General features: G+C 39.0%; 4 protein-coding genes and 2 pseudogenes across 6 annotated transcripts; 3 read left to right on the top strand and 3 right to left on the bottom strand.

Moving 5' to 3' along the window:
• The first annotated feature begins 16,549 nt into the window (after positions 1 to 16,549).
• Positions 16,550 to 20,996, top strand: LOC121753755 (protein GET4-like). Of its 2 annotated transcripts, XM_042149005.1 has the most exons (13): positions 16,550 to 16,646; positions 16,994 to 17,106; positions 17,278 to 17,357; positions 17,540 to 17,618; positions 18,244 to 18,325; positions 18,564 to 18,720; positions 19,308 to 19,398; positions 19,661 to 19,744; positions 19,989 to 20,035; positions 20,255 to 20,383; positions 20,470 to 20,554; positions 20,658 to 20,741; positions 20,840 to 20,996. In XM_042149005.1, the coding sequence occupies exons 2-13, from the start codon at positions 17,059 to 17,061 to the stop codon at positions 20,855 to 20,857; spliced, it is 984 nt and encodes a 327-aa protein (XP_042004939.1). In that variant the 5' UTR covers positions 16,550 to 16,646; positions 16,994 to 17,058; the 3' UTR covers positions 20,858 to 20,996. The 2 variants fall into 2 exon arrangements, with proteins under 2 accessions (XP_042004939.1, XP_042004940.1); XM_042149006.1 differs by lacking the exon at positions 16,994 to 17,106 and having other exon boundaries at positions 16,574 to 16,646.
• Positions 20,997 to 22,586: 1,590 nt separating this feature from the next.
• Positions 22,587 to 24,606, bottom strand: LOC121755072 (annotated as a pseudogene).
• A 9,443-nt stretch (positions 24,607 to 34,049) lies between these two features.
• LOC121756515 (nudix hydrolase 3-like) lies at positions 34,050 to 42,201 on the top strand. Of its 2 annotated transcripts, none has more exons than XM_042152078.1 (21): positions 34,050 to 34,121; positions 34,617 to 34,796; positions 34,989 to 35,066; positions 35,574 to 35,670; positions 36,210 to 36,343; positions 36,511 to 36,592; positions 37,032 to 37,118; positions 37,442 to 37,548; positions 37,805 to 37,976; positions 38,074 to 38,303; positions 38,396 to 38,477; positions 38,822 to 38,887; positions 39,024 to 39,101; positions 39,846 to 39,941; positions 40,163 to 40,269; positions 40,412 to 40,580; positions 40,796 to 40,879; positions 41,146 to 41,240; positions 41,342 to 41,432; positions 41,502 to 41,648; positions 41,837 to 42,201. In XM_042152078.1, coding segments are annotated over exons 1-21 (2,247 nt in total). In that variant the 5' UTR covers positions 34,050 to 34,119; the 3' UTR covers positions 41,900 to 42,201. The 2 variants fall into 2 exon arrangements, with proteins under 2 accessions (XP_042008012.1, XP_042008010.1); XM_042152076.1 differs by lacking the exon at positions 34,050 to 34,121 and adding an exon at positions 34,164 to 34,530.
• A 4,136-nt stretch (positions 42,202 to 46,337) lies between these two features.
• LOC121755206 (protein MODIFYING WALL LIGNIN-2-like) lies at positions 46,338 to 47,678 on the bottom strand. Its single transcript, XM_042150491.1, has 3 exons — positions 47,547 to 47,678; positions 47,272 to 47,474; positions 46,338 to 46,732 (listed from the first exon to the last, which is right to left on the bottom strand). Exons 1-3 carry the CDS (start codon positions 47,658 to 47,660, stop codon positions 46,477 to 46,479), a joined length of 573 nt encoding a protein of 190 aa, XP_042006425.1. The 5' UTR covers positions 47,661 to 47,678; the 3' UTR covers positions 46,338 to 46,476.
• A 1,580-nt stretch (positions 47,679 to 49,258) lies between these two features.
• On the bottom strand, positions 49,259 to 50,589 carry LOC121754939 (annotated as a pseudogene).
• Positions 50,424 to 54,129, top strand: LOC121754940. Its single transcript, XM_042150224.1, has 2 exons — positions 50,424 to 51,510; positions 51,667 to 54,129. Exons 1-2 carry the CDS (start codon positions 51,124 to 51,126, stop codon positions 51,838 to 51,840), a joined length of 561 nt encoding a protein of 186 aa, XP_042006158.1. The 5' UTR covers positions 50,424 to 51,123; the 3' UTR covers positions 51,841 to 54,129.
• Positions 54,130 to 71,705: the final 17,576 nt, after the last annotated feature.

Genomic DNA, 71,705 nt, shown 5'->3' with positions numbered 1-71,705 from the left:
TCCCGTTCCCGTTCCATATGCGCCACCTCTACCCCCACCAACTCGTTGTGGTAGCTTTTGGCCCAACTAAATATGGCCGAAGCCGATAGGTCCACTATGACACCCTCGCAACTTCGATCGCACGAGGCCATGATATTGGGCCTCCAAAGACAATTGGGGGTAGTGCCGCCGGATGAGTAGTCGTCCACGAGGGTATTTTTAGCTTTTAATTATGTAATATTTAATTTTTAAAAGTTTAATTATGTAATTTTTTATTTTTAGGTATTTTTAGTATTTTATTTATGTAATTTTTAATTTTTAGGATTTTAATTATGTCTTTTTTATTTTATTTGTAATTTGTAATATTTATTGTGGTTTTTTAATGAATTTTAATTTTACGGAAATGTTTTTGTTTAATTGAATTTTAAAATGAATTGTGCTCGTCCTTGCAGAAGAGCACAGCTGTGGGTGTTGTGCTCTTGCCAGAGAGCAGGCAGAAAAAGTGGGGTCGGACCCATAACCGTGCTCGCTGGCAGGAGCACGGTTATGGGTGCTCGTAGTGTCGTGGATGCTCTAAAAAATCATCTATTTCACTTCACTTCTCAATATCTATTTCAAACCCCATTACTATTTTTTTATAACATTTTTTTGCTTTGAATTTTATAATTTCTATGCGAGTCAATGTTTTAAAAACCGGACCGACAACGAACCGGCGAATCTACTTGTTCACGGTTCAACTGTTCGGACCGCTTTATTGTAGCAAATATAATTAAATAAATATTATATAAATACATCAAATTTATTATATAATAAAATATAGTTTTGATCTAATTTATATATAAACATATAATTTAGTGAATAATAAAATTTTATTAAACTTAATTATGGATAAGTATAACTAAATTTTATTGAAATATAAATATAATTATATAAATATGCACTAATATATTAAAACTTATACTTAATTAAATATATATATATATATATATATATATATATATATATATATATATATATATATGACAATATTCAAATTCAGTGTAATAAATTACTATTAAAGTTTATTAAATAACAAATATATAATTAACATATTTTATTTACAATTAATCATAACTAATTAATCAATTTATAAAAATAATAATTAATCATAGAATAAATGAAATAATATAGAATAAAAATAAGAAATGAAGTGGTGGAGTGGTAATGGAGTTACACTTATACACAATATGTCTATGGTTCTGATAAGGTTAATTTCATGCATAGGTCTAGGGTTTTAATTCGTAAAATTTCAGGGTCCAACGACGTTTTAAGCCAGGTGTGAAGATTTTCGCCAGGTCCAGGAAAGGAGGAAGACAGTTGCGTGGACCTAGGAAATAGGCGAATGAGTGGACATTATGCGGAAAGTTGCTTGACGGAGGAAGCCTCGGAGTTGAAGGGTAGAATAGAGATTTCTACGAAGACTCTAGAAGGCTATGTCCGCGTCTATAAAAGGCAGAAACATGCACGCTGGAGGGATCTTCTCGGTTGGAGACCTCGCTAACTGCCGGTAGCTTAGTTCACTTTTCACACACTTGGGTTCTTTTCGTGGGGAGATTCAGGGGGGTCATGCACTGGGGTTTACTTGAGCTTTCAGATATTTTCGATTGGGTTGTAACACCGTCCTTTAGTGGGGGCGAAGAAACAATTTAATTTTTGCTTTCATACTTTGCTGATTTTGCCGAGCTTCGCTGTTCGAAGCTCGGACCTCTGTTTGCTTTTGCCGAATATTCTCTTATTTTAATGCAAGTTTGATTTTCTGTTACGTTTGTCATGTTGATTTCCGGAATTTTAGAGTTGGATTGTTCGAACTGGGTGCGTTTCGTAGTTGTTTTCTGAATTTATGCAGGTTTGTGGTTGGATCTGGGTGATCGTAGTCTATTTGTGGATGAATCGGAGGGTTGAGTTTGCTGGAGTTGTGGAGTTGTATGTGATTGTTTGAATACGGAGTTGATCGGAGCAGATCTGTGAAAACTGGAGTTATGGAGTCGATTGTGTCTGTTGTTGGGTTCGGATCGCTTGGATCCGGAGCGGATTAAGCGCCCGACGTGAATCTGAACAAGATTTATTTAATCTTATGCCTAGTTTACGTGTCTTCATTTCATTTTGCTTAGTTTACGTAGATCTGATGTATTTCCGGTTCATAGCAAGTTTCCGGCATCCCAATTTCTCTATTTTGTTCGAATCTAGATATATGCTCTGTTTTCTCCATTTGCGTGCTTGAATCGGTTAGGAAATTGCATGTCGTTGTTAGTTGGAGCATGAGTTTGTTATTTACAGTTTTAGCCGTACTTGCTATATTTGGAGTCATGGTCCCCACTGTTTTAATTTTCCCTGTCTAGTCTTAGTTAGTTAGTCGTTTACTTAATCTAGGAAGTAAAATGTGTCTCTCAGTGTTGAAGTCTGATTTTATTACATTTTCTGTGTCTTAGGTCTAGCATTTACATTTCGTGCCTAGATCTAGAGGTAGTTATAATTATCAACCCTTTTGCGTGGCAGCAGCCGCTTGTTTCCAGAGTCTCTAAGCACTACTTCACGAATCCATCTTCGTGGGATCGACCCCGCTTCCCTATGCTAATTTATAGTATTCAGGTCGAGGGATTTATGTTTTAAAGGGAGTCGAGTGTGTCCAACGATAAAAACACTCTGTGTTCTCTTGAGTTCCTGGACCTGGTGATCCAGTGGATTTAAGGAGCGTGGAGTCTTGACCAAGCACTTGCATTAGTTTTCTCTGTGCACACTTACTTACTCCGTGTGAAACCACGCTACTACCAGATCGTAGTCAGACCCTCCAAATGGCGCCGTTGCCGGGGACGGATGGCGTGCTTTGTGTTAGTGTTCAGAGTCTGTGGTGTAAATAGTTTTGATTTATTTTCTTCTTTTTTATTATTTGTAGTTTATGAGCAAAGACTCAAGATCTGCCCACTGGAGCAACTCATCTGGGTGGAAGCACGACCGGTTTAATTGGCAGGTTAAGAATACAGTCTCTACTGTGACCACCAGATCAGGGTTCACCAAGGGAGATCCGTTTCCGAGTGAATTTACTAGCAACGAATCTTGGACGTCGTCAGGACGCGAAGATCCAGAGTCATCACCCGAATCAGAAACAGAGTCAGAAACAGGGGAAGCAGAGGAAGTAGTCATGGCGCACGTGGTAGATCCAGATCTAGAGATAGGGTCGCTGACAGCTTATTTAGATGGAGAGCCGGCCCAAGCCATAGTAATGAACCAGCGCCAGAGGACTATTGAGATCAAGACAAACGTACTCGGCATCTTGCCAACGTTCTCTGGGCGCAGAAATGAGTGTCCGTATGAGTTCTTAAATGAATTCAGTAAGTTGTGTGGTATTCAGAAGAGGCCGAATGAAGCAACAGAGGAGGATTATCGCCTACGGGCAATTCCGTTTACCTTGAAGGGGGAAGCTAATACGTGGTTATTGAGGTTGCCCCCGGATTCTATCCGCACATGGAGGGACTTCAAGTTGGAATTCTTAGATTATTTCTTCCCATCTAACAAGACGAATGCACTGAAAAAAGAAATACTAGAGTGTAAGCAGGATTACGATGAATCCTTGAGTCAGTATTGGTCGAGATTCAAGGGATTGTTGGATGCATGCCCGAATCACCGAATGATAGAGGCAGAGACCTACTCTCTGTTTTACGAAGGGGCAACTCCTGAGTCAAAGGACTTAATGTACTCCTCGAGTGGGGGAAATTTCACAAGGAAGAGGAGAAGTGAGGCAAGAGAAATCCTGGGGAAGTTGATCGACGCTAAGAAGGCGTACGATAACCCTAGAAATGTAGTGAGGAGAGGATCGGTGCATGCTGTGAAAGAGCAAGAAGATGATAAGGTAGAAGCAAGGATTGACATGCTCGAGAAAGCTCTATTGAACGCAATTGAAAAAAAAAATCCACCAGTTTCACAAGGGAAGGAGAAATCTCCTAGTCCAGGAGATAATCAAATTCAGCAATATTATGGGACCCAGGAAGGAGATTATCAGGCCCAGGTCAATGCAATGGGAAGTTGGAATCCCGATGGGAATTTGGAGAAACCATCCAAATTTCAGATGGACCGACAATGAGCAGAATCAGCCAGCACCACAACAAAGTCAACAGTTTGCACCTCAGCCCAAAAGACAAGGTAACTGGTCAGGAAGAAATCAAGAGGGGCAGGACAGCTGGATCAATCGGAACCAAGGAGACCACTCGAGCTGGGGAAACAGAAATCAGAACAATCAAGGGAACTCTTATGTACCGCCGCACCAAAGGAATTTTCAGAACAATTACCAGGGTCAAGGAAATCAATACAACAACTCTTCAGGAGGTCAAGGAAACGCTCATCAGAATCAGATGAGTGGACCGACTCTGAATATAGGGCCAGGGCCCAGTCAGCCACCAAAGCCACAAAAGAGTATCGATGATATGGTGCACGATCTCGTCCGTTCTCAGCAACATATGCAAAACAACCTGCAATCAAACAGTGACGCAGTGCACAAGCTTCAAGATGATCAACAGGAGCAAAAGGCGGCCATGGATATACTGGCCAAGCAATTATCGCAGATAGCCACTTCTTTGAGTGATATGAGGGGAAATGAAGGAAAGATTCCAGTCTCAGTAAGGCCACCGGATAGAGCGAATATAAGTCAGATTACCTTGATATCCGGGAGGGGATATGAAGGGCCAGTGGTAAGAACGAAGGAAGCAACAAGTTCCAAGGAAGACAAGAAGTACGAGGATACAATTCCTAGATCCAGGAACTTGGAGGGAGAAAATTCCTTGGTCAAGGATGACCTTGAAACAAGAGATTTGGATAAACCCTTGCCTAAGTCAACTGAACCATTTTTCCTCGATCCAGAGCCGGAGTTGGAGAACGAGGCAATAAGGGAGGAAACTGAAGAATTCTCAGCTGAAAGCTCTATCGGAGCAGGGAAGCGACTGAATCCTTTCCCAAGCCGGGGGGAAGCTAAGAAGAAGAAGGAAGAGCCGGTGGATTTCATGGATATTTTTGAGAAATTGGAGATTAATCTACCATTCTTACAGGCTTTGAAATTGCCGGTGTTTAGCAAGTTCATCAAGGAATTTATAGCTGGGAAGGCTAGACCTAGTGGGAAAATTTTGATCGGTGAGAACATCTCTGCAGTGATTCAAAAGCGGAGGATGCCTTCGAAATGCAATGATCCAGGTATGTTTACCTTACCCATCTCAATTGGTGATGTGAAAATCGAGCATGCTATGTGTGAATTAGGTGCATCTGTAAATGTGTTACCACTTTCTATATACAAGAAGTTAGTAGGGGTAGGCATGGTGGACACCAAAGTTGTAATCCAATTGGCAGACATGTCATGCATTTGTCCTGAAGGAGTGCTTGAGAACGTGATAGTAAAGGTACATGACTTCTTGTACCCAGCAGATTTCCATGTGATTAGAATGAGTGATAATGAATCTGCAGAGTCTGGTGGAGAGTGATAATGAATCTGCAGAGTCTGGTGGAGTACTTTTAGGGAGACCTTTCCTGCGTACCGCTAAGACTATCATTGATGTTTTTGATGGTACCATCTGCCTTGATTATAATGGAGAGAAATATACATTCAGCATAGATGAGACACTGAAAAAACCTCTTGACATTGAAAATTTGCATGCTATAGATGTTATTAACCCCTTAGTCCAAGAATATCTTGAGACAGAATTAATACAGGAACAGATCGAGAATTCCGAAATAAGTCATGACATTGATAGAGAAGTAGCTAGTTGGTGTCAAGCAATGAACACGAGTGAGTTATCAGATGATGAGCTAGCTGAAGCGATTCTGGAATTCTGTACGAACCCGGAGCTAGCCAGATCAAGGAAGGCACCTTATGTGGCGAGCATGGACAGTTCTACTGAGTCTAAGAAGGGAATAACAACTGAGTCGACAGAGAAAAAATCCGTTGCCCCAGGAAAAAGATGTCCCCAATAAAGAGCTGAAAACGCTTCCACCTGGGCTCAAGTATGCGTATCTGGAGGAGAATGAAAATTTCCCGGTGATTATTAACAGCAGCTTGACTGAGGGACAAGAAGAGGAATTGCTAAATGTAATCAGGAGAAACAAGAAGGCTATTGGGTGGACACTCTCTGACTTGGTTGGGATCAGTCCAGATCTGTGCATGCATCACATTCGCCTAGAAGAAGGAGCAAAAGCCTGTAGGGACCCACAACGCAAGTTGAATCCGAACATGAGGGAAGAAGTGCTGAAGGAGGTATTGAAGTTGCTATCCCTAGGAATCATATATTCCATACTAGACAGTGAATGGGTTAGTCCAGTACATATGGAACCAAAGAAGTCAGGAATACAGGTGGTTAAGAACGATAAAAATGAGTTGGTCCCCACTCGACTTGTTACTAGGTGGAGGATGTGTATTGACTACCAGAAGCTGAACGAGGCTACTAAGAAGGATCACTTCCCATTACCTTTCATTGACTAAATGTTGGAAAGGTTGGCGGGCAAGCAATATTTTTGTTTCCTGGATGGATATAGTGGGTATTTTCAAATCTATGTGGATCCCGAGGATCAGGAGAAGACAACTTTCTCGTGTCCCTTTGGAACGTATGCTTATAGAAGGATGCCGTTTGGTCTGTGCAATGCGCCAGGCACTTTTCAGCGGTGTATGATGAGTATCTTCTCGGATCTCCTGGAGGATTGCATCGAGATTTTTATGGACGACTTCACTGTGTACGGAAATTCATTTGACTCGTGTTTGGCAAGTTTGGATATAGTACTGAGGAGGTGCCAGGAGAAGCATTTGGTTTTGAATTTCGAGAAATGCCACTTTATGGTCCCTGAGGGAATTGTCCTAGGGCATGTGATGTCAGAAAGAGGCATACAAGTAGATCAAGCAAAAATTGATGTTATCTCAAAACTGCCTTACCCAACGAATCAGAAAGAGGTGAGAGGATTCCTAGGGCACGCAGGATTTTATAGGAGGTTTATAAAGGACTTCGCAAGGATCGCTCAACCACTCACTCACTTATTGCATAACGATGTGGAGTTTGCTTTATGAGGAGTGCAAAAAAGCTTTTCAGTTGTTGAAGGATAGGTTAGTTTCTGCTCCCATTATTAGAGCGCCCGACTGGAATCTACCTTTTGAAATCATGTGTGACGCAAGCGACTATGCCGTGGGAGCGGTGCTAGGTCAAAGAGTTGAAGGGAAAAGCTACGTGATTTTTTATGCATCCAAGACGCTAAATCAAGCCCAGAAGAACTATGACACCACCGAAAAAGAAATGCTGGCGGTGGTATATTCATTTGAGAAATTTCACCCGTACTTACTGGGGTCGAAGGTGATCGTTTTCACCGACCACGCGGCCATTAAGTACCTGCTGGCGAAGAAGGAGTCTAAACCAAGATTGATCCGTTGGGTGTTACTTTTACAAGAATTTGATTGGGAGGTTAAGGATAAGAAAGGAACTGAGAACAAGGTGGCTGACCACCTTAGTCGTATTTTTCAAGGGGAGACCGAGGAAGCAATACCAGATGCATTCCCCGAGGAACATTTGTATTATTTAGGGGAATTTCCTAGACCTATCAATTGGGAAAAAATCATGGCGTTAACAGGTCCAGGAGATTCTGAGAAAGGTAAATGTCATCTAAACAATGAGCCATGGTTCGCAGACCTGGCAAATTACTTGGTCACTGGAGAGGTGCCTAGTTCGCAGGAAATCTCCCGGGCCCAGAGAATGAAGCTCAAAAGCGAAGCCAAGTATTATTTCTGGGATGATCCGTATTTGTGGAGAATAGGAGCCGACCAAGTAATCCGAAAGTGTATCCCGGAGTGGGAACAGAGGGATGTACTAAATCATTGCCATGCCCTAGCTTGTGGAGGTCACTTTGGACCTAGGAAGACCGCAAGGAAGGTGTTAGATAGCGGTTTTTACTGGCCTACACTGCATAAAGATACTTTCGAGTTTTGTCAGAACTGTGAGAGGTGTCAACAGACCGAGGGGAATCTCTAGGAGGGACGAAATGCCACAAGTTCCAGTAATTGTGTGTGAGATCTTCGATGTCTGGGGGATGGACTTCATGGGTCCATTTCCGTCTTCATACGGGAACGCATACATACTTGTGGCAGTTGATTATGTTTCAAAGTAGATAGAGGCCAAAGCGACCACATCTTGTGAAGCCAAAGCGGTAGCGAAATTCCTTAGGGCTAACATTTTTAACAGGTACGGAGTGCCCAGAGCTATAATATCTGACAATGGGACGCATTTTCGTAACCGGACTATTGAAGCTCTAATGAGAAAGTACGAAGTTCACCATCGCCTTTCCACACCATACCACCCTCAATCAAATGGGCAACCAGAGATCTCCAACAGGGAAATAAAGGCGATACTGGAGAAGACGGTTAATCCGTCTAGGAAGGACTGGAGTAAGAGGCTTGGAGATGCACTATGGGCTTACAGGACAGCGTACAAGACACCTATTGGGATGTCACCTTATAGGCTTGTGTTCGGAAAAATGTGTCACTTGCCCGTGGGATTAGAACACCGAGCATATTGGGCGGTCAAGGAGATTAACATGAGACCCGAGTCCTGTGAGGAAGAGAGAAAATTGCAGCTGCAGGAGTTGGAGGAGTTAAGGCTGGAGTCATATGAATCGGCAATGTGGTACAAAGAGAAAACAAGACTCTGGCATGATAAGAACCTACGGGTCAAAGAATTGAGAGTAGGTCAAAAAGTTCTCCTATTCCAATCCCGCCTAAAGTTGATGCCTGGTAAGCTAAAGTCCAAATGGACTGGACCATACACTATTGTGAGTCTTCGTGCAAATGGAGCAGCAGAGATCCAGGGAAGTACTTCAAACTCGACTCCTTTTCTTGTCAACGGTCATCGTGTGAAAGTATTTAGGGATAACTCGGAGATGTGTGTAGTGGAAGAAATGCCATTACGCGCACTCCCTGATATCGTCTAATCGGTCTGGGAAGTGAGTGTTCTTAGAGATTTCCTAGGTCCAGCATCCAAGAAGTTTTAACATGTCCTGACCTGGGGAATCTTGAGAACACTTGAACACAATTTGTAAATATTTAATTGTCTTCTTTAATTCAAGAAAAAAAATCCAAACAAATTAAAAAAAACAATCTTCCAAAAATATTTTCGGAAAACCAGACTCCTTAGGCATAATTTTGATACTGTCATACCCAAGACCCGGGGAGTCTGGCATTTCATTTTTTTAGTTTGATGTTAAGTGTGACTTTGCAGGAAGTATCTACTAGGGCAGGGAATTGAGGAGTAAATGTTGGAGGGAGTTGGCACCGGTTCGGATTTCAAAAGCCACTTTTATAGGGAGGCGTACGGTCGCTAGCGTCATTCCTGCAAAACCGTCCTCTTCCATACTTATCAGCTAATAACCGTGTGATGCCTTTTATTTTTCATTACTTACTCTCTCTACATTCGAAATTCCCCAAATTTCTCTCTAGGTTTTCTTTCTCTAACCCTAATCAAAAGAAAATTCCGTCCGAGTTTCTGTGAAAATTTTACAGAATTCTTCATGGACAACAAACAGAGTACCGGAAGCACTTCAAGATCTGCCGATTCTAACGCGGCTGCGTTCATGGCTGACTTACTACAAGAACTTGGGGGGCCGGAAAAAGCGATGGAGGCGTTTGCCATGTTCGCATCTGCGATGGGGGGAACCGTACCGGCTGTTTCAACATCTGCCGTACCACCACCACCGGAAACTTCAGGGGTTTCAACACCCCAACCAGAGTCCGTTGCAGAACCCACCATTGCCATCCCGGAGACAACCGCCGCAGAAAAACACGAAGAAGAAGCAGATCTGGCGGCAGGGCTGGAACTATTGGCTGAAAGTGAACCCAGGTTTGATTCTGTCGGTGAGGGGGAACCCCTGTTTTAAATGATGAAGTAGTTGGAATCTCTGAGGGGGTGAACCCTGAGTTTGGCACTGTGGATTTTGTTGAGAGAGAAACCCTACCTGAACCTGTGGGTGTGGATCTTTCTGCTGTTGCTGATAGTCGTACTGAGGGTGAAACCCCTGTTTTGGAGAAGTTTGGAGAGGGGGAAACCCCTGGTGTTTGTGAGACTGTTTTGAAGGGCAATGAAGCCCAAGAAAATGTTAGTGAGGGGGTGACCCCTGTAAAAGCAGTGGGTGCTACAACCCACGACGAGGAAGGTTCGGTTGGGGTAGAAACCCCTATTTACATCGTGGGGGCAACCCCATTGTTGATTGAGGAGGGAGAAGCCCTCGTTTCTGAAGATGTACAGGAACCCGTCAGCGACGGGATGAATTTGATGGTGGATCTGACTGATGTTCCCGACGGGACCTATTCACCGGTTGACGCAAGGGACGCAAAGAGGCAAGCTCGTCGAAGTTTACGTGATGACATCGAGGAACACGTCCCGCAGACAGAAGAAGGGTCGCTGGGTCTAGAGACCGCAACCCTTGAGCAGGTGATCTCTCCTAGACCTAGCGATGGGGAGAGCGACGAGGAGGAGCGCCGCCACGCGGTCGAGAGGAAGAGGAAAGGAAAACAGATTGCTCCTTCCTCGACCAAGAAAGCAAAAGGGAAGTCCGTTGAACCCTCTCTCCCTCCGCCTGCTAAGGTACCGTACGCTACTAAGTCCGGAAGCCCTGATGGGTCCAGCGACGCTGAAAAGGAACAACAAGAAGAGCTCAACTTCGAGCTGACGGAAATCTGGATCACCAAGGAGCTGCTGGACAAGATGAGAAAGTTCACAGACCCAAAACGCACAGCAATATACAAGGAAAAGAGTGCCGTGGGGAAGTATGCTAAATCCGGGAAAATGTACGATTCGGCCGAGCTTAAGGAGATCTCGAGCAACGATGAATTCTGAGCGTATATCGACGTAATCGGTTTTGACTGGTTGCTTAAGCACAGCACCTCCGAAGTTCCAATAGATTTGGCACTGGATTTCTTTTCGACCTTCCGTTTCAAGTCCACCACTGACTTGGATGCCGAGTCCATCAACTTCCGCCTCTTCAATGAAGAGCATGTGATGACCATCCGTGAATGGACTCTACGGATGGGTCTGCTGACGCGAACAGAGGACGACGAAGGTTTATGGAACGAGAGAATGGTTGGTCCGCCGAAGTTCACGCCAGGTTTCAAGACACAGAGTGCATGGGAGTTTGTGACTCATCCAAGGGTGGGTCAGTTCAAGACCAGCTTTTCGAAAGCCCACCATATCGAGAACAGGATCCTGAGGTTTGCCCAGACATTCATTAGCTACAATCTGATGGGCACCGCCAACAACGCCTTGACAACCCCCGACTTGTACTTTACTTTGTGTATGGCCACGGGAGTGCGTGTCCACTTGGGCTACTGGTTAGCCCAAGCTTGCCACCATGTAACTGCCAACCCTTCCAGGCACCGATACACATGCCATCTTCTGGGGGCTTATTTGCAGCGCAATGTGATCATGAGGATCCACAAGTCTTGCCGGGAAGTGAAGATGTGTCTACCCCGGAGGTCTTCAACATGGATTACTTCTTCAACAAGGGGTTGTTAATCACGCAGGGGAAGGAGGTCTGCTTTTACAAAGTTGGCAAGTCAGATGTGCAGGTGAAACAGGAGGCAGCGAGTGTGGAAGCAGGTAGCGGGATTGAAGTGGAAGAAATGAGAACGGAGGTTAGATGGATGAGATCCGAAATTAAAATGGTGAGAGAAGAGATCGTGGCCCTACGGGGTAAAGTAAAGGACAATGTTGAGATTGAGAGAGTACGGAAAGAGGTCGCCGGAATGAGAACGGAGGTCGTGGCCTTAAAGGGGCGCATCACTGATCTGGTGGCAGCGTCGTCGAGGCACGCTGATAGGATGGGAGAGGCCGTCTCTTTAATGATGACAATGATGAAGTGGTTGCGCGAGAGATTCCCGGACGCGCCAATGTCACTTCCTGCACCTAGTGGCGGATCCAAGGCGCTAGGTCCAGGAAACCTATCTATCTAGAAGCCGCCATAAGCCACCAAGCCTCTAACCACCCCCATCTTCCACTAGACCCGTGACCTTGAAGAAGACCGTACCCAGACAGACAGAAGAGATGACAAAGAAGCCGGAGTCGCCGGCAAGAAAGAAAGCTAAAGTAATCCAACAGGCCGTGCCGCCCAAGTCTGGCTCCCGAGGGGGCCAGACCCCGAATTGATCCCCCACAACCCAAGTAACTTTTACTCTTCATCTTTTATTGCTTTCTGTTTATGATTATCTGTGACATCATGCTTCGTTCTGTATCTATGTGTTGCACCTTCCCACACTTAGCCCAATCTTTGGTCTAAGTGTGAGAAGGGGTTGTACTGTTTTTGCATGTTTGGTTTTGGTTGTTGAACTTTCTCCCACTTAGCCCGGTGTACGGTCTAAGTGTGAGAAGTTTGTTTTGTTTTTAGAATGTAGTTTGTTTGTTTTGTGATCTGTTTTGTGTTGTTTATACTTCCCTATTTCCCCCTTCATTAGGATAGCTTGAGGACAAGCTTGAGTGAAGTGGGAGGGGGAGGGAATAGGTGCAAGTATTTGTGTTGTTTTGTTTTTCTTTTTTCTGTGAATGAGAGTCTTAGAGTTTTCAGTTTTTGTTCTGTGTGTTGCGTGATGCATGAGCTAGTGGATACAATAAGGCAAAAATTCCCTTAGTAAGAGCAATTGAAGAAAGGATACATGTCAATTTTGATGCCTTTTTCCTTAATAAGCTAAAAGCGGTCTGAATGAAGTAAGGACGATGGACGAAGTCCAGGAACTGGTGGTATAAAGGAGAAAAAATGGGTTGTGGAGGTATAAGCTGGACGAAGTCCAGGAACTGGTGGTATAAGCTGGACGAAGTCCAGGAACTGGTGGTATAAGCTGGACGAAGTCCAGGGGAGAAATAAAATAAAATTCGGAGGTATAAGCTGGACGAAGTCCAGGGGGAAATTGGGAAAAAGAAAAGAAAAAGACGGTTAACTACCTAAGGGCAGGAAGTAAAAATATTACCTGACCCAGGAATAAAAAAAAAGGATAGGGAAAAAGGAGATGATAGAAAGGGGAAACTCTCATAACCCAATGCATCAGTGGTGTAACTTTAACTTTGGAGCGTTTTGATCCTAACATCCCTGGTAAGGAATGAGTGGTCGAGCGAACCTAACCACTAGGAAATCCATAGGTTTCTTGACAAACTGACGGACCGTTTAGGTCGACGAAGGAAGAAGGAGGATTTGAAGACTGTAGACGATCAGAGAGAACTTAAGCTTGTGGGGACAGTCGCCTAAAAGTTGAAACTAGTGCATGCTTATTTGTTGTGTTTTGTGTTCTTTGTGTGTTCTTTTCTTTTCTGAGTATGTAGTTGTCTAGGTTTAGGAGTCTGTTTTTGTGTTAGTACCTAGTTTGTAGAGTCGTTCTTGGGAACCGTGCATAGAAATTCACCTTACTTCTTTTTCTTGTCTTTCATACTTGAGGACAAGCATGGTTTAAGTGTGAGCAGTTTGATAACGCTAATTTCATGCATAGGTCTAGGGTTTTAATTCGTAAAATTTCGGGGTCTAACGCAGGTTTTAAGCCAGGTGTGTGAAGATTTTCGCCAGGTCCAGGAAAGGAGGAAGACAGTTGCGTGGACCTAGGAAATAGGCGAATGAGTGGACATTATGCGGAAAATTGCTTGACGGAGGAAGCCTCGGAGTTGAAGGGTAGAATAGAGATTTCTACGAAGACTCTAGAAGGCTATGTCCGCGTCTATAAAAGGCAGAAACATGCACGCTGGAGGGATCTTCTCGGTTGGAGACCTCGCTAACAGCCGGTAGCTTAGTTCACTTTTCACACACTTGGGTTCTTTTCGTGGGGAGATTCAGGGGGGTCTTGCACTGGGGTTTACTTGAGCTTTCAGATATTTTCGATTGGGTTGTAACACCGTCCTTCAGTGGGGGTGAAGAAACAATTTAATTTCCGCTTTCATACTTTGCTGATTTTACCGAGCTTCGCTATTCGAAGCTCAGACCTCTGTTTGCTTTTGCCGAATATTATCTTATTTTAATGCAAGTTTGATTTTCTGTTACGTCTGTCATGTTGATTTCCGGAATTTTGGAGTTGGATTGTTCGAACTGGGTGCGTTTCGCAGTTGTTTTCTGAATTTATGCAGGTTTGTGGTTGGATCTGGGTGATCGGAGTCTGTTTGTAGATGAATCGGAGGGTTGAGTTCGCAGGAGTTGTGGAGTTGTATGTGATTGTTTGAATACGGAGTTGATCGGAGCAGATCTGTAAAAACCGGAGTTATGGAGTCGATTGTGTCTGTTGTTGGGTTCGGATCGCTTGGATCCGGAGAGGATTAAGCGCCCGACGTGAATCTGAACAAGATTTATTTAATCTTATGCCTAGTTTACGTGTCTTCATTTCATTTCGCCTAGTTTACGTAGATCTGATGTATTTCCGGTTCATAGCAAGTTTCCGGCATCCCAATTTCTATATTTTGTTCGAAGCTAGATATATGCTCTGTTTTCTCCATTTGCGTGCTTGAATCGGTTAGGAAATTGCATGTCGTTGTTAGCTGGAGCATGAGTTTGTTATTTGCAGCTTTAGCCGTACTTGCTATATTTGGAGCCATGGTCCCCACTGTTTTAATTTTCCCTGTCTAGTCTTAGTTAGTTAGTCGTTTACTTAATCTAGGAAGTAAAATGTGTCTCTCAGTGTTGAAGTCTGATTTTATTACATTTTCTGTGTCTTAGGTCTAGCATTTACATTTCGTGCCTAGATCTAGAGGTAGTTAAAATTCTCAACCCTTTTGCGTGGCAGCAGCCGCTTGTTTCCAGAGTCTCTAAGCACTACTTCACGAATTCATCTTCGTGGGATCGACCCCGCTTCCCTATGCTAATTTATAGTATTCGGGTTGAGGGATTTATTTTTTAAGGGGAGTCGAGTGTGTCTAACGACAAAAACACTCTGTGTTTTCTTGAGTTCCTGGACCTGGTGATCCAGTGGATTTAAGGAGCGTGGAGTCTTGACCAATCACTTGCATTAGTTTTCTCTGTGCACACTTGCTTACTCCGTGTGAAACCACGCTACTACCAGATCGTAGTCAGACCCTCCAGGTTCGAATCCCGTTGGTCTCAAATTTTGGTGAAATTATTGAAAACCGGTTCGGTTCAACTAGTTGGCGGTTCCCGGTCGAACCATCTGGTTCATCTGGTCCAAAACGTCTCAAATTTTGGTGAAATTATTGAAAACCGGTTCGGTGTTCCTGGTCGAACCGTTCGGGTCACAAATTTTGGTGAAATTATTGAAAACCGGTTCAACTAGTTGGCGGTTCCTGGTCGAACCGTTCGGTTCATCTGGTCCAAAACGGCTCAACCGTCCGGCGGTTTAAAGTGGTCAACCGGATCGGACTGAGCCCATGTTCGCGTACTATATGGTTTAAAAATTACTCCATCCGTCCCAGTTTAAATAAAATTTAACCTCATTATTCATGAAATTTACACTCAATGCCATTATTTTCATAAAAATAAACCAAAACAGACATCTTTTACATCTAAAAAAGTCAAAAGAGTCCCAACTACCAGTACTTCACTTAATTTATTACACACTCCAACTCTTTTCTTAAAACTCGTACCATAACTAAAAGGTACTCCTACACTGAGACGGAGGGAGTATTAATTACTAGAATTTATTAGTTTAATGTTCTAACTATTTTTTCTAACTTAAAGATCAAGAAAAATGTAAGAATACAAATTAGATCGAGTAAGGCCATCCACAATAGCGCCTAGCGCACTGCTTAGCCGAGCGCCGGTGCTAGGCGGTGCGCTAGGCGATCTATTGCAACCGCCCAGCCATTTCCGGAATTAAAAACCGCCTAGCGCTTGGCGGTTCCGTGGCGCTAGGCGGTGCGCTGGGCGATCCGCTCGGCGCTATTGCAGCGTCCGGATCGCCTAGCGCACCGCCTAGCGCGATTTTTTTTTCGAAACACTATATATACGCGCCTTGCACGTCATTTTCATTCGCACCACTTATTTTAACGAGTACTCTCTCTATCTAAATTTCTGTACAAGATCAACAACGGTAAATTGATCTCAACAACGAGCCTACTTCAGGGAGTAGCGGGTCTCAAGCTCAAACTCCCCCGGTCCCCGTGGGAAGTGGATGGAGTCAGATGCCACCATACTACAACATGTACCCGTGGCAGCAGATGATGCCCGGGATGCCAGCTGGGGGGAGTCCGTCGGGGGGGTTTCCGGCGATGCCGGGGTGGGCACCCGGGATGCAGATGATGCCCGGGGGGGTACAGGCGACACAAGGGACGCCGGGGGTACCGGCGACGCAGTGGACGATGGGGGGATCCCAGGCGACACATGGGACGCCGGGGGTACCTGCGACGCAGTGGACGACGGGGGGATCCCCGGCGACACAGGGTACGCCGGGGGACGTCTATCGCCTCAGTTTTGATTTTTCGACTGAATGATTTTTAGTGTTGATGATGTGGCAGGAGGAGTCTGTGGCTAGGCTATGACTGGGCTATTTCTATTGTGGATGGCCTAAAAAGAAAAAGGAAAGATGACCGAAAATTAGATGAAAAACATTTGACAAAAGGTAGCTGAATTTCAATCCTTCGTTGTCCCGTCTTGTTAATCTCAATCTGCGCCTTCTATTCCTCCAATTCGAATCCCTAGCTCCAAATTAGGTAATTTCTACTTCCTGATTCTCTCTGTTCTCTTCTTCCTATTGAGAATCAAGGAATTCTTCTTTGCTGAGATTAATCGTCTGTAATCATGTCGTAAATGCTTCCAAATTTTGATATATGCATCATTGTAGGTTGCTAGCTCTTGGTGTTTGTAAAATGAGCTACGGAAAATTTTGATTTTCGCATTTTCTTTTAAGTATCTTTTGCTAATTGATTCCAATGCACATTTAAGATCTTTCGCGCCATTGCAGGATGCTAGTTCTTTTGTTAATTTGAATGAAGTTTTTACTGTTCCTACTTATGAATTGATATCAGATTGATTATTCATCAATTTTGCAATGCCTCAGGGCTTACTTCGAAGTAAACAGAATTGTTCCTTTACTTGTTTTTCTGGAAAAGTTCTTAGAAGAGCATGTCACGCGAAAGGGCCAGGCGTGTCTCACTTGCACCAGCTGAAGAGGTGTTCCTCTCAAAATTAATCTCCTCTTATCTCTATATCAACAAAAGAGTTGTGCTTATGCAACTGTAATGGTGCTGTGCAATGTGCATCTGCTTTAGCTTGTAAATGTCTTGTTAGTTCGCTTTGTTCCGTTTGTTTCCGGCTCTTATATTTCATAGCTCTCAATTGCAGACAATTGAGAAGATTAAGAAAGTTGCAGAGGAAGGAAACTTCTATGGCGCTCAGCAAATGTATAAGTCTTTTGGTTGTAGGTATGATAGTTAAATCTCTACTGGGAAAATGAATAATATGGTTTCCAACAGATGTGGTGATGTTCAGGAACTTAGGGGGATAATCTTATGTTTGTGACTTATAATTATAGCCAAGTCTTGCCAATGTTAATACACTTTTACGCCTGATAAAACTTAATCTTATTTCTTTCAATTGACTGCAGGTATGCTTCAGCCTACAGGTACTTAGAAGCCTTGGATATTTTTCACTCAGGTGCTTGCTTACAATTAGCTAATGGACAGGTCCGACTTGTGTCTTTTTGTGATATTAATCTCATATTCTGTAGCATTTAGCTGAGTGTACCCATTTAAGACATTATATCCACTGATTTCTTTCTAGTGTTGCAATATGCATCTATGTCAAGCCCTTGTAAAATCCCCTAAAAAAATTACCCAGAAAACTTATTATAAAAATGGTTTCAAGTTTTAACACAAGATACTACAAATGGGTGTTTACTTTTGAGGATTAGCATATATACTCTATGCATAAATATAGTATAGACTAGTAACTAATCCAATGTCTACAAGGATATATTGGAACTTTGGGATATCTCAAGGCCTTTTATAATTTCTATCATTTGAGCTTATTTTGATTGATTAATATCCCTTGAAATGGTAATATTGGATGAATCCTATTAACGAGGATAAAAATACTCAATCATGAAAAGTCAATCTCCCTAAGTGATAATTATTAATGCTGAAAACTATTCAGTAGCATAAGAAACTTCCAGATGTTCAGTTAGATTTTATTAAGCTTGGAGACCTCAAGCTCCATGCCTTCTTTATTTTTCTAAAGAGAAATGAAATGATATAATCTTCCTATATTACCTCAAGTTGGAACTCTTGATGAACTATACACTCAACTCAGGTTACATGCGGTGCTGAGCTTGCCGTCTGTTTTGTGGAACATCTTGTTAAAGGAAACATCCCTTATGGAGATGACACTCTTGGTCAGTTCCGTCTTTTTGGTTTCTTATTGTTTCCATCACCAATGTTTTTTACTACTTATCCAATGACTGTTGGAGATCTATCCTGATGTTCCCTTCTCTACTTCGATGAATTAGATGACTTACTCCCCTTTGTGTTTGGTAATTAGTTCTTATCAGATTAAGTGATAAACATTTGTGATACTTCTGCTCTTTTTTTTGGCTTTATCTTACATTACATAGAATCTAAGAGTTTGTGCAGATCGTATCAGGCAAATTTACAAGAAGTTTCCACGAATATCCGTACCACAAAATTTGGATCTGGGAGATGATGTTGATATGCAGCAACTTGCTGAAACTCTAGGAGCTGCAAAAACACGTGCTGAGGGTTGTTCAACATTCTTAAGAGCTGCTATCAAGTGAGATACCTGTTTAATTTCTTTTCCATTTTCCATCACTGAATTAGTCTTTAAAAGCAATAGAGGGAATTTGTTGTGTTTCTAGAAGCAACAGACGATAAGTTTGAACACTAGTTGACAAAGGGGTCAAGCTGTCTAGGTAATCTGTATTTGAATTTTGAGTGAAATTTTATTCTATGTATTTATTACCAGTATCAGTAACGACTGTCATGAATGGTGAGTTTCTAAGCTGTCAATTTTAAAGTTATAGTACAGCATGCAAGGACAGATGTGTTGCAATTGAACAATATTTGATTATGGAGGGAGTTTTTCCTATTCTTCCAACATCAGATGATAAAAAATGTAAATTTGCCTCTCTATGCATTCTATAAAGGGGTTCTTAGTTCTTAGGTCTCCTTAGGAACTGATGAACTGTAATTGGTTGTTTATGCTAGGCCATTGTTATGGCTTGGAAGAATTTTTTATTTTTTATTTGGTTATGCTTTGGTTGTATCAAGGCATATAATATCAAGATTTGTGGTGTTTTTGCTTATTATTATTTGTCCTTTGATCAGGATGTCCTGATAAATTTATTATCTTCTGAACAGGTGGTCTACAGAATTTGGAGGGCCAAGGAACGGATCTCCTGAAATTCATGACATGCTAGCTGATTACCTATATACTGAGTCTCCTGAGTTGGTAACTCTTATTTCAATATTTATGCTATTAGAGAATAAGACAGTACTGTTTGGCGATTATTCCCTTGATCTCTCAAACCATCTGTTAATCCACTCAGTTTTAAAATATGATGTTTTCTTAAGTCCCTCCCCCCCCCCCTTCAGTCTCTTCCTACTTTGTGATGATTTTTTATGGTACATGATTGATTACTGATAATATTAGACTCGAAGCAAATACTTCCTGGGAACTGTATGGGTTGTGTAAAATATTGTTATTGATGCAGGATATGTCCAGAGTGACGTATCATTTTGTTCGAGGGAGGAACCCGAAGAAGTTTGCTTCAACTCTAGTCAATTTCATGGGCAAGGTCTATCAATTTTGTTCTGAATTTTGACCTCTCTTGCCAATTTAATAAAATTTACAAATTTTATTTGCTTTGTGAGTTACAAGAGGAGTTAATGGAGCATAGGCATTATGAGATGAAAGTACAACTTGTTTCTGTTTTATATGTTACAGATTTTGTTGTCACAAAATTTTATGTTATATGAAGTGTTACAATCAGATTATCTATATCTGTTGTTACTTATTTATCTGGAAACTTCTGAATGTAGTGTTATCCAGGTGAAGACGATCTTGCTGTTGCACGTGCAGTTCTGATGTAAGTATGCTTTGGATGAAAATATAAAGTTAAAGTTGTTAAACCATTTTTCTATTAGTAGTTGTACTTTTGAAATTCTTTTCTGAAGAAATATGTGATATGCATATTCACCTATAATTTATATAACTGACGACCTTGTAGAATCTGGTTATCAATTCTCCCATTGAGGTTCACAGTACCTCTAATTTGTGTACATTATATGATCGTCTTTTGTTTTAGGTACTTAGCTCAAGGTAATCTCAGAGATGCTATCGTCCTTATGGATGAGATTAAGAAACAAGAGCAATCTCAAGGAGTAAATATACCTCAGTCCGACCTAATGCAGTTCACCAGTTTTCTTCTAGAAACGTAAGTTGGATTGATTTGTCTCTCATTCTTACATGAGTGCGACCAAACAGACAAAGCTATGCATTCTTTCTACATTTGTAATGCAGGTTGCAGAGAGATGCTTTGCCTCTTTTCAATATGTTGCTTGACCGTTACAGGCAAAGTATAAGCAGGGAACGTCTCTTTAATGAAGTATGATATCTCCAGTCGCAGTAATTTAACTATCCATATATCCTCGTAAATTTGTCCTAATGGATAATCATTCTTTTCTGCCGTTGACAACATAACGTATCAGTTGCTTGATGAAATTGCGGAGAAGTTTTATGGAGTACAACGTAGAAATTCCATGCCAGGAGGAATGTTTGGGGAAATTTTCAAGGTAATACCAACTCTTATCACTGTTCCCATTGATCTGCATTGGATGGAATATTCTTGTATCTCAACTTTATGTATTTATAACATTACTATTATTTGCAGATGATGGCAGGAGAATAGTAACTTATGGTAGAATTGGTGCAAGTCAATATTACTCTAAAGTTGAACTTTAATACGATAATTTTTTCTCGTTATTGTTATGAGCTCGTTTAGTTTGAAAGATTATATCTCATGATTGAATAGGTATCATGTTGGTTCATGATTGAATAGGTACTATGAGCTCGTTTAGTTTGAAAGATTATATCTCATGATTGAATAGATATCATGATTCATGATTGAATAGGTATTATGTTGGTTCATGAGATTGATTCTCACAGCTTAATTCTAGATGGATAATCATATGATAATGAGTCATAGCAACTGAATAATATCCTAGTGTACCTTTTGGTGGTGTTCGGTTTCCTAGATAATTTAGTCACAAGATCTAATCTAGGATAAGCCAAGATTGAATCTTGGATTAAAAAAAGGTGTTTGGTTGGAATGGCAATTTTAATACAATTCAAGGCATATTTAATTTAAAATATTATATAATGCTAAGATAATGTTACTAAGATACCCTTTAAACTTCCCAGACATTCTAATACAATGAATTTGCTAATTATTCAATTACACGTGCTAAAAATAGCACTTATGATTTAATAACACCAGCACCACCAAACACAGCTTCCCCACCTCCCCGCTCTGCACCATCTCCGCCACCTCCAACGTCGTTTGCCTTGATACCGACTGCAATATCCTCCTTCCCCTTCTCGCTCGCCGCCCCCGACACCCTCAGTATCTTCTTGGATTCGATGAATTTGGGGGTGGAGAGGGGTTTGAGGCAGGATTCGGGTAGCTTGAGGGCATCCTTTTGCGGCGGGGGAGGTGGTGGCAATTAATGAGGCTAGGAATTTGGTGGCGGCGGCGGCGGCCATACAGCGGTGGTTGGTGTGGCTCTCTCCGGCGGCAATGCAGAATTTGTAAAGGGTAGATATGGAAAGTTAATTTTTTGTACACAGCTACTAATTTTGTCGCAGGGTTAGCCCTGATGACTTGTCTCAAGACTGTTCATCTTGAACTCAGTCTGATATTGAATCGGAGGCATAATATGACCAACCAAACATAAGCTTAATCTAATCTTGAGGCTTAATATTAGTAACCGAACATGTTCTTTTTATGGGCAAGGAAGATCAAACCTGTTCATAGTCCAAAAACCGTTTGCTGTTTTTTCAATTATAACTGAATAGAAATTTAAAGGCTGAATTACGGTGGATTCGAACTCAAATCTTTGGCCTCAGGCATCAACCCACAAATAAATGTAAAATTTTATTTGGAGTTGATTTAGGGTGTGTTTTCCTTGGTTGTAAATTTATGTCATAAGAAAATAAGTGAAAAAAGATGTGATATTTTGATTACTTTTTAGTACTAGTACCTAATATGTATTGAATTTTCCTGGGTAATTTTTGTTGAAATATAAGGGAAAATATTATCGCAACTATTTCATGTTAAAAATATTTATTTTCCATCAATGCGCATGCATTTACTTTGGCATTTATACAACATTTAGCAAAGTCCGACATCGTTTACTTTTAAATACTCCCTCCGTCCCATAAAATATGAGGGGATGAGATGGCACGGGAATTAAGACAAATTGATAAAGTAAGAGAGATGAGAAGAATGATATAATAAAGTAAGAGAGAGAAGGAGAATAATAGTTAAAGTAGAGTTAGTGGATAATGAGACCTACATTATTAAATTAATATAACTTTTCAAAAATGGAATGCACATATTTTTATGGGACGGAGTGAATATATAATCAACACTGTCAAACAACTAAAGACTAATATATACACTACTTACAATATAGGAACACTATTTTCCCTATTTTTTTCTTTATTTGTTTCAAGTTGTACTACTATTATATTTATGAGACGTATTAGTCATGTTTATAATACGAATTCTGAATGAAAATTTTGGATGATTTACTCCATAACTTCTCACCACATTTTAGCAACATGAACACCACCGATATTTTTAGGATGATGCCGGCCGGATTTTCTGTAGTTCGAGTTCCGACAGGAAGAGGCGGTGGAAGCCACCAGGCACCCGTTGTGGCAGCTTCACGGCTGCAACAATGTCTAGGGAAGACGACCTTGCATCCATTACCAAAAACTTTGATTCTTGAGCATTATCATCATGCACATATTTCACCAAATAACCATCATCCTCCGCTGCTGCCGAATTGTTCGGATCCCTTGCCACAAAAACTGGCTCCACCGTAGCAGCCCGGCCCGTACAGACGGCTAGCCACCCTCCATGCTTAGGTCTAGCTTCATAACCCCCGCCTGCTTCCCTAGTATTACTGCATATACATACCTGAATTGGAGTTCAATTATTTTTTTTAATTAGTGAATTTTCTTTTGAAAAAAAAAACATTATTTTGCATTAATTGAGTAGTGATAGAGTTGAATTGGTTACCTATTTTCCTTACCTGCATAAGCCGGATTGATGACTGCGAAATCAAGAGGTTTATTCGACAGCTGCCGTCTCTCCACAGTCGCGGCCTCCAGATTCACCGTGATCTTCTCCATCTTCAGCTCGGCTAAATCGATTCTCTCGAGCACATTCTCCACCGCCGTCGCATTCTACACCACCATAGTTATGGCTGCGGCGGCGTCGTCTTCCTCCCAGGCATTCACACAGTGCAGCACATTTAGCTCTGGCGCCTCAATCCACCGCATATCCCTCTCGTCCTCCGCGTATCTCGGAATAATCCCCAGCCACGCCACCTTCGCCGCATCCGCCCCCATCAGTGGTCTCCCCCGCAAAATCCACCACGGATTCGCCGTGATCTGGATGTCGAAGAAGACGGCGTAATTCGCCGTCACGGTGAAATCATGAGCACATGAAAAGGTTTCCATGGAGAAATCGGCACATTTGATTTCTTTTTTCCACCGGAATCTATCCGGAAGAACGTCAGGAACGGCGGCGCCATGTTGTAGGCGAATGCGAAGGCTTCTCCTGTGATCGGATCGATCTTCGGATGCGCCGTCATCGTCGAAACCGGATCCAATTCTTCGAATTCAAGGCGGCCTAGGGTTTTCAAATCCCCCTCCGCCGTCAATTCGACGGCGTAGGGGAGATTGAACTCGCTCAGGGCGAAGAGGCGGCCGGAAATTAGGGCTAGGCTCGTGTTTGCGGCGCCGAAGCCGCGATTTGCATTATCGAGCTGGACGGAGACCACCCGGGCGGCGAGGGCCTTGGAGGCCGCGGCGCAGGTGAAGGAGGAGAAGACGCTGGGGACGAAGGGGTAGCCGGCGTCACGCTCGGCTGAGTGTTTGTGCGTGCTGACGTAGCGGCAGCAGAAGGTAACTTTGCCTTGAGATATTTTGATGACGTGGAGCATGCTGTCGCCGTTGAGGAAGTGGTAGGGCCGGCCCTTCGGGGTGAAGTGAGGGTTTGGGCAGTTGCGGATGTAGGCGCCGTCGAGGGAGGGCGGGAGGGAGCCCTCCGTCACGGTGCATGGGGTGGGCGGGAGCTCGGACACGGGAGCTAGGCTGCCGGAGAGGACGTGGATCGGGTCGATGGCCGGGCGGAGGGGTGGATCTAGGAAGGTGCATATCAAGTGGTCTAGGTTGTTGAAGATGGCTGCAAGGAAGGTTTGGTTTCTTCTCTTTTTGGTGGGTGGAATTTTGAGGGTTTCAGGGTTTTTTATGGGATGAGAAGTTGTGAAACAAGAGTTTGCTTTTATGATCATAGGTTTTTGGTTGATATTTTGGTGGATTTTAAATGATGGAATGGTTTGTTTTGCGATGAAAGTGGAATTTAGGGTTTCCTTTCTTAGGTTTGATGCATTAAGTGAATTACACGACTCTGCTTTAAATAGACTAGCTTGCTTCATTAAAGGAGAGCATAATAATAATAATAATAATATTAATAAAGTTTGCATTTTGATTTGTATTCTTTAATCGTTTACTTGTGGACTTGTACTTTTACCAACCTTGTTTGAAATTATTAAATTAGATAATTCGGGTGATACTCTATAGCATGAAATATTACAAATTAATAATGGGTTGTTAATTATTCCGAAGTAATTTGACCTAAAATTAGTCAAGATTAAATTGGTCAAGATGAACTCTATTATGGGAGAAGTTTAAAACTCATAAACCAAGATTATTTTTAGGTGACATTGTCCCAAAATTAAATATCATACTGAATCACGCAACACTCATAAAATCATTGATACGGTATATTTTTAGGGTGTATTTTATTTTCCTAATTATTAGGATTGATGGTTAATTGTGTTATATATATTCAAAATATCTAAAAGTATATTAGTTGAGACTAGTGATCTAGGGAAACCACTACTTATATGCATAAGTAGAGAACACGAATTTAGTTCACTATAGAAGCGATTTAGTTCATTATAAGAGTGATTTAGTTCACTACATGAAGGAGTGAACCAAAACATCTTTACAGTGAACTAAATCCTTCACAAAGTAAATAATTTACTATAATGATGTTTTGGTTCACTCATTCCTGTAGTGAACTAAATCACCTATATACTGAACTAAATCACCTATGTAGTGAACTAGATCATTTTGATCACAAAGTATAACTAGATCATTAGTTATACTTTCATATCTCCGTATTAGTTGAAATATAAAATAGTTATAGAAAACCAAATATTATTACATATAGATATTATGTCAAAAATCTTTTTCTGAAACAAAAAGTTTTATCTTTATCTATATTTAAGAACTCATATATGCTATACATAGTACATACCATGCATTATTATAGGCAGCATTTCCTTGGATTCGTTGACCTGACCGTCGAAGGAAGATAGGAGTATATAAAATAAAATGAAACGCAAGTGGGTGGCCATTCAAACAATAGACTGGAAATAACTAATTAAAATATAATTTGAACAACCATTGAGTTTCAGTCAGAATAATATGTATGCATTTATGTCACTCTCTGTTATTGTTACTATTTGCTAGGGAAGTTGAAGAGTCAATGGCCAACGCATGGACAAGGAGCAAGTTTTTACTTCGAATTGATATTCTATGCTATGCAAGTTGAAGAGGCGATTTTGAGGGCCAAAGTCTTGATAATAATTGGGAGAGAGGATCTAATCAAATGATGGTCTCTTGTGACACGGTTTAAGACAATTATATTAAATTGCAGTTGAACATAAGTGTAACTAAAATTGAAAATCCTTGATGGAATAAAGGCGTGTGAAATAAATACTGATCCTAATATTGCAATGATGATATGGATTGAGATACGATGCGACCTGTTTGATATATTGATCCAAGAACCCCACGTATAAGAATTAGCAGCATACTTCCTTGATTGAAATACTAGTTTGGTCCACTCCAAGAGCTCAGAAAACCTCGACCTGTTGGCTATATGATCAGCCAATAATCTCGGTATGGTTGAACGCCACAAGAACTTACTCAAAGTATCTTGATAAGTTCCAAACAAGTGAAATACTCTACAAAGAGAGTCTATTTTCGTATTTGATCAATAGTGTTCTCAAATGACAAGCTTACAAGCGTTTTTATAGGCTAGAATGGACTCTTGAAAATCTCACATCATTAGTACAACTTAAGACACTTAAAATGACTCATAATCATTGAAAAGTAACTCCTAAACCTTTGGTGTAACTCTAGGACATCCTTATTTAACGCAAAATGTAACTTAAAAGGACCCTTCATTTTGGTTGCTTCAACTTGGATGAAAATGCATCATGTATCTTCAATTTGAGACTCCAAAGTGTGATATGTATTGACTCCAAACTTCATGCATTGGGCTGCCCATTAACTTGAATAATATTTACCATTTGGCCTAATGTAGAATGATCATGGACTCCTTTATCTTCTTAATCCTAGCTCTTGTAATTGGCTCACTTTAAATGATCAAGGGATCCATTTTGTTGTCCTTGTAGATTAGCTTGGGTGCATCTCCATCAAAAGAACCATGAATGCAAAAATAATTAAATTTAACCAAAAATTTGTGTGACATGGAACAATTATTTATCGTATCCACAAACCAGAAATTCTTGATAGACCGCTGTCAGACTCCAAAGAGGTTTAGAAAGAAAGAATTTGCAAACGTCAAAGCCAACCGTTGACAAAATTGAGAAAAGACTATCACTATGGAAAACAAGAGCTCTGATGTGAATCAAATTGTAGCACTTTATTGTTTTACATTAACACACTTTTTAGGCGAAAAATGAGCTCATTTGATATATTGTAGGACAAAAGACCAAGCTCTAAGAGAGAGCGGAAAAAGGAAAAAGGTCTGAAACTGAACAGTAATTAGCCCTCCACGATTAATTTCAAATGCTTCTATAAGGCCACCATTTCATTCATCTTCGAAAGAGTTTCGTGTGAATACCTTGCACGCCCCAATTAGAGTCCGGTAGAAGAAGATATGACTGTTTTCTGAGCCACAAATCGCGATTCAGAAAAAACAGTAATCACTAAGCCTGTTTTTAAGCCTAAAATATTTAAATATGTAGGGCACGATTTCCAAAGCAACTTTTAGCGGCTAGAACGAATTTTAAAAGAGAATTGGAGCTTGGAAGCCATACTTGAAGAAGGAGAAAAAGATTGAATTTTCATCCACCCAAGCCTTGTCCTCCATGGTATCTTTAGCTTGTTTCCTTGTTATTGTGAACACCATGGGTGGCTAGAGCTTGAGATTACTCCTAATTTGTAGTAGGGTTGTTGAACATGAACTTCTTTAATTAAATATTTATTATTATTATTATTATTATTATTATTATTATTATTATCCTTGTTGAGTTGAGCATCCAAACTTAACTTGGGAATTGTCTGTATTCTAATGCTCTTTAACTTAGAATAATGAGCAAACAAAGATAAGGAACCTTCGGGCTAGAACCAATTAGGGGATAAAACCGAAGGTGGATCCTTTGTGTTGAATCGTGTTAGAAGCTAATCTAAAACCTACTATGCGTCTTGTAGGGGTGATAGGTTAGTGAGTAGAGCCTAGGAGACGTGATCAGTCTATCCCCAAACCAAATTCCTCGATCAGTCATCAACTGCGAGCGAGTGTAAAATCAATACGATCCCCAAAAGTATTGGAAAAATAATTAGGAAATAAAAGTCATGTGAAAAGGCAACTCGAACCAAATTAGGAGTAGTTCTTCCCCCATTATTGTGTTAATCTCAAGTTTACTTTCTCGATCTATTTACTTGTTTTGTTTGTCCAAACCTTTAAAACCATAAATTTACTGTTTTTTTAGTTAGATTTAATAGTTTTACAATTATCCTCCTCCCTGTAGATTCGATACCCTTTGTACTACATTGGACGTCTATATACTTGCAGAAGTAATGTTTTTAGCGAATTAAAACTTGTTTTGTGAACTTAAATCACATCCTAAAAATCACAACAAGCTCTCTCATAGGCGGGTAGGTTGGTTCTTATTAAGACAGTCCTTAATAACCTACTCATGTATTACCTTAGCCTATTCAAAATGCCCAAGAAGGTTGCAGAGCGTATTATTCAATTGCAGAGAAGATTTTAAGTCATATGGAGAAAATGGGGTTACCTTGGAAACCTTTACTTAGTCGTGAATTGCATTGGGTTGAGAGTACACATGAGAGATTAGAGGGTGTGGTCTTTTAATAACTCAAAAGATTTCTTTGTTTCTTACTTTGTGCTGCAGGTCACTAAGAACTTGGAGAATGCTAACACCACAATGAGTCAAAACTCCCTCGCTTGAAAGAACTCTGCCCCTCCCCGAGCTCAGCTGCTTTTCCGGTTTATCTTGCAAGGAAGGCTTAACATTAAAGATAGACTGATCAGATGGGGCATACCACGAATTGAGGATGATAGATGTATTTTCTGCAAGGAAGAGCTGGAGACGTTGGAGCACATCTTTTTTAGTTGTAGAATCTCGAGTCGTATATGGTATTACTGTTGTGCTCAATGGAAACTATCCATGTGCTTGCCTAAGGACCCGATGGTATGCTTCATCTCCTGGCTAGGCACTCCTCTTAACAAAGCCAACAAAAATGTGTAGATTTCTTTGTTCTTTTTTTCTTTTTTCTTTTTTTTGTTTTTTTTAATCTCATGTTCGATATGTGATATTCATAATAAAATGATCTTTCAAGGTTTTGTGCCGGATTGAGAGCTTGAGAAGAAAAAATTGATTTTCCGACTAACATTGTGGACAAGATGTTGGCACTGAAATTCTCCCTTTCCAATAGAGATTTTGGGTGAGAGTTGATCCAATTCTTGAATGCCTTAATACAAGTGTTTTTTTTCTTTTGGGTTGTTTTTTTTTTTGGTAGGCTTTCTCCTAGGTTCTTTTGCCGTAGTGTGATGGTCTTGTTGGCTTTTGGGTGCCCGTTGATTGCATTTTGTTCTTGACACTGAGGGAATTTGCTACCTTGGATAGCTTTTATACTTGGTTTTGCCCCCTTGAGAACTTATGCTCACCACTAATAGTTTGAACCTTTTATATGTAAAAAAAAAAAGAGAGACTTTAATTTCTATAAAACTATTTTTATTTTTCTATTCGCAACCTCTTAGTCACCGCACAACCACATTTGTAAATAAGTCATGAATCCACGCATTTCACTATAAAAAGAGGTGTTTATAGACAAAAAAGGAAAGTAATCAAGGTCAATGACGGGTGTGGGGCGTCATTGCTTATGACATTGGCAGAAAAAATACCGATGGATTTCTCGTCAATAACAAGTACTGATAATTAACCATCCCCCGCCGCCTTCAGGGATTTGCCGTCCGGAACGTGTATGAAGACAAGACAAGGTTCATCATTGAAACACTGACAACGATGTACATCTATCGCTAAATATGCTACATTGCATACCTTTAATATTGAGGAATTGCGATCCTTTAGTAATACCGACAGACTATTAGTCGTTAATAAGGATTATTTTCTATTTTTTTTCATCGTAATCCGTTGGTATTTCAATATTTTATATTTTAGTTTGTTTTGATTGTTGTTTTCTTTATTAAGGCAATCAATTTTTAATGAACCTAACATACTTATAAAATTACAAATTAAAAAATAAAAAATTACAATAGATAAATAAATAGACGAACAAGTAAATTAACTACAAATTAACCAAACATTGCTTCAGACAAGATCAAAGTTTAATTTTGTTATTAAGAGAATGAGCAACAATACTCTTCTTCCCCAAGAGCATGCTTTTCAATATTCATGGTTCCATTATTCTATTATTCAATTTAAAAACTACAATTACTTTTAACATTTTATTAATAAAAACTTCATCAAAAACCTGAAAATGACATTACAAATTCCTCAAAAATTAAACTTACATAATTTAAATCCTAATAATTTAAAGTTGCATAATTTAAATCCTAAAAAGTAAAAATAAAAGCGATAAATTAAACTTACATAATCAAGAGCACCCTTGCCACCATCCCTCTTCACATCTTCCAGGTCGTGAAGCCGTATGAGTATTGGATGAGGGAGTTGGAGCAGATCTTGGCCCGGTTCTTTTGGGGCACGGTTGGGGAGCAGAGGAAGATTCACTGGGTTAGCTGAAAGAAGAAGATTTGCCTACCGTTGGATGAGGGAGGCCTCGGCATCCGTCGTTTCCGCGAGGTCGTCAAAGCTTTCAGCATCAAGCTCTGGTGGAGATTTCTCGCGCAGGACTCTCTATGGGCGCAGTTCACCATGCACAAGTATTGTTTCCATGCTGGTCGTGCTTTCATTTCTCCTTACTCTGTGCATGATAGTCCTATATGGCATCGTCTCACGGACATTAGGGGTCAGGTTCATGGTCTCATTAGGTGGTCCCTCGGCGAAGGGCGGATTAGTTTCTGGGACGACGTGTGGGTCGGGGATCTTCCCCTTAGGACCTATTGTCCGCCCGGGACTGATCTTCCTGCCGCTGAGGTCTCTAGATTTTGGCATGATCATACTTGGCATATTGAAAAACTGCATGATTTTTTGGCTTTGTATGGTGTTCCTTTGTATGTGTTGGATATTATCAGGGCTGTTCCGATTGAGGTGGGCAGGCGGGATGTGATGCGATGGAGCCTCACTGGCGATGGCGAGTTCTCGACGGCCTCAGCTTAGGAGCTTATCCAGACACGGTCCCCTAGACATTTCGTACTTCGCATGGTTAGGAATGCTGGGCTGACCCCTACCATCTCTGTCTTCATCTGGCGCCTCCTCCTCCAGAGGCTCCCTGTTGAGTGTTATGTTCAGGCCCGTGGTATCTCTCTTGCATCCAAGTGTCTGTGTTGTGTCTCTTCTTTTTCAGTCGAGTCGTTTCAGCATTTGTTTGTGTCGAGTCCTCTGGCGAGATCGGTTTGGGATTATTCGATGGCTGGTTCCCTTACCTTAGCACACACATTCACACGTGCACTGATATTGCACTTAGATTAGGTTTTTGGTGGAGGTCCTCTCACAGGGCCACCGCCTTGCACATCAATTTCATTATTCCCTGTTTGGTATACTGGTTTATCTGGACGGAGAGGAATATCTACAAGCACCGCGGCATTTCTTTTCGTTCTTCACATGTTATTTGGCAGGTTGTTCGGCACCTGCAGATCTTGGTGGCGGAGGGTGTGCTAGTCCCCCTTCATTGGCGCGGTTGCACCCCTGCCGTTGACTTCATGCCTTTGGCTCCTCCTCGCCGGCGAGTTCTACGGTCCCTGCAAGTGCTTTGGCATCCACCCGACGATCCTTGGGTGAAGCTGAACACCGATGGGGCCTTTATCACCTCGACGGTACAGGCTGGCGGTGGGGGAGTGGTTCGGGGCTCAGACGGTTCTCTCTTGGGGGCCTTTTGTACGCCTCTCGTAGCTGGGTCGGCCTTCGAGGCAAAGCTTTTAGCTCTTCTTCACGGGTTGACATTGGCTATGCAGTTCTCCTCGCAGGTTTGGGTCGAGATGGATGCAGCAGCAGTGGTTGCGGTGTTCACTTCAGGACGCGGAGGAGCGGCGGATGTGAGACACCACATGGCTCGCATTCGCACTTTGATCTCACAGCTGCAGGTCATGTTCTCTCACATCTATCGAGAGGGCAACCGGGCAGCCGATTTTTTGGCAGGTAGGGGGTCCAGACCCCTGCCATCACCTTCTTTGATGCAGATTCAGCGCCTCAGTATTTGAAGTAGCTCGTGAGGATGGACTAGTTGGGCTATCTGAACTTCAGATTCATATATCGAGATGGATGACTACTTCACATGGTTCGCGGTTTTGATTTATGGTTTTTTGTTTTCCTTTGGATTTGACCAACTTTTGGCCATCATCCTTGTTATTATTTTGATGTATAGCTTTGTTATATTTGTTTTCTCGTTAGTTAGATGGTTAGTACCCGGTCTGTGGGGATACCATAGTAGCTCTGTTAGCTCTTGTTATTTGTATCTCTCGTGCGGACCGAGTCACTTTTGGGCTTGGCTGATGTATGTTCCTTTGATGATTTTTGATATAGACAGGTTGGGGGTCTGCCTTAACCCCGCGCCGTGATGGTGTTTGAGGGAAAAAAATTACAATTTATCGAACCGACTACTCGTAGTCAAATTTTTTCTAATATGTTTGATTGAATCTTCTTGTAGGTGGACATGGGCGTTGGTGTCGCACATCAATATTCTCTTTTTTATCCTCTCACGCAGCACACCTTGGCATGGGGGACTGCTTGAGGTTGAGCTACTGGGTTATCTTCGTTGAACCAGTCTGCTGCATTCGGTCCTTCGTCTTCTATTATCATGTTGTGCATGATAAATACATGCATACATGATGTCAGCTAGATTGTTTACGTACCACATCCTAGCCTGGGTCTTCACAATGTTGGATCGAGCTAGAAGAACCTCGGACGCTCTTTCGACATCTTTTTGAGCCGTCTCTTGTAGCTGCACAAAAAAAATTCGTTTATGATCTTGTGGCATATTGAACGTCTTCATGAACGTCAGCCACTTCAGATAGATCTATAGCGAGATAGTACCCCATGTGGTATCGACGGCTGTTGGCCACGAAGTTGATTGCCGGTGCTTTACCTTTTAAAACACCATTGAAGAGGTAGGAAAAGTTGAGCACGTTCAAGTGTTGTTCGATCTGATCGCATCGAAATATGCATGCCAAATCCATAGGCGCTGGTCGGCAACCGCCTCCAGGATAAGCGTCGGGTGGGTGCCTTTGTGGCCGCTTACGTATTGCCCCCTCCATGCCGTGGGACAATTCTTCCATTTCCAATGCTACCAAGCTTGCCGGGAAATTATGCATTAAAATTTGTGCCATCTCCAAACGACACATTTCTACTAAATAGTGTGACCTACCTTACAAAACCTTTTTCATGCATTTCCTTTTACAAACTCAAACAATTTATTAAAATTCAGTTTAAATTAAAATAATTTTTATATGATGAATGGTAAGAGTATTATTAGGAAAAATTGTCATTTAAATCACAATTTTTAGCTAATTTCCTAATTAAATTATAACTTTTGCATATCTCTCGATTGTCCTATACAATGAAACTTTTAATGAAATTTGTCATTTAAATCATAATTTTTTGTTAACTTCTAGATAAAGTAAACATTGTTTTATATTATTACTCCTTTTGTTAACAAAAACAGTCTCAATATGGATGACACAAGTTTTAATAAGAAATTGGAAAAGTAAGAGAGAAAGAGAAAGAGAAAGAGAAAAAATAAGTAAAGTAAGAGAGATATAGAAAAAGTAAGTAAAACAAAGAAGAAAGGAGAAAAAGACAGAGAGAAACTTTCCATTTTTCAGAAATGAGAGTATATTTTATGGACATCCTAAAATGACAAAAATGAACTATTTTTTGTTGACAGAGGGGGTATTAAATACTTGGTTTGTTCCTTGTTAATTGAGTTATTTTTCTATTTTAGAAAGTTCCAATATAATGAGTCATTTTTTATTTTTGGCAAAAAAGAATATTATTTCTTACTTTATTCTCTTTTATTCTATCTTACTTTATTCACTATCCACTTAACACATTATTCTTAATCTCCGTTCCCAAAAAAAATACATCTATTAAAAAGGAACGAATGATGTACCAATTGGTTATTTCGTGTAAATTTCCCATCCAAACTCACTTGAGTGTACCCTCTCGTCAACATAATTGTAATTTCCTATCCAAATTCAAGCTTGAGTATCCTTCGTCTGTAAAAAATAGTCCTATTTGTGAATAATATGAGTTTTAACCAGAAATTTGTAAAGTTAGAAAGAAGAGAAAAATAAATAAAATAGGAGAAAAATAAAAAAATATTAACTTTCCATTTAGATACGGAGCTCTTGTAGAGAGTGGAGCTCTTGTAGCAATCGATGAAAACCGGCGTATCTTGATGTATTTCACAGCAATTTGATCTCCAAAAATTGTTATATTCTTGCATTATCCTATAACCCTTTACGATTGAAATTTTGTAGAGAATGCATATTCTTGCATATTCGTTGAAATTGAAGAGGTTTTGATGGGACGAATTTTGTAGAGAGTGGAGCTCTTGTAGCAATTTGATCTCCAAAAATTGTTATATTTGCTTGAAGCTGTGTTTTCCCCCTTTTTTTTTCAATGCAATGGCTTTGTCGATACCGTTGAGCTTCGAATTTCATCATTTCAAGTTGCATCATGTGGAAAGTATGCAAGTTGAAAGGTAGTTAACGATGTTGGAGATTTTTGAAAATAGCATAGTATCAGTTGTCCATTTTCAGCTTTGGAAAGTTAACGTGGCTCTCTCGATTGCCATGTTGTGCTTTCAGTTCAGTATGTTGATACAAAATCGATAGTTCACATATGCATTTAGTATTTACACAAGGAACTTATATGTGCCATTTGCCTTTGTAGGGGTGACGTCCACAGAGATGGGGACTATCATCGAGCTGTACATGTGTGGATATTTGCTGAGAGCACGCAAGAACTTCTTGTCCAACTTCGTGCTGATTGCAAAGATTCCTGGCCTGGCCATTGGGACATCTCTAGTGCAGGTCATATCTCTGCTGGAGATTCATCTCTTGTCACAGCGAGGTATTCATCATTTAATTGTATATGTTATAGCTAGACATACTAATGCATAGGTGTTTAGCTCTATAATCATTTTTGGAGAACTGCAAGTTGTGATAATTATTCATAATAATATAATGGATCATTTTAATCAAGATGTGTTGGTTTTCTTATTTAGATTGGTTATACCTGAACAAAATATTTGTGTGCTTGTAGGAGGGAGCTTCAAGAAGAGCTTGGTATTACACTTCCAAAGGATGCGTTCGAACAACTATATGTTTTGCTTGAAGAATGGTTAGTCAAAGAAATAGCAAATCTAGTTTTCAGTTGGACTCTTGGCATCTTCTCCATGTATAGTAGTTATTATTCCCTGTGTCTCGATAAATGTGGATCGTTTACTTTAAACACAAAACACAACCTTCTTAATACACATGTCCAAAAATAATAAGCCGCTGGGAAGGATGAATTGTCTACTAATAAATTTAATAATAAGTGTGATCTTTACTTTTTGAACCTTACTCTTCACTTCATCGTATCTGCTAGAGCATGACCTTATTACACTGCTTTTATGGTGCATGAAATTATCACCCTGAACGTGACTGAAAATGTCCTGTAGAGCGAGTGGCGAGTTGGTCAAGAGTCTCATAATTTCTTTACATAGGTGTCCACAGAACAACCCACACATAAAGTTTTGTAATCACTGATGGATTTTCTCAGAACTCCTCATATAGAGTTGGTCAGTTTCGGAATTATTTTAGTCTAATGTCACAGTGTATGATAATGCTTTGCATTTTCTTTCAGGGTCACAAATGAGGGGAAATTCATTAACAATGAATACTGTGATGTCTATCTTGTGACAACAATAGACCCAATTCCACTAGAGGCCTTCACACTTCAGGTGTGAATGCTTATTTTCATTCATACAAGATTTGAACTTGTGCAGTAATAAAAAAAATTCCATAAAATTTTTGGGTTAATCATGTTTTGTGTCCTCAACTTTCAGTGTTTTTTTTCAGAAAATTTTGTTTGACTTATTTCCCGTTTGACATAATCCAACGATAGAATTGATGAGTAAGCTCACCACATTCTTAAATGGATTATAGCTTAATTGAGGTGAATTAGTTGTTGTCTTAATCATGTTCGGTGTCCCAACTTTCACTATTTCCCTACATAAAACCCTCAACTTTGAAAATAGTTTGATTTTTGTCCAGTAAGTTAGGGACACAGAACATTATTAGACCTATAAGAGTTTTGTTATGTTAAAAAGATAACCAACTGAAATAAATTTTGCTATAATTTTATTGATATTCGTTTTAAGCGGGAAAGCATCCTAGTTACATTCTCATTCTACTTTGAGTCCATCTGCAATGAGTTGTTCTATGAAACCCTGCTAAAGAAAAGCTTGCAGATATCTTATTGACATGGTTATTGTTGAAGGAATCTGAGGTTTCAGCAGTTAAATATGTACATTATGAGGAGTATAGGAGCTTGCTTGCGAAGAAAGATCCTCAATATGTACCCTATGATGTCAATAGTCAATATTGCCAGCTCTTTGAAATACTGTCAAAAAGGTATGCCGTGATGTGCTTCTGATATTTCATATTTGTCGAATTTCTTTTAGTAGACTTCGTCTTTTATTGAGTAGAGCACGTTTTTTTTTCTTAGCCTGATTTGTGGTGTATAGTCCTTTTCTAATAATAATGATTTTTGCTAATGTGCTTAACTTTTATATCTGTAGGTACAAACAAAATGCTGAAGCACGTGCTACGATTCTACAAAAGCAGCTGAATCGTTATGCCCCCATTTCCCTTGGTGCAGAGGTTTAACTTCAAATAATTTATTTGTTCCCTATTATGATTTGTTTTTTGAAGAATTGACATTTTGAGTGTGAATGAGCAGCAAATAGTCACTGTGGTGTCATCTCTTGTATGCTGTCCAATCCTTTCGCAAAATCTTTAGGACAGACAATCAAAACAATTATTTTTGTTGCAATCTGACTTTTTTCTAATATATGTGCTATACTTTTCATAAGATACTGATTACGCTAAATTAATCATAGGGGAAATGACGGGTTGCCTGCTAATTAAGATCCAAGCTTCTTTCATCTCATGCCATTATTTATTTATATAGTTTTAGTTTAGGGAGGGGATAGCAGTGAGAATGAACCCCGGACCTCTTCCTTTTGAAAGTGATTAGCAGTGATTTCCATAAAGAAAATATTGTTATTCTAATTCATCATTTTCCAACTGTGCTTAACAGTATTCAGGGCTCAGCAGTGCAGACAAGGAAGTTCTGGCATTAGTTGTAAAAGCAGCAAGAATAATGGATGACATTTTCTTCATTCAGGTAGTACTCCTTACTCGTTTATGCCGGTCAAAATTTAGAACTCATTTTCTCCTTGCTGATTCAATTAAAATGGTTAATAGGAAGGTTACCTAAAATATAAACAGGTTATTTATTTGAACTTCCATTCTTGAGGTTTAACTTGTGTACTTCGATGGGCTTTATTTCCTTTTAATTTGAACTTTTAATTTTATTCTGCAATCATTTGGCTTAGCTGACAACGGAAACCGGTTTTTGTGCCAAATTTCTGTTAGTCAGCTTCATTGATAATAACACGGATTTTATTTTGTGTTCTACTCCTTATTTACACTTGATCACAATAACAGGTCTGGTACAGCAATCCATCTTTGAGAGACTGGCTACAGCAGCATGCTGACGAGTCTCGGTTGAACAACTTAAAACAGATGTATTTTGCTGTCAACAAGAGTCCATGGTACACTTGCTTCTTATTACTGGACTTTATTTCCTCTGTTGATAAACTAGACACCTTACAACTAATATATAAATTTCCAGTTATCACTTATCACTATGTATGAATTGTCGAAACTTCTCATTAGATGCATTTTTGAAGGCTAAAAATATTTAGGACAGATTCTGAATCATAAGACTGAATAGCTTCTTCTTCACTTGTGTGCATTTCTGTGATATGTAGCTCGTCTGAGTTTTGCTATATCTTATTTTCTTGTAAGGTCATGTCTCGATGAAAATGAGGCATTTTTGACAAGTGCAGACTCAGCAGTGAAGCTGCTTCCTGAAGCTACGAAGCCAATGGTTGGGTGGAAGGGAATTGAATATAGGACAGCATTCCCCGTTGTTAAACCACCGGGTGCAAGCTTTTACCCTCCAGATATGGACAAAATGGTATATACGCTAGTTTTCATATTGTACTACATTCGTAGGTTGTCATTCAGTAGCTGCTTTTTGGTGCATTTGAGGTAAATTGGAGTGTTTATTATAGGAATTTGAGTTGTGGAAAAAGAGTCTCCCAGAAGATAAACAGAAGGAAGCGATGGGCTTTTTCAATGTAATCAAAAGGCAAAGTGAGAGAATATTGGATGAGTCTCTTTCAGTGGCCACCCGTGATACTCATGATTTGTATATTGTGCCCTATTCTCAAGAGTACAATGCTTTACTTACTAAGGCTTCTGATCTATTGCACAAAGCTGGGGACTTGACCAGCTGTTCGAGGTAAAGTTATTGCTTATTCCAGAAATTCATGTATCCGAAAAAGCAGCTTAAAGCAAGAAAATATTTTCAATAAGTGAATCTTACTGGTGCAGTTTGAAGAAGCTATTGCATAGCAAGGCTGATGCATTCCTATCAAATGAGTACTATGATTCAGATATTGCCTGGATGGAATTGGTTAGTTAACACCTTGGAGTATTTGATTTTTCATAGTTAAGGGTTCTTACTTAAATCTTTCCCACATATCTATCTATATATATGCATATAGCCATATAGGAAATGTGGTTCAAATAAGAAACCTTGTTTATTGTGAGAATGGAGAACTATTTGCAGCCCTTTGGTCGCGGAGATACAAGGTGAATGCAACTTTCCATTGAATGAATCCAGCACCAGGGTTTGAATTCCATGAGGGGCAAAATTTGATTTTTTTTTCGGTTCAGTTAGTTTATTTTACGTACAGTGCATGCTTTGATGTTTTAGTGCATGGAAGCATAAGATATCTTTGTTATTATCTTCCAAAGGATTCAAAGCTGGACATTACTATTGGTCCATACGAGACATATGAAGATGGACTTTTCGGATACAAGGTATTTACATCAGCCATTTATTTATGATATGATTAAATGGACTAGGTATTTACGGCTTGAGGAACAAGATTTGTTTAGAAACTATTTTTGTTACTTTTTTCATTGGTGTTATATTTCTTCGTGATTTGATCCTTAGGCCACTTTTGAGGCATTCATTGGCATTCGGGATGATGAGGCTACAAGTCAACTTAAATTATTTGGCGACCATTTACAGGTGCACTACTGAGTTATGTTTGATGCTTATTACTCCCTCCGTCCCATATAAATAGTCTTCTTGTTCCATTTTAGTCCGTCCCACAAAAATAACCCCTTTCTAATTTTGGATAGTCTTTTTCTCTCTTATAAGGTGGGTCTCATTCTCCACTAACAATACTCCAATCACTTTTTCTTTCTACATCTCTCCTACTTTACCAATTTCACATTAAAACCCGTGCCGTCTCCAAAGTCCCTATTTTTACGGGACGGAGGGAGTATTTTGTTTAGACTAATAAAATCCAAAACTGGTCCTTTATATCTTCCCAAAAAAAAATTTAGTCCTATACATCAAGTGTTTGCTTCTTGTCCTAAACAATATGTTTTGATCCACAATTAACATTTTTGTCAAAATTTAACAGGCAACCACATTTGGTCAATTAGTGTGTTAATGATCATTCTAATTATCAATTAATTTTTAACATAATTAATTATTCTGAAAAATTTAAGTATTGTTTTATTTTTTAAATTTGAATGGTTATTAACTCATTAATATGATTAATTTGAATGATAATTTACTCACTTATCTAGTCAAAACGCAGTTGGCCATTAATATGGAGCTATTAATATTATGGACCAAAACATATTGTTTGAGACCAGGATCTAACACACTTAACATGACCAATTTTTTTTGAGCTAATGTAGAGTACCAAATTTGGACGTTAGTTTAATCCTTCTTTTCTAAGATATAAGAATTGGTTTCTAGGTTTTGGAGAGAAATCTTCCAGTGGATGACATTTATAAGTCAGAAGATGTCAGTGCAGCTCCAATTCGAGTGGTGCAGCTTATTTATAATGCTGGGGTAAGTTTTGTTGATAAAAAGCAAATATGTGTTCAGGTGAAATTGAAAGTGTAGATTTTAAAGTTAGTGTGGAAACCTGAATTTCGTCAAAGTTGATTATTCAAAGGCTATCAGTATCCCTTCCTTTTATTTTTCATCAACTTTACATGCTTTTTAGGCTTGTAGATGGCTTCTTCGTGATATGTTTCAGCACTGAATTTTGGCTAAGCTTCCTTTTGCAGGACGTGAAGGGCCCACAAACTGTCGCGTTTAATCTTCCAAATGATGAACGGATAGTAAATGAGAGAGGATCCTCTATGGTCATGCTAAAGAATGTTTCAGAAGCAAAGTACATTTTCCATGAATGTTGCCTCTAAAATTGAAAATACTTGAGTATTAGCTCATGATATTGTCCAGGAAAAGTTGGAAATTGAATTTATTATCCGCCTTTTTATTGAGGTTTATTATATCCATGCCCGTTTCTTGATCAGGTTTAAACTTATTCTTCTGCCTATATCCCATGTATGCATAATAGAGGAACAACGTAAATATGTGGATTTCAACTCTTTCTTCACTCACACGGTTTGTCACGAATGCTGCCATGGTATTGGACCTCATACAATCACACTTCCGAGTGGAAAAAAGTCGACTGTGAGATTGGTAATTTCATTGCTATAGTATGCTTTTGTACCTTTTGTTAGATGCGTCTCTCATGCAATCATCTAAAAAGCATGATAGTTACTGGTTGAAATAATCTGTTCAGATAATACTTAGGTAGATATTAGCTAGATGGATAGAAGAGGATGATTTTCCTTGTAGATCTTCTTTAAGCTATCTCGCCTGGTGACAGTTGAAGAACTTTGTTTATGTCGCAGGAGTTGCAAGATGTTCACTCTGCTATGGAAGAAGCTAAAGCTGACATTGTTGGCCTTTGGGCCCTAAGGTTTCTTGTTAACAAGGTATTAAGCATTTCTTTTCTTCTTCTTGTTCTTTGTTTGTGGTTATAAAAATCGTCGTGGGCCTAGGTTTTGGTTCTGCATTCGATGTTGTGACAATGCTGTCGATATCTTTCCAATTATTTTGGACTTGGGTGCCTACCATATTAAATTCCTGAGAATCGAATATAGTAGTTGTAGCAGGGAATATTTTGCCATGTTTAATGTTTCATTTGGCTGTTTAATTCCTTTCAAACCTCCTCAAACTGTAGTTTCTCTTGCTGCTGCAGAATTTACTACCAAAGACGCTGCTGAAGTCCATGTACGTTTCTTTTCTTGCTGGTTGCTTCCGCTCTATACGTTTTGGCTTAGAGGAAGCTCACGGGTAAGTATGCCTGCTCGTTTAGTACTGCATTTTACACCATGGATTCAAACACGCAAATTTTGACCTATATTTTTGTCATAAAATAAATTAAAATGTTGCAGGAAAGGACAGGCATTGCAGTTTAATTATTTATTTGAGAAGGGCGCCTTCCTTTTGCAGCCCGATGGAGCATTTTCTGTTGACTTTGATAAGGTATGGTAAGCTTAAGACTGCCACACTTCCTTTCGAGTGAATTGATTCGGGTTTCTTCTTTCACTCAAGGTGGAAGATGCAGTGGAGAGTTTGAGCAGAGAGATCCTCACAATACAGGGAAGAGGCGACAAATGTGCTGCAGAAGCTCTTCTCTCAAAGTATTGTGTGTTGACACAACCATTAAAATCCGTGCTTGAGAAACTGTCGCTGATTGAGGTGTGTTCTCTTATCTTTTGCACGTGTTCAAACTATGCACTTGATTTTGATATTTGGCATCGAAAATACAGTGCCTTCCTCGTCCAATTCCTATCCAAGAAAACATCTATAGCGCGTTAAAAACTATAGTTTGTATAATTGATTATTTGGAGTATATTTGGGATGAGTTTTGTGATTGCTGGTTGCAGGTTCCTGTGGATATATTGCCTCATTTCCCTATTGCTGATGAAGTTTTTGGCAAAGAACTTTGATGCTGTGAAGAAATTAAGGTCTTGATTTTAATCCCATCGAAGAAGCGAAATATTGCTTAAACCTAAAAAAAGAAACACAATCAATGGAGATTGCATTGCTTTAGTATATCTTGGTTTGGTTTTGGTCAAATAATTGGCACAAAATAAAGGCTGGATTAAAAATGCCATTTGATAGTAGTCTTGTCTTAGGCATTGTTGTAATGTTGCACCATTTATATATGAAGGTAATAACATTTTCTTTGAATTGAAGTGTAACATAAAGATTTTAAGCGAAAACGAGGAAAGAAGGGTTTTGTATTGTAGGCTATGGAATTAAAACACGGAGGTCATTTTTAAAAATACCGTGTTATTTTTAAAAATACTGAGTTGAACTAAAACTATCTAAAAATAACCAATGTATTTTTAAATTTGAATTTATAAAAATGATTGTTCTACTTTATGCAGTATGATGTGGTTTAGTTTTGATGTGTTGATAAACAATAACTTGCATAAAATAAGAAGATTAAAGTCTAAATTTAGTCCTTTACATATACTTTAAAAAACTTTTTGGTCCTTTACATTAAATTTGTTACCTTTTGGTTCCAAAAAATATGTTTTGGTCCAAAGTTAACCTTTTCCGTTAAACTTAACTGTCAAATGTGATTTGGCTACATTAGTGACTTAATTATGCATCTAATTAGCCAGATTAATCTAATTGATTTAATATTAAAATTTATAAAATATTATTATTTGTTACCTATAATGAAAATTAACTTACAATTTATAATATATTTTATAAAAATTAAATTAAACTAAAATTAATAAAATATTTTACCTATAGTAAAAATTAAATTTGTGAATATTTATAAATTTTAATTTTATTTTACTTTTATTTTAGTAAAAAATATTTTATTAATTTTAATATTATTAAGTTTGTGAGTATTTTATAAATTTTAATTCAATTTTATTTATATTATAAGTAAAAATATTTTATAAATTTTAATATTGAATTAATTAGGTTAATTTGACTAATTTGATTCGTAATTAAGTCACTATTGTAGTCAAATCACATTTGACCGTTAAGTTTAACGGAAAATGTTAACTTTTGACCAAAACATATTATTTGAGACCAAAAGGTAACAAAATTAATGTAAAGGATCAAAAAGTTTTTTAGAGCATAAGTAAAGGACCAAGTTAGGACTTTAGTTAAATAAGACAGATATATGTAGTGTAAACAAGACTTGCATAAAATAAGAAAGTTATATGTAAATACTTCTGCCACACTTTTTTCATCTTGTGACAAATCTTATTAAAAGTTTTATTTCATGTTTACCATTTTTAATGAATGGATCGCATTTTCAAATAACTAATTTAATTTATATTTTATTATGAAATTGATATTTTTGTTCTTTCGTAGTTGAGGCGCTTCATTTCGTCACAAAGATTAAAGAAAATGATGTGTACTGTATTAAGTGAGTATATAATAAAGTATATAAAGTGATTGGATTTTTAAATTTGAATTAATGTATGATAAAAAAAAGAATATGTTATTCAAATTCAAATTTTAAATAATGTTAATGTGCTTTTTTTGCATATTTATTGTGAAATAAAAACAAATTCTTATTTCCATATTCAGACCTTTTGAAATTGATGTGATAGAGAGAATTCAGTGATTCATAAATGAATTATTTTTTGAGATGATTAAAATAATAGAGGATTGTGATATATGCATCACTGGTTCTTAGTGTTGAACTGTCAAATCAGCACGGAGTTCATTTTAAGATTTTTTCTTTAGTTCATTCTTTCTAAAATGGTCTAAAACGATATGCATCACTAGTTCTTAGTGTTGAACCGTCAAATCAACACGGAGTTCATTTTAAGATTTTTTTAGTTAATTCTTTCTAGAATGAACTAAAACGAACAAAAAATGAACTCCATATTATCTAACAATGTTCTAAAATGAACTAAAACAAACGAAAAATAAGGAGTTCGACGGTTCGATTGAGGCGCCACAACAATTGGAATTCAAATCATTCACAGAATTCTATAAATACACTAACAACGAACTACTAAAATCAGCGAAAGCTCCACCTACTAAAGTCAGTAAAGGTTATGACTCTAAAATTTACATAGTTGAGTCCTCTTGAATGTTCATAGATGGGGTGCATAAAGTACTCCTCATTATTGAAGAACCAGGTGGTTCGTCACTGGACGGTACGTCAACAGTGTACCTCCTTGTGGTACACATTGAAGGATGCACAGATAAAGTTTAGAATCTCTCGGCAAACTTGCTTGAGGTAGTGAAATTCTGTAAAAAAAATAACAATAAAGAGGGACAACAATTCAATTAGTAAATAAAAAAAATTAGTTCTTGATGTGGTTTTATTGAAGAGCTCACATTACTTAAAAAAGTACAATCTCACGAGTTTGGATTGGTTGCTAATTTATGGTGTTCTAAAACCACGGCCAGACTTAACAGTCTCAAATAAGTTGTTGTGCTTGAGATTCACTCTTGAAGCATGATATTGAACATAATTCTAAACAAGATAAATTTTAGAAATATGCACAACATCAACTACATCGACGAAAAGTGGTTTTATATCACATAAGGATCACAAAGATTCTACCTAACACACCAGGAGAGGAACAACCTCACATGACATGTACAACCAAGAAGTTTATCTCTAAGATTATGTTCATGGGTACAGATACAGTGAGTAGACCACCTTTGGAGAAAATGGGGAAGAGTTGTTTGATGCAAAAATTGAAATTTTTCCATTTATCAAACAAGTTAGTAAAAAAAAACACAAACCTGCAAGCACATTGGAGGCCGATGCACATCAAAGATTATATTCCAATTTGCCTACATTTTCATGACACACTATGAAACAAGTTGTAATGACCGATGTATTATGTGAACATATATAAATGCACATATCATGGTGTTTTTTTGTAATTTTGGAAAGACTTTATATGGGCATGTATGATAGATATATCCTGCTAACATGTGAGAATGTATAACAAATTTAAACTTTGTGTTTTTGGAAATGCTATAATGTGCATGATGATGCATTCTGGAATATAGATCAGTATAGCACAACCAACAGTAGACCCCATCTACCAAAAACTAGGGCTGGCAAATCGTGCGGATTTGGTCGTTATCGGGTCAACCTGATAATGACCCAACCTGAACCCGACCTGTTAAGGAAACTATAAATCCGAACACGAACCCGACCTGCTACCTTCAAATCCGAACACGACCCGCACCCGACACGAACCCGTTATCGACACGATATAATATGGGTTGACACGACACGATAACAACCCGAACCTGATATTACACGATTAAAACCTAATATTACACGATTAAACCTTAATTTTTAACCTAATTTACACAATTAAACATCGTTTTATACTATTTAAACCTAATTTATAAGAAATTTAAAAAATAAAGTAATATATATTTTTAAATAATAGTAAAAATAATAATATTATTTCTTAATGGGTTACCCGTATCCGACCCGCATCTGACCCGAACCCATCCCGAAATTATCGGTTCTTAATGGGTCAACCCGATAAGGACACGGATCCAATAAGACTTGACCCCAATCCAATAATTTCGTGCGGATTCATGTCAGATTATCGTGTCGTGTCGAAAATTGCTAGCCCTACCAAAAACAACAAATCCCATCCTCCTGTAATATAAGCACAATAAACAATATATCCAACCCAATAGACAATAGATCCAAATCCAACCAATAACAACAAAGTGGACAACAGATCCAATAACTTTTGTCTATCCATATTTATTGTTTACATTTTATAAAATTTGTATTACGACACATAGTGGAAGACAAATGATCAACATTTTAGTTACATATATAATAAAAAATTGAAGTTTAGTTTTAGTCAATATATGACTATTTTATGACTTGCTTGTAAAAAATGGAGTATTTAATAATGTTTAATTTCTTATTAATAATGCCATAAAGAGAAACGACATTATATGGAAAAATTTAGGAGCTAATTTCGCTTCCAAAATACGCCTCAGACGTGCAATTTAATGTCGAGACATTAGGAGAATTTTGAAGACTGGATGATGGGCTTTATAACCCCCATGAGGTTTGTCTCTCAGAGTAGATACTCAACATGTTTCGAGCCATTTGTATATTTCTAACCTTATTTCCAGGAATTATGAAAAGAAAATACTTTAGTTATACTACTTCACCTGTCAGTAAAATTTTGTCCATGTTGACTCGGCACGAGTTTTAAAAAATGTGAAGAAAAGTGAGTGGAAAAGTTAGTGGAATATATGTCCCACAATTATATATTAGTTTTATAATAGAAGGTGAGTGTAATGAGTATGGAGTGTGGGGACCATTTACCAAAAATGAAAAAAAAAACAAAGTGGACAACATTTCACGGACGGACCGAAATGGACAAACTAGACAACATTTCATAGACGGGGGAGTCTTATTTTAGTATTTCATAAATCATAATCTAGAATAAAAATTTCTAAAAACTATACAAAATCGAATCAAAGTCCATAAAATTGAATTCGTTTCGATAGTCGATTTTCGGAATTTACCATCCAACATTTAATGATATATTTCTACACATTCATCAACTTGTGCATGAACCTTCCTATCTTCTTCAGCCTGTCTTCGGCTCATCTCGATGGCGGCTGAGCCGAGAGTCAAACCGAGCGCCGCCAAGCCGAGTAACGCTGAGCCGACATACACTCCATCCTTCACCAAGTAGCATTCCCCATCAAGCCATCCCTCTCCAAACGGCTGGCTTCGGCTCATGCTTGTGGCTCCACCAATCAACACAGCAGCAACCACAAAGCTCATCCTACAACATTATTAATTAATCAATTAATTGAATAATTAATGGTCTACTAATTTGTTTAATTAACAGATTTTAGAAATCCTAGAGACATGTCTAGCTGTCCATGTTAGAAGGTTCTTTCTGCATAGGGATTTGTTTTGATAGTACTCTCTCTGCTCCTCCGTAATAAATACGTTTCTTTTCGGCACGAGATTTATGAAAAGTTGTGTTAAGTGAGTTAAGTAAATGAATGATAAAGTTGAAAAGGAAAAAGGTAGAGAGACGGAGAGGGAATAAAGTAAGAAAGAAGAAAAGTTGTTATTTTTTGCCAAAAATGGAAACGACTCAGCTACAGTAGGACAATCCAAAAAGGAATACGACCCAGCTACGTAGGGACGGAGGGAGTATTATTTTGATCAATTATAGCAGCAAATAACAAAATATTTTGTCGGACTATTAGGTAAGATCTGTCTGCAATTCGAAATTGAAAAACAAAATTGAAATACAAATAAAATTGTGCAATAGAAAACAAGATTGAAATAGTGGAATAAGTATATTATTACCAAGAGAGAGCCATCAAAATGCAAGAAAATGAAAGCCTTTTTTTCACAGTGGATTTATTGTGTGATGAATGGAGTTTTCTGGAAATGAAGAAGGTTCCGATGATCTGAGAGAGGGTGAGAGAGATTAAGGCTGCGATGCCGAGGCCGAAAACGGAGCTCTGGGGAAGATGGCAGAGCATTTCGTTGAATCTGAGATCATTTTTCTTATGAAAAAAGAAAGAAAATAATTAATATGAAAGTTTTGATAGAAGTGATGGAGCAAGTGGTTAGTGTACCTTGGATTTCTTGAACTCAGCCGCGAAGCACAGGGCGGAGGAGATGAGGGCGGTGGCGGAGAAGAATAGTATGATGCTATATTGCTTTAGGCTTTTCATATGGAAATGAAGCATAGGTGGGATTGAATTAGAATTTGGTGCTAGTGTAGTGTACATTTTCATGAAAGGAGAAGAAGTATTTTATGGGTTTGAATATTGACACTTGATCTATAGTATTTGCAAAAATTAGATGGTCAACTGACTCAACTCCACTATTTGTAGGGGCAAAGGGTGTTTGAATGTATGAGATTTAGTTTATAAGTTAAATAACCACTTCCAGAAATGAGATACCTAATCTATTATATATAACCACTCGCGAGGCCAGTGAGTAGTAATGTTTCATTCATTTTCAATTATCATGCTATGCATTATAATACATGCATACATAATATCAAAAATGCACGAGCGGTACCACTGATGTGCCAGACTTTTCACTACGATTTGAACACTATGAAAGAAGGCTCTATGCCGTGTATGATCGGTTTTCTCAATAAATGTAGTGGAAAGACTCAATAACCCTACAACAAAAAAATTTCGAGCACAACCAAACATTTATTTTGCTGACAAGGAGATACTCCTAATACAATATCATCAGTGGTGTCGTATGCGAACAACCTAATTCGTCAAGGTAAACGATCGACCCATGAGTAAACGATGCTAAGATATTTGGTCACCCCATTGCAGCTTAATTGATACGTTAGAATTTTACACTGTTTTAAGGCCATTATTTGGTTTCTTTTGAATATCAAAATAGCATTACATGTCAATTATTTACATATTTTATCTATTTTAATATTTTGACGTATTTTGTGAAAAAGAATGCAAAATAGAGCTTATAAGATACTCCATTCGTCCACTCAAAATATCCACATTATTGAGTGGCACAATATTTTAGGAGAAGTTGTTAAGTGGAGTAAGTAGAGATAAAAATGTACTCCGTCCTTCCGCCATTAGGAGTCTCATTCCTTAGGCGGCATGGGTTTTAAGAAAAAAAGTTAATGGAATATGCGTCCACTTGTATATAGTATTAGTTTTTAAATGAAATGTCAGTAGAATGAGTTAGTGGAATGTGAGACCCTATTACCAATTATGGTAAAAGTGAACTGTGACTCCTATTCGCAGACGAACAAAAATGAAAAAACGAGATTCCTATTCGCGGACGGAGGGAGTAGTTGAATATTTTAATGAAAAGAGATGAGGGAGAGAGAGATTTATTTACAAAAATAGAAAGTGGTCATCTTAATTGAGACAAACTAAAAAGGAAAGTTGACATCTTGAATAGAACGAGGTAGTTAAAAAAAGTCGAATTCAGAAGTCTGGAGCAAAAGCGGCAGCCTGTGGCCATCGGAGCTCATCGACCACCGAAGAATCAGCGGTTCGACTCGGAATTTGTGCCTAGAAGAAAGACACGACAAGCAACCCGCTCAAAGTTGCACCGAGAGATAAGAGGCTTGGAAGCGGAACGCTGGAACTCAGCCAACGACCCGCTGAAATTGGGCAGCGCATGAATTAACCTATTTTTTCTTCTAAGACTTTATCAATATTGAGTATGACTTGAAAGATATAAATATTCTTAAGGCTTTATCAATGGAAAACTTTGCTGCATTCTATATTTGAGAGATAATTTGAGAGATTGGAAAATGGAAGTTTATAAAAACGCATGTTTGCCTTATTATAAAGATAAATAATTTCACACTAACATAATATACGAAATATTTAATGAGTTTGAAGCTTTGCCGAGAGCTTCAAGAACCGAGTGCGCCGTACAATAAGCTATGGCCATAACCTTGACCATCGGATTGACCCCCAGCGCCGTCGGAAACACGCTCGAATCCGCCACAAACAGCCCCTCCACCTCCCACGTCTCCCCCGTGGGCCCCACCGCCCCCCATCCTACAGCTCCCCATCTGATGCGCCGAGCACATCGGCGCTGACTCATTCCCCGGCCTCCTCCCGCTCTCCTCCTTCACCCTCAGCACCCCCCCCTCCGGCTATGCGTCCCGATCTCCTCCTTCGCCGCCGCCGCCGCCAGAATCCTCAACACCCTCTCCATCCCCTTCCTCAAATTCTCCTCATCGAATTTGCCGATCCTGTAGCTGATCTCGCTCTCCGATCTCGCCTCGCCGCAGCTTTTATCCCTCGCGAGCGCGAAAATGTGAGCGGTTTTGGAGAATTTGAACATTCTGCCCTTCATGTCGGCTCCCGACGACCACGGCATCAGGCGGAGAACATCCTCGGGTGTAGCGCCGGCGTCTGGATGACGCCGGAGGATGCGTCCAATTTTGAGCTCACGGTCATGATTCCGCCCTCGTAGCTCTGCTTCTCCGAGTCCGGGAAGTGGCCCCACCCCATCACCACCGGGTGCACGTGCAGATTCCGGCCGATGTTAGGGTTTTTCAATCCGCTCCTCCGCAGCAGCGGCGGCGTGCTGATCGCTCCACACGCGGCTACCGTCACTCTCGCTTCAATTACTCCAATTTCCTCTCTACCGTCACCGGTTTTGAACAGGAACGCTAGTCCCGGTAGCGGCGGCGCATTTTTTCCGGCCGTTTTTAACCGTTATCACCTTCAACGCCTCGCAATCGGTGAGGATCGCGCCGTATTTCGATTCGGCGAGATCGACCAGCCACGTCTTGTCGGTGCCTCGTTTCCGGCCGTCTCTGCAGCCGAGGCAGCACCAGCCGTAATAGTGATCCGCCGCGGCGTTCCTTAGAATGTCCTCCGTCGGAAATCCTAAATTCACGCAGCCTCGTCTCAAAACTTCTTTCTGCATTCCTTCTACCTCGATTTCTGATTGAACACTCATCCTCTCATACACGGCATCCAAAGCTCGATAGTAGATTTTGCTCTCAAAAAGCTCCAATTTGTGATTTTTGCTCCATTCCTTCTGCACGTGCGGCGGCGTGCGAATCGAGGTCGCCCAATTGATTGTCGATCCGCCGCCGACGGTAGATCCGGCGAGTGTCCCAAGTGCCTCAACCATGGTTTCACCGTGGACCATCATGTAGGGATCCTATATAATCAGTGCTATATTGGATTCATGAGCCAATGGAGGATTCTTGAGGAAGAGTGGACCAGAGGCCATGCCGGTGATAGAGGAGTTCGCCACCAACAGTAGAAGGTGGTCGAAAGAGAGGCACAACTCGAGGAGAGTAGCGGCCATAGAGGAGGCCGAGGAGAGTTCCTTTGCTAAGGAATTAGCCGATCTTAGAGTCCGGGTTGACCAAATGGACACATCTAGATGAGAGGATCCGGCTCCACCGACCTCCGTCATTGCGGTCACGAAACCCGACGCTCCTCCCGCTCCCGTAGAAGACATTAACTACGCTCAACAAGAAGGCGGTCCCAATCGGGGTTACAACAACAATTATCGCCCTAACCAGGGGGCAGTAATTTCAATCATTATAATGAGAACCGTCCTCATCCTAACCTTTCTTATTCTAACAATAATTTTTTGCAACCTCCCGCAGGGTTTAATGTTAGCAAAGGTGGGGTAGTTGAGCCAATCAAGAAGGAGGACCAGTATGACCAAGGGATTATGAAGATTTTAGAAGTGCTAGTGCAAGATAGAAAGACCAATGACACCAAGATTGGGGTTGTTGAAGCAAGGTTAAACAATTTCGAGCAAGAAATAAACATTATTGCCACTGCCGTCTCGAACATCCAAACTCAAATGGACCAAGTCCACAAGAAGCTCGAGGAAGACAAGGCAAAGGCAGCAGCACGAGTGGGAGACATAAACAAAAAGTGGGTCACCAAGCAGAAGAAGGACGAAGGCAGCACCTCCGGAATGAAATATGGGGACTTCCCGACTCCAAGCGGATCACCGCACACTTTGCAGCGGGCCGCTACTGGGGCACCGTCTGGAGTCTGCCCAACGCCTAGCGGACCGCCGCACACCCCGCAGCAGACCGCCACTGAAGAGGCAGGGGCGCCTGCCAAGAATGAACTCGTGCGGCACAACGGGATTGTACTCCCTTTCCAGCCGAAGAAGAAGTTTAAGCTTGAAGAGCAGTTCAAACACTTTTTTAACATGTTTTGCAAGGTCCATACTGACATCCCTCTCGTTGAATCATTACAGGAGATATCTAGGTACCCGAAGCTACTAAGGGGGGCCGTGATGAGAAAGAAGAAACCCACCAAAGCCGACCTTAAGTTGACGCATCATTGCAGCGAGATCATTCAACAGGAGAGGGTCGTGAAGAAACCCACCAAAGCTGACCTTAAGTTGACGCATCATTGCAGCAAGATATGAAAGTAGACAAAAATGTGCCTCTAATCTTAGGCAGAGATTTTCTAGCCACCTGCAAAGCTCTTATTGATGTAGGTAGAGGCGAGATCACAATCAGTGACAACTACAGTCGCCCCACCAACAAGATTGAGAGCGAGGTGCTTAAGTATGAAGAGGCACAACAAGCAAGGAAGGAGCGCGAATGTAGGGCGGTCATGATGACCGACACGTCTAAGCCTTATAGGCCATTCAAAGAGGAGGATTCTTCTAACCCTTCTATCTTTATTGTCCATACTCCTCCCCAATCTCTCAAAAAGAGTACACCTAAGCAAGCTAAGCTTCCCTCTCAGGAGAAGGCCAAAAAGAGAAAGAAGGCAAAGAAGAAGCCTCAAGTTCCAGTCGACCCCGAAGTCTTCGTGATCAAGACCCCGAACAGGAAATACAAATGGTGGAGAAAAATTGGCAACAAGATGATCCAGTTCGCGGTTTTCAGTACTAGGGTCGTTGATCCGCACACCTAGTTGGGCCAAAACAAAGGCGCTTGTTGGGAGGCAACCCAACTTGTTTTTCCCTTTATTTCTTTATTTTTTGTCTTCTATGTTTCCTTAAATTTTCATGCATTTTCTGTGCACATAAAATAATAATAATAAAATCGTAGCGGCCGTTGTATATTCCACAATGGTCGCCACAAAATGTTTGAGTGCGCAGGAGCATTTCGGTCCTAGGGCGGGCGCTGTGCGGGCCGTAGCTACCCGTTGGAGATGCGTCATTTTCTGAAGACGCGCAGCGGTCGGTGCACGCCTCGTAGCGGTCGCCACGGATAGGTTAGAGACGCGACAGCTTCGATATAAGGTGAGTTTTCTCTCCTTCTTTCCACCATCTTCTCCAACTTTCCCTTGCACACGACCCCAACCACAAATCATCACCAAATTCACACACCCACACTCTCATTCCCTCATTTCATTCCAAATTTCAAGCTTTCATCGTCCAATTCTCTCCAACTCAAGGTAAGAATCCTACCTTTAATTTATGAGTTTTGGTTGAATTCTTCCATAGGATTTTGTTCTTTCATGTTGAATTGTTCGGTTGAAAAGCATGTTTTAGTATGGGGGATGATTGTGGTGATGCTCCTACTTGTGTTTCATGGTTTGATTTTGTATAAGGTGGTGAATTGTTGATTGTTTTTTATGTTTCCCTCTTGATAATAGTTGTTTATATGTTACTTTCGGGCATCCCCTTTCATCAAGTTTGAGGGAACCCTTGTTTATTTGTCTATTATTTGGAGCTCTTTTTAGAGCGTGAATTTTATTTTGTAGGACAATGACAACAAGAGTGAAGCTCGAGAATGCGAAGAGCTACGGAGTTAGCCTTCCGAATGATGATCATAAGGCTATGTGGAAGAGAGTCTCGGCAAGAGACACAGTGCCCTCACGGTACCCCCACGAGCTTCCCCTCGGTACTTTGGGGATTTTGGAGGACTTTTGGGCGTTATGCAACGTAAGGGGGGTAACGGCTTGATTCACATGTTCCAAGGGTGATGGCCGTCCTATAGGAGACTCACTCTCGAGTTTCTTAGCACATTCAAGGTGCACAAGAACCCCCATACCCACAACCCCGAGAGGATCGACTTTCGCCTCGGCAACCGCAACCAAACTTTTTTCATGGAGGATCTTTGCGAGGTGTTCCATTGCTACGACCTCAACCCCGATGAAGAAGTGGAGTATGAATATTCCGATGTTTGGGGTGCGATGACAACCGAAGGTGACGATCATGAGCCAGGCTATGCCAAGTCCTCATCCATCCGCAACCCCGTCTTGAGATACCTCCACCGAGCTATGACACAATTAATATTCACTAGATTCGATGGTGGAAGTGTCTCCCAAACCGAGCTTCATGTTATGTGGTGCCTTCTCACCGAAAGGGGTTCAACTATGAGATCTTCTTTACTCTCACCAGCTAACATGATCTTTTGGACCTAGTAGATTCCAGCACACGTGAACTCAAATTTGCGCATTAACTCCCCGAAAGTATAGAAATTCACCACATAACCAATGCATGAAACGAGTCTTATCAAATGTGCGCATGTGGAAAGTGTGGTAATTTCATAAGAACGACTATATAGATTATCATGGTTAGAAGTGCGCATGTGGAAAGTAGCAGACCTGGAAGATCCCTCTTCACATGGTGCTGTGGTGGTGAGAACACAATGACGATATGTATACATAACTGTTGAAACTTGCTTGTAGGTTTGTTTAGTTGTTATAGTGTTGTACTTTGTCGTCTTTTTAATATCACAGGTTTTCATATTGTGGTTTTAAATTTATGTATTATTTTGCTACTTTCTTTTATTTGAAAAAAAAATAAAATACAAAATTGGTTGTCAAAAGATACAGTCTAGCTATTGCATGTGTATGGGCTGGAAGATAAAATGCTAACGTGACGGACGAAAAATGGAGATAGGGCGGGTGTATAGTCCACCTTATTGTGGATGGCCTACATATATCTAATCTAGTAAGCTAAGTAACCGATGGAATTTTAATACGTATATCTCCGTTGGGATCATCATGAACCTACTAGATCTGCTCCCAAATCAACACCACCATCACATCAATTAGAGAGAATATGATAACCAATGAGAACCTCCACTATCGCCGATAGCCACACTCACCGTCCTTCTCCAGTCTATGAGGAAACGGCAGTGAAGGAGAGAGAAAGAGGTATAGAGAGGAGGGGGAGATTCGAGAAACTCATCTTAGTAAAAGCCATTTGGAAAGAGATGGAAAATTTAGAGGAAGGGGGTATTAGAGTCAATAACGCTAAATTCACCGAGACAAATACCCAATCGCACATTTGCTTTGCGATTTTATTTATCATGATGAAATAGCTATTTTCTGCTAACTTTGATCGGGCCGAGTATTTAACGCATGCCACATTTATTTAAGCTGTAAAATGCCCATTTAAGTTTGATAGCTATACTATCTTGCTCGTATCACCCTTTGTAAACAACTGAATCTGTTAAGCGAACAGACTGCCCCAAAACTATACCCAAATTGGCAAGACACTCTACAATCTATGTGAAGAGGAAAACTCGTCAAACCAATTCAAGAAGAATTAGCCTATCCACGACAAGTACAAAAGAGCTACCACTAAATTCAAATGATTGCCTATTTATGCAGCCAACATACACATGCATATCTCAAACTTTTTATCCACCCGTAGTTAAGGAATTGAGGAAAAAGAGCAACATATAACAAAGGAATTATCTTTCTCAATCAACTATGAAATGCGCTAAACTCTCAGTATGTGTGCTTTGCAATAAACAAGTAGAATCACAAACGGGTCAAGCGGATTCACTGGACCAAACTAGTTAAGCAGAACCTAGACCAATCTGTCTGTCGTTGGACGCGCTATCGGAGACTGAGTTCAAAACCTTAACCCACAATACTATTAATTAGTATAGAGAAATAAGGATCGATCCCACTAGGAAGAATGTGCTAAAACATGTGTTCGGGACATTTCAGAGGATTTTTTGCTGCTACCACACAATCTAAGTGGGTTAAGTTTCAATCTACTTGACTTGGTGGAATTAACAGGACTCTATCTAACTGGTCCACTAGACGTACCATGTACGGAAACATGCATGACAACTGGACTTTCCTCTAATGGACACTTAATTGGAGTAAACACTTAATTCAAAGACTCGGCAACTATAGTCACCTGCCTAATAGGACATGCTGGAAACTTTCCTCTAATGGACAAACAGGATGCAAAAGCAAGTGGAGACCAACTTTCCTAGACTAACAAATCCGGAAGAAAAGCTGCAAAAAGCATAAAGCAAAAGTGAACTGTATATCTGATTTCCTAACAACCAACGACTTTATCTTCTTCATACAATCAGACTAAAATAGAGCAAAATAGTACATGGAACAATCTTCAAAGAAACGGAACAGAGCATGTTTGGAAATGAGACGTAAATGTAAAAATTAAACAATGAACTACCGGATCTAAGCTAACTGACCAAGCGGAATGACATACGAGCAAAAGTGAACCATAATCATGCAGATCTAAAATAGAGAAACCTGGATCTAAGAAATCAAAACCAGAGCTAACATGAATCTACCGTTATCAGACATCACAACTAGGGTTGACAATTTTTAGCACGACACGAACCCGCACAAAAATAATAGGTATGTGTCAAAGCTTATTGGGTTCGTGTCCTTATCTTGTCGACATGATAACTACACAAAAATTTCATGTTGTGTTCGTGTTGCGTTCGTGTTACACGTTAAGAAATAATATTAATATATTATAATATTAATATTTTTTTATTTATTTTAAAATTTAAATTAGGTTCGTGTTTGTGTCTTGTTGTGTTCGTGTTGTGTTTGTGGAATGATGGATTTTTTCTTTGCTGTTTGCTGGATTTTAAATCAGATTGTGTACTTAGATTTTAATTTTTTAATCCTATTGTGTTATCAAGTTCTTATCGTGTTATCAGGTTGTATTATTATAGTGTCGTTATTGTGTCGTGTAATATACGTATTGTTATCGTGTCGTGTTGACTCGTAGTGGTTCGTGTCGTGTTTGTGTTAGTGTTTGGAGTTTTCTTAACGGGTCGTGTTCGTGTTAGTTGTTATCGTGTCGTGTTGTTATCGTGTCGACACGATAATGACACAACACGCACGATTTGTCACCCCTAATCACAAGCACGGATCTATGAATTCAAACGTCAAATAACTAGATCTCAATGCCCTACAACTACCAATTGCGAAAAGCATCCAATCCAAACGTAAACACGGCGCAAGAAGCCAAAGTCCAACAAAAACATCAACGAGAACTTCATAACTTCATGAATAAAGTCAGATCCAACTTTAACAACAAAACAAGAACTGAAATTATGAAACTAAGAAATCCAAAACACCACAAACGACTTGCAAAACGAAATTAAGAGTAGCAAAAACAGAAATTAAAAGGGTTTGTTCGCTTCTCCAAGCGGTGGGACACGGTTACAACTAGAGAAAGTCACCAGCCGGATTAATATTCCCCTTCCAAGTGCGCAGTAGAAACTGGAACTGAAGTTATCGAGTGATTATTGAGCTCGGGAGACTTTGAGCTAAGAGAAGCTGCTCCATTCTTCAATTTTCATCCCTTTATATAGGGAGGCTTGAGGCTCAAATCCCTAGGGAATCTCTCATTTGATTTGACAATTGTGCCCTTAAAAGTGAAGGAGGTCTTTGAATTTTGCTTTTTTCTCCCACTTCTTGCTCTTGCCGACTTCTGTCAAGATTCTCCCAAGGTAGTTTGGCGGCTCTTAGTAATTCCACTTCGGTTCTGCTCAATCCTGCATCTGCTCGCTCAATCTACACGATCTCCTGGACCTACCAGATACCTGCACATCTGAACTCAAATTTACACATTAACTCCCCGAAAGTATAGAAATTTACCCCATGACCAATGCATGAAACGAGTCTTATCAAACTACAACCAAGGAATTGAGGAAGAAAATCAACGGATAACAAAAGAATCATCTTCTTCAATCAATTACTACCATCCCAACCTTTATCAAATACTCCCTCCGTCAATGAAAAATAGGGCACTTTCATTTTGTGCACTCGTCTATATTCTCTCTTTTATTTTTTTCAAAACAAGTGCAGAAAATGAAAGTACCATATTTTTCGTGGACGAAATGAGTATAAACTAAGCCATTTTATTTATGTTGATCGATGTCTAAAATTTATTTTAGTGAGATGGAAGATGGGCCTATTTTGAGTGCTGAAAATTTTGTAAGAGCTTTGTCGTGCTTAATAAAAGCATTTGGGGGATTAAATAACATCTTAGAATTAAATCTTTGGATTCATCTAAGACCTAATTACAAATTTATATTATCCAATTAGTTAACCCTATAATTAAAGGTTCAGACTTATTTAAGGCTTAATTCAATTAACAACCTCGAAACCATCGGATTTAATTGGCAAAAGAGTTAGTGAAAACCCTTAAGCAATATATCCCTAGTAGAATACATGCATGTCATTTTTATGAGAATAAGATAGGTAACTTTAATTTATATTCTTTATTGTTTTCGTAAGACCGTACATAAGGAAGGCTAGACTCCAACTAGTGTTGCATTTTAAAAATTTTGGAAGCTTACTAGGTTGACTTAATTCTATTGAAATGAAATAACTAACCATTACTTAAAGTACTCCCACCGTCAGCGAATATGATTGAAATAAAATAACTAACCATTACTTAAGTACTCCCACCGTCTGCGAATATGAGTCTCATTTATTTCCAACACAAATTTCAAGAAATGTTAAGAAAGTTGGTGGAAGAAAGTTAGTGGAATATAAGTCATACTTGTATATATTAGTTTTAAGAGTGAAATACAAAAATGGTCCCTGGACTATGGGTTTATCTTGCCCATAGTCCCGGGACTCTAAAAATATCTCCAGTAGTCCCTTGACTAAGGGTTTATTTCGAAATTGGTCATTTTGCAGTGTTTTCTCCCGAAAATGTCCTTTTTGGGGGCTAGACAATTTGGTCTTTTCACATTTTTAATTTGAGTAAACTACAAAAATGGTCGTTGGACTATGGGATTATCTCGCCTATAGTCCATGGATTTTAAAAATATCTCCAGTAGTCCCTGGACTAAGGGTTTATTTCGAAATTGGTCCATTTGCACTGCTTTCTCCCGAAAATACCCCCTTTGGGGGCTGGCCAATTTGGCCTTTTCACATTTTTCACTTTTTCAATTTGATATTATTTCGTTGATGTACTGAATTTGATATTATTTCAAATTTTATTTTCTTTTTCCCTTTGTCATCCTTCACTTTGTTGCTTTATTTTAATATTAGATTTATTTTTATAAAATTAAATTTAAAAATTTAGATTTTTAAATACCAATAAATTATTTTTAATTAAAATTATTAATTTATGTATTCTTATTCAACTCACAGTTATATATATAGAAATAAAACTATGGAGTCAACTCACACAAAACTCTTTTATAATAGAATGCATAAATCAACAATTTTAATTAAAAATAATTTATTGATATTTAAAAGTCTAAATTTTAAATTTATTTTATAAAATTAAATCTAATATTGGAATAAAGCAACAAAGTGAAGGATGACAAATGGAAGAAGAAAATAAATTTTGAAATAATATCAAATTTAGTACATCGAAATAATATCAAATTGAAAAAAGTGAAAAATGTGAAAATACAAAATTGTCCTGCCATTAAAAAGGGCATTTTCGTGAGAAAACAGTGCAAAATGACCAATTTCGAAATAAACCCTTACTCCAGGAACTACTGGAGATATTTTTAAAGTCCAAGGACTATGAGCGAGTAGTCCGGGACCATTTTTGTAGTTCATTCTAGTTTTAAATGATATGTGAGTGTACTGAGTTATTTGAATGTGGAGTCTCTTTACCATTTAAAGTAATTTTGAACCGGGACACCTATTCATAGATGGACCAAAAATGGAAAAACATGAGCAACCGGTATGTGTAGTATTTTAAAAAGTATACTCCATCCGTTCCACAAAAATAGGCCGAATTTCCCTTTTCGTCAGTCTCATTCAAATAGTTCATGTCCATTTATGGAAACTTTTTCTCCTTCTCTTTTACTTTATCTTTATAGGTCTCACCATCCAGTACATTATTTCAACTGCCTTTTGTCATTCTCTCTTACTTTACCAATTACATATTAAAACTCGTGGCATATCCAATTAGTCTATTTCTATGGGACGGAGGTAGAGGTGCCCACGGTTCCGGAACCGTCGGTTCTGGTTTTGGAAATTGCCTAACCGGAACCGAACCGCGAGGGTGTTTCAATGTTACGGTTCCGGTTCCGAAATCGCCGGTTTCGATTTCAGTTCTGAACCGATGGTTTTCCGGTGGGTTTTATAGGTTTTCACGGTTTCGAACTGCCGGTTTTTTGCAGTTCCGACTTGGTTTTATGGTTTTTCGCGATTTCGGTTTAGAACCGCCCAGACCCAGCGGTTCCGGTACGGTTTCAGTTCAACAAATTTTGAACCTGAACCGAACCACGGTTCAAAAATTGACAATTTCGATTCGAGTAAATTCTCACGGTTTCGGTTTTGAAAATACCTATTTGTTTTAGCAGGTCTAGACGAAGGGAGTATTTGTCTTATAATTTTTTATTTTTTTTCTAAAAATACCTTTTCGTTTTAGCTAGCAAGGAAGCATTATTACTATGCCCAATATACTCCATCCATCCCATAAAAATATGTGCAAGTGAAATGTCACAGAAATTAATACATCATTAGTAAAGTAAGAGAGGTGGAAAAGTACATTCAAAAAGTAGTATTAGTGGATAGTAGGACTGATGTTATTATTAGTTCTTACTGAGTTGTTATGGTGGGCCATAGTAGTATTAGTTGTAAATAGATTAATGTATATAGGTAATGAGTTATGGACAACTTTCCATAAATGGAAATGCCTATATTTTTATTGGACAGACGGAAATGAAAAGTGCACATATTTTTATGGGACGGAGGGAATATTCAAATTCGAATTCAGGTGGAGGAGCGTTCCTACTCGAGCTTGAGTACATGCTGTGATTCATCAAGCGGGTTAGTCGCCATGTGACCGTGGAAGGTGGAGACCTTCTCAACATAAGCAATTCAAATATGGTTGACTTCTAGTAAAGAATTTGGACTACGGTTGAGTTTTAGCTCACAAAAGAACTTAGCATGCTTATACCTTTTAAGAGAAAACATCTTCCATACTCAAACTATGTCTTAACAAATTGCGTTTTCTATTTAGTTGTTTTGGCACATGTCCACTGAGTACTTTAGACGCACACTTTCTTTGTCTTCTTTTCATCACTATTTATAAAGCTTTCATTGGGCTAGGTTAGGGATCCATAGATGAATTGGATTGGGCTAGCCTATTGAATATTTACTAATTAAATCAATTAACCCGTGACTTATATATTCAATGGAATATTATTCTATACCACTATCGTCAATAATATTGATCTCCACCCAATTTCCAAATTACGAAGACTTGGGTTCCATTTTGATTTATAATATTTCCCTCGATTGAAGTTTTTCATTATCCATTAATTTAAGTCTTTTGTTTGCTATGAGACCTGAATTAAATAAATATTTTTTCCAAAGAGTTCTTCTAGTTTGAAACTTTATTTATTATTCATAGAATAAATTCTAACTTGCTAGTTTTATTGAATAATAAAATCATACTACCATTGGCACGCGAATTCAATGTAATAGTAATATTCTTAATATTTTCACGATATTTAATTACTACCATCCAAAATATTATGCTTTGAGTTGCGAACCAGCGTATTGATCAAATGAACAATATTAATATTAATTACAGAGACTAAGAAATACTTAACTCCTGAGATCGTATCTTCTATTAAATAGCAATAAAGAATACTCTCTCTTGTCGAATCCGTTCAGTGCTATACCACACCAGTGTTGTTAGTCTTTCCTAGAGAGAAAAGAGCTATTGTACAAACACTGCAACCTTTTCACGAGGTAGCCAAAGCCTATCTAGGGTCGTGAAATATTTTTCTTTTTGCAAGGTCAAGTCCTCTACTGTGAACCCCTCAGATTCACTACTTGACCTACAATGGAAAAAGCCATAGACTCATTTATTTAATGCAACAATATTTTTAAATAAAGTATTTTATTTATATATTTATTCTCATAAAAAAGGTTCGAAGTGGACGTGGAGTTTCTTATATACGTGCATGAGAAACTGCACAAGGTCATGTATACTCAAATCAACTTTTAGTATACAAGTGTGTTGAGCAGAGCCGACCGATAGATATTGTTTAACTAGATTAGTCTTTTGGAGGTGCTTGTCTTCACACATGTCACCATTTATTTTATGTACCTTCCCTGTTACCTTTTGAGAAAAAATTCAGTATTTTCTTTATATGATCACTCGTATTGATTATAACCTTTCTTCTCCCCTCCTTAAATTCACCCTTAGTCGCGATTAACCAAACATGCTATCTTTAGCAAACCCGGTCATGTCAAATAATATGAATTATCTTAACCTAACTCAACCCGTCTAACCAAATTCGAATTCAACTTGAAATTATCAAATTTCTAATGGGCTGACCAGATAACGGTATGAACCTAACTCAACCCCCTTCATCTCGCGCTAAAATGACATATTTTTTAGTTGGAACGAGATTTTAGGAGTAGTTGGTTAATGTTTGTAATTGAAGAAAGAAAATGTGATTGTAAGTATTAAATACAGTGAGAAAGAGAGTCAAATATTTAGTTGAAGAAAGAAAAAATAATTATGCGTATTAAATAGAGAAAAAGAGTCTTTAAAAATAGAAATATAACATCTTATTTATATCAAAATAAAAATGAAAGTCTGTCGTCTTATAAGCTGGAGAAGTAAGAAAAAGGATAAAAGAAACAAACAATGAGAAGATGTGACGTCAGGACTGAGATCTACAGTGTCAGGGTGTCCCTATGGGGTGCCCGCGGCTATAGCCGCGGGTTGGGGCGGAGGGCGGGCGGGCTATAGTGGAGAGGCGCGGGCGGACACCGAAATGGGGGCGGTAGGGGGCGGACGGGCTTCAGCCGACTCCGGGGCGAGGACGCGGCGAAATGGGGGCGGACGCGGCTATAGGCGCGGCGCCTTTAGTGGCGGCACCGACCGCCGCGGCTATAGCCGATTAAAATTTTTTTTTTCAATTCACCTATAAATACACCTCACTCCATTCATTATTTTCACACCATTCCAACTCTACATCTATAAAAATTTCTCTCACTACAATTTTGGGGTCGGAAGCCCAACCCGGATGAGTGTCAGCGCCTACTGGATATGCACGGTTCGATGCACGGGTTCCCAGGAATGTTAGGAAGCATCGATTGCATGCATTGGGAGTGGATGAACTGCCCCGTGGCATGGAAAGGCCAGTTCACTACTGGATTCAAAAGCAAACATCCAACGATGATTCTGGAAGCCATTGCGGACTACCGTCTGTGGATCTGGCATGCGTATTTCGGTGTGGCAGGTTCGAACAACGACATCAATGTTCTTCAGTCATTACTGCTCTTTAACGAGGAGTGCCGGGGGGAGGGTCCAGAAATCAGCTTCGTAGCCAACGGTACGCAGTACAGTAGGGCCTACTATTTGGCAGATGAGATATATCCGCGGTGACCCGTATTCGTGAAGACTGTCCGCCAACCGGTTGGACCGAAAAAACAATATCTTGCGCGCAAACAAGAGAGTGCTAGGAAGGATGTTGAGCGGGCTTTTGGTGTCCTCCAATCGCCGTGGGCTATTATACGGTGTCCGACACGAGTTTGGCACGAAGATGATGTTGCGAATATTATGTTAGTCTGTATCATATTGCATAATATGATAATAGAAGATGAAGGATTTGCTGCAGAGCGATGGGCGCCGGAAGAGGGCGCAAGTACAAGTCACGGTGTTGCCTCCGCGCCGATCCAGATGGGCGTACCACAGAGCAATGAATATTTGATCCAACGCTTCGCTGATATGCGCAGGACCAACACACTGCAGACCGATTTGATTGAAGAAGTGTGGGTACGTAGGGGAGGTGGTGGCGCAGTGTAAACATGTTAGTGATTTGTACTAGATTAAATGTAGTGTATAATTTTAATTTTAATTTTAATTTAAATTTAGTGTGTAATTTAAATTTAAATTCTAATTCTAATTCTAATTCTAATTCTAATTCTAATTCTAATTCTAATTCTATTCTAATTCTAATTCTAATTCTAATTCTAATTCTAATTCTACTTCTACTTCTACTTCTACTTCTACTTCTACTTCTACTTCGTATAGTCGTGTTCTTCTAATTACGTATAGCACGATAAATTTATTCATAATTACTTGAAACATTATAAAATGAAAGTTGATTATAAAATTTGGGGGCTATTAGAGGTGTCCATTATACTGGCGGACACAAACTTTTTTGAAGCTATGAACAATAAAACTAAGGCTATGGACAAAAACTGGGGCGGGGCTATTGGACGTGTCCGCCTTATAGTGTACACTCTCAATATATCTATAAAAAGGCCCCATAGATCTACGGACTCCTGAAAGAGGCATGCTCTGTCCTGTTCACACTTAGATCTGATTATTTCCATTTTTATGCACAATCTCTCATCTCTGCTCATTGTCAAACCCTTTCTCTTATGTATTGCGGCGGCTTCTAATTCGCTTGGTGCAGGTCGGGAACTTTCTCCGCCGCCGCTAGATGCGGCAATCGTTCATTTTTAACTCCGGTGGATAAATCAAGTTCCCGCCTTGCATCAACTGAATCGGAGACCGAAGTGAATGCCATATATCACTACTGACTGGATTGATTTTTCACGGATCCATTTTTTAATTGGTCTATCTACAGCAGATTTGCATTTTTCTGGTTTGTGCGCAAGTTGTGAACTGATTGAGATGCAAAAATTCAATTTCCTCTGAAACTGATTTTTAGGGATCTTCCGTCATTGATCTGATTGATGGATATTTCTTTCGTTGTCGTGTTTGATTTCGCTTGTTTAAAATGGTGTCGATTGTGAATTTCTATTCTACCTTGTTAAACTAGGGTTAGTGCTTGTTGCAGAAAGGGAAAGAGTTGTTTTTTCGTTCTTTGCTTTGCTTATTGCAATCACGGCGAAATCAGGGTTTAAAAAGGCATCTTTGGTGAAAATCCAAGTGGTAATTCCATGATTCTTGTTTGTTTCAATGTTCACATAAATAGTCAGTGGGAAAATGTAGGGGGTGGGTCGGTACCCGACCGTGCTATACCGCATACTGTATCGGAAAGTACGGTATGAAAAAATTCAATACCGATCTCGTACCGAATTTTCGGTATATCGGAAATTCGGTATGATATTTTTTGATACCGGTTATCATACCGTTATTACGGTATACCGTTTTTAACGGTATACCGAAACACGGTACGGTACGGTATACCGTAATAACGGTATGGTAACGGTAACGGTAACGGTATACTGAAAAAAACCCTATTGTGTCCAAAATATTTAAAATAACAATTCAAGTGTTCAACTATTTAAAAAAGCTCAAAACAATAAAACTTCATCACAATCAAATCTTGTTCATAGCATTCAAATTAATAAAACTTCAACATTCAAACCTAAAACAATTTATGAAGTCATGATTAACAACATTATTTTCATTTCTTGCAACCTCGTTGTCTTCATTTCTCAACTACTACAAAACAACAAAACCATGCGGTATGATAAAACCATCATCACTCTTCAAGAAATCCCATCAACTATCTACTTTGTAAAATCCCATCAACTATCTATTTTGTAATTACTGACACATAAATACACAAGAGATTTACACTATCAGCACTCTTCATAAAACACAGACCATACTTAGAAATATGTTTCAGATTTCTCAAAAGCCATTTCAGGGCCTCCCAGTGCACAGGTCCAGGGTTTGACATGTATCTACTCAAGCAAGAAACAGCATAAGCAATGTCAGGCCTAGTACTAACCATTAAGTACATCACAGAACCTATAGCATTAGCATAAGGAACCTTTTTCATAGCATGGATATCAGCTTCAGACTTTGGACATAAATCTTTACTCAACATAAAATGAGCAGCTAAGGGCACAGAGGCTGACTTAGCAGCAGACATGTTAAACTTATGCAAGATTTTAAACACATATGGTTCTTGGTGAAGCACAAGCACAGAATCCTTTCTGTTCCTATGGATATTAATACCCAAGATCTTTTGTGCGTCCCCAAAATCCTTCATGTCAAAGTTATCACATAAAGCAGATTGCACATACTTAATAGATTTAAGGCAGGGTCCCATAATCAGCATATCATCCACATATAGCAACAGAAACACAGGAACTTTATCAAGATTTTTCACATATAGGCAAGCATCAAAGGTACTTCTCATGAACCCAAGATTTTGCATACAAGAATTAAATTTGATGTTCCACTGTCTATGGGATTGCTTTAAACCATATAAGGCCTTTTTTAACAGGCAAACATGATTGGGATACTTAGGATCTACAAATCCCTCAGGCTGTTTCATATAGATAGGCTTATCTAAGTCACCATGCAGGAAAGCAGTTTTAACATCCATTTGTTTAAGTTCCCAGTCAAAATGAGCACACAAAGCAAGCATAAGTCTAACAGTTGTAAATTTAACAACAGGAGCAAATATCTCAGTATAATCTACCCCCTATTGTTGAGTAAACCCTTTGGCCACAAGTCTGGCCTTGTACCTAAGACCTTCTACCTCATTTTTAATTTTATACAACCATCTGCAGTCAACAACAGAAGCACCAACAGGTAGAGGAACAAGTAACCAGGTACAATTGACTTTCAAAGACAACATCTCATCTTCCATGGCTTTTTTCCATTCATTCCAAAATTTAGATTTAAGAGCCTGTTTATAAGACTGAGGCTCCTCACCATCAGATTCATGTACATTAAAAGCCAAAGAAATCAGGTTAACCAAACCAGTATACCTTTCAGGTTGACTAATGTGCCTCCTGACTCTATCTCTAGACAGGAGATAATCACTCAAGTCTGGACCAGGGTTAACAACTTGGTCATCAAGTAAAGCTGGTTGAGGCTCAGGTTGAGGCTCAGGTTCAGGTTGAGGGTCAGGCTCAGGTGCAGGGTCAGTGGTGATAGGATTTAGAACCAAAAATTGCTCCACCTCACTTGGAGTATCCTCAGATACCTCCACCTCAGTGAGGTTATCAGTGGACTCCACCTCACCAGGAGGCTCATTGTCCACACTTAGAGGAGTGGTATCAGGGGCAGGTCTAACACAGGGGAACTCATCTTCATTGAAGATGACATCTCTGCTTATAATGACCCTGAAGCCAGGCTCACTTCTGTTCCAAATTCTATAACCCTTGACTCCCTCAGGGTAACCTAGGAAGACTCCTTTCTTGGACCTAGGTTCTAACTTGTCAGTCTTGGTATGACCAAAGGCACTACAGCCAAACACCCTAAGATGAGACAGAGAAATTTTTCTACCAGTGAAAACAGACTTAGGACACTTTCCCTTTAGGGGGACTGAAGGAGACCTATTTACAAGGTAGGCTGAGGTCAGTAGGGCTTCACCCCAAAATTTTTTGGACATACCACTCTTAGACAGTAGACACCTAACCTTTTCTAGGAGGGTTCTATTCATCCTCTCAGCAACTCCATTTTGTTGAGGGGTATAGGGGGTAGTCTTGTGTCTTTTAATTCCAAACTGAGTACACATGGAGTCCATTTGAGAATTACAAAACTCAAGACCATTGTCTGTCCTAATCACTTTGATAGACTTTCCAGTTTGATTTTCAATAAGATTTTTCCATGCAGAAAACTTATCACTGACCTCAGACTTGTTTTTCATTAAGAAACACCAAACTTTCCTTGAAAAATCATCAATTATGGACAGAAAATAGACTGACCCTGAATGAGTTGACACAGAGGCTGGACCCCACACATCCATGTGTAGGTATTCTAACACACTGTGACTGATATTTTCAGTGACAGGTGTTGGGAAAGACACCCTATGTTGTTTGCCCAAGACACAAGTGTCACAAAAAGGAAGACTATTTTGAAAATCATTTTCAGAAAGCAACTCATTTTTCTTCAAAATATTTAGACCTTTTTCACTCATATGACCAAGTCTATTATGCCACAACATGGCTTTATTAACCCGAGCCAGACTTGAGACATTATTCACACAGGCCAAAGGTTGAGCAGAACACACATAGAGATTACATTTTTTCACAGCTTTAAACAAGCACATAGCACCCTTACAGATCTTCATAACTCCCTGCCCCCACTTACCCTCTAGCCCATCAAGCTCCAAGCAAGTGCAGGAAAGCAAATTGTAACACAGATCAGGCACATATCTCACATTGTTCAAGTTTAGCACATAGCCATTGCTGAATTTTAAACACACTGTACCAATGCCAAGAATTTGACACTTCTTGTCATTTGCCATAGAAACAAAAGTATTTTCTACAGGTTTAAAATCAGAAAACACAGATTTAAAAGGAGATATGTGATAGGTGCATCCAGAATCAATCAGCCAATCATTTTCAGTAAAAGAGCAACCCAGAGAAGAATTTACAGACATAATATCATGAGTCATGAAGCACACTCCTCCAGGATCATGATTCTTAGCTAGGTTAGCAATAGAATCCAGATTATTATTACCATGTTTCTGCTTCTTAGGGTTGGGGCACTCTTTCTTGTAGTGGCCTACCTCACCACAGTTAAAACACTTTCTATTAGCCTTAGGATTCCTACTGTTAGATCTAGACCTTCCCTTTCCTTTCTTCTTTCCTTGATCATTAGATTTATTGTTATCATTACCCCCTCTGGTTTGGGATCTACCCCTAACATGCAGGGCTTTAGACTGAGCAGATTTAAAGGCATTATGTTCCTTAATTTCAATTTCCTTAGATTTTAAAGAACTGATGATTAGGTCCAGAGGAGCACTATCCCTACCATACTTTATAGCAGCTTTAACATCATTATAAGAGTCAGGGATAGCATTCATCAAAGCAATACTAGTATATTCATCAATAGTCTTGTCACCAGATCAAGTTTCTGGAAAATATCAATGTTATCATCAATGTCCTTAGAAAGATCAAGTTTGAATTTGAAAAGTTTTTCAAGTAAATACATTCTGGAGGACATTGAGGTTTCAATATACAAAGTATCAATTTTCTGCCATAGCTCAGAAGCAGATTCAATAGACCCAACTTTTCTAATCACAGAATCAGAAAGGTTTAAAATAATGGTTGATCTGGCCAATTCATTCATTTCAGAAATTTTTTCAGCAGGTTCAGTGTCGAGAATAGTTCCCTCCACAGCTTTGAAAACTTTTTGCTGAATTAAAATACATTTTATTTTCTGTTTCCAGATAGTAAAATCATTTTTCCCATTAAAGGGTACAATACCAACTGGTTGAGTCATTTTTAAGAAAACTTTCACACAGAAAACAGTACCAGCAATCTAGAAAGCACAGCAAACAACCTTACTGTCACAGAAGCTGGACTTAAGAACACAAGACTTAGAGAGACCACTTAAACAGATATACATGTATTTCTCATGCAGAAAACACAGATGCAAACCAGGCACACAACACACAGGCAAGTAGCACTCCAACACACAGGCAAGTAGCTAATATTTTAAATGGGTCTGACATTCCATTCCATTCACTTTCTTTCTTTACTTATTTTTATAATGTTAAACAATTTTTTAAAGCGTGAAGTCAAAAGGGTTCTTTAAATGGTGGATCGAGAAAGTAAAAATGAAAAAGGGACCCCGCTTGGTCCAATATTGTCTTCCAAGTTCCAACCAACCGTGGTTGAAGAAAAGAGAGATCGTGATTTTATTTTACTTTTATAGTATATCAATATCCACATGGCACCCAACATGATATCCGATAATGGTAGGCTAAATCGTGAATGAAGGGAGTACCCAATTACAAAACATGAACATTGCCTCATGAAAATAAAAAATGATAAATATTATAAGTATTTTATTAAATCGAAAATTTGAAATTACCAAAAAATAGAAATCTTCTTTGAAATGTCACAATCTAATACTTCTATAATATTTAAACAATACAAAATAACCAAACTTTAACCCTAAGAAAATAACTTTATATAGTATCATCCTCCTCAAAAATAATCAGACTCGCCTTCCGTGGTACGGAGTCAAATTCTAGAAAATGCATTTCTAATCAATAATTCTATTAAGAAGCTCGATACCCTTGTTCCAATTATTCCTCTGATTTCGGAATTGGCTAAAGCGAAATTTTGTAACGTATTTGTAAATCAATTCAGGGTAATTTATCAGATTTTGTAAGCCAATTCATTTCAGACTTATAGTATATACTTTAGAGGGATGTATTCAGATTCATAAGTTAAATAGTGTTCAAAATCAAAACACTTGTAATCCTAGTCTATTGGATCTTGTGATCTAACGGTTAGATTAATGACACGTGTCATCTAATAATGTAAATTATTAGTCTAATAATGTAGCTTGGCTAATGATGTGAGTACTATTTTAGTAAAATAATGTAGCATTTTAGTCTAACAATGTAGCTTGACTAATAATATAGCATCTTAATATAATAATGTAACTTATCACAATCATCCAATCTAAGGATCCAAGAGCTGAGATTTGCTTTGATTTTTGACAGAATTTCACTTATTAACCATAGTGTGCCCCTATATTAGATTCAGATTTATTGTCAATACTAAAAGCAACTCCAAAGGAAGAGGTAAGTAATATAACTTTCTATATTATCTTTTTTTATGAAAATTCTTTTTAAAGGGGAAGATATTTGAGAAAATATTAAACTTTACATTTTTAATGTGATTTATACTATTATTTAATTTATATATATTTTTTCATTGGAATGTGTTATATTTAGTAGGATATATTTTTTTTAGAAAGTGAATAAATGATACATTTTCTTATTTATTTTTATGATTCTTTGAAATGTATTACTTTTTGATAAGGTATATTTCATTTTTTAAGAAAAGTAAATACTCCGTTCCAAGATTCCTCCATCCCAAGATATGTGAAGTATTTCTTTTAAGCACGAGATTTAAAGGATTGATATTTAAAGAGAGTAAAGTATGGAGAGAGAATAGTAGAAGAGTGAAGATAATAAAGTAGGTGAAAGAATAAAATAAGAGAGAATTTATATTAAAAAAAGAAACGAGTCACTGACAAAGGAATCCTAAAAACTAAAAAGAAATATAAGTCACCTATTTTGAGAATGGGAGACTTGAGGGAGATGGAACAAGAGGGATTAGATAATATATCTTTTTCATTTATTAGAAATGCTCTATAGCCGTCAAAAAGTTATATCCATTTTATGAATGAAAACGTAACAAAATGGTGTCTTATGCAATGGACTGATAAATCAGATACAATTTGATTAAAACTAAGACCTCTGTCATGTAAGAACATAGGAGTAAAAGTTATTTCAAGAATAGATATTCAGAGTCTATAAAAAGAACAAATATTTAGAGAAAGACCAAGATCTACGAACCTTCAAAATAGTGTAAAACTACAAAGATGTAATCATTAAACTAAAAAAATTCAAAAAAAAAAAACACACGAAAATTACAAATTAGCTCAATCACTTTGGGGCAGTTGGATACACAGGAGCCACGGTCGGCGGGTAGGTAGAGCCAACATACGGCTCCTGATATCCGCCACCGTGGTGGTGGTGGTGGTGGTTCCAACCAATACCACAGAGCCCTCCATGCAGCGTGCATCTTCATCTTCGCTTCGGCTTCCTTCACTTTAATTTCCTCCTCTCATGAGCAATCTCTCTCCCTTCCTTGGTTGGCGCCGCCGCTTTCTCCGTCTTCATCCACCGCATTAATCAACATAGTTTCACAATTAGATAAAAAATTAAATGGAATTTGAAATCTTTGACATAGTCGTTAACCATACACACTCATTTATGAGGGAATTGGGATTATGTGAGATAAAATGGATTTCAATATGCCTTAACAATATACAGTTAAAATGATCAGCATACTTTCGTCCTAGCAATAAAGATACCTATTCTAACTTCAGTCTATAAAATACTCACTCTGTCCACTACTAAAGAAAATAAAATAACAGAATGAATAGAGTATACATGAGATGAAAAGAATACGAAATGAGATTGGAGTATAACTTAACTACAACTGGACTAAAAGTGGAATATAAGTTTAAAATAAATATATACTGTAGGGATCAGATTACTCGGGGTTCACTAATTACCGGGACCTCTTTTTATATGACAGAGACTGAGATGGCTAATCTCAGAAGGTACAAGCCAAGTACAACACCAAATATTACAAACAAGAACAATTCAGGGAGTACAAGAATTGGTA

The sequence above is a fragment of the Salvia splendens genome, chromosome 11 (genome assembly GCF_004379255.2).
Source record: "Salvia splendens isolate huo1 chromosome 11, SspV2, whole genome shotgun sequence".
In the NCBI taxonomy this organism is placed as follows: Eukaryota; Viridiplantae; Streptophyta; class Magnoliopsida; order Lamiales; family Lamiaceae; genus Salvia; species Salvia splendens.
The sequence above is the reverse complement of the archived record's forward strand: the minus strand, read 5'-3'. Positions and strand labels throughout refer to the sequence as shown.

Coding starts and splice junctions, on each gene's coding strand:
- LOC121753755 (XM_042149005.1), top strand. CDS start 17,059: ATGTCACGCGAAAGGGCCAGGCGTGTCTCACTTGCACCAGCTGAAGAG. Junction 20,384..20,469: donor ACCAGTTTTCTTCTAGAAAC/GTAAGTTGGATT, acceptor TTTGTAATGCAG/GTTGCAGAGAGATGCTTTGC. Junction 20,555..20,657: donor GGGAACGTCTCTTTAATGAA/GTATGATATCTC, acceptor ATAACGTATCAG/TTGCTTGATGAAATTGCGGA.
- LOC121756515 (XM_042152076.1), top strand. CDS start 34,436: ATGTTGGAGATTTTTGAAAATAGCATAGTATCAGTTGTCCATTTTCAG. Junction 37,977..38,073: donor CTCCAGATATGGACAAAATG/GTATATACGCTA, acceptor TGTTTATTATAG/GAATTTGAGTTGTGGAAAAA. Junction 38,888..39,023: donor ATGGACTTTTCGGATACAAG/GTATTTACATCA, acceptor TTTGATCCTTAG/GCCACTTTTGAGGCATTCAT.
- LOC121755206 (XM_042150491.1), bottom strand. CDS start 47,660: ATGCTTCATTTCCATATGAAAAGCCTAAAGCAATATAGCATCATACTA. Junction 47,475..47,546: donor CTGAGTTCAAGAAATCCAAG/GTACACTAACCA, acceptor TTTTTTCATAAG/AAAAATGATCTCAGATTCAA. Junction 46,733..47,271: donor ATTTTGATGGCTCTCTCTTG/GTAATAATATAC, acceptor ATAATGTTGTAG/GATGAGCTTTGTGGTTGCTG.
- LOC121754940 (XM_042150224.1), top strand. CDS start 51,124: ATGAAGATTTTAGAAGTGCTAGTGCAAGATAGAAAGACCAATGACACC. Junction 51,511..51,666: donor AGCAGACCGCCACTGAAGAG/GCAGGGGCGCCT, acceptor GAATCATTACAG/GAGATATCTAGGTACCCGAA.